The following is a 72,089-nucleotide window of genomic DNA, read 5'->3' on the forward strand; positions in this document are numbered from 1 at the left end:
CTCATTTTAGTAACATAATGTATTTGCGAACCTATTGCAGGCATGGCGAAGAGGTAAAATAGAAAATTTGATGAATAGTTCTTTTCAATTAATAAAATTTAATAAGATTACAATTCACAAAAAAGGGCCGGGGAATACAGGATCACCCCGCAAATGAGTCGTCTAAGAAAATGCTTGCAGTAGAGTTGCATTGATTTAGAAGAATAGAAAGGAAGCAAAATTATAAAAAATTAGATTTGATGTAATATTGTTCTATTTATTTATTTTTCAAGAAAATATTATGGAGATTGGATCTTGATGTTTTTTTATTCGATGTGTCTAAAGAATCATTTCTGTACATGAGATATTTAGGAAAGAGGTGATGATTAGTAGAACCACATTTGTCTAAAAAATGTACAAGAGGACGTGACACATTTGTTATTATTATTATTATTAGTAGGGTACTAATGTTTTCATTAGACCTCCCAGCATTAGTTTAATTTCAAAAACAAAATGTTAAAACTAAAAGTTTTGAGACATATTTTTTAATTCAATTATCACAATCAAATTTCTGATTTTTGATTGCTCAAGAACCAATTTCCTGGATATATATCTCTTTTTGAATATAATTGAAGAGTTGAAACCATAGATCTGAAAGCACCAATGGAAAGTCGCCACAGAGAGAGTAGAATGCCAGACCCTATGCCACGACAGATCCAATGCCGGCGAAGACGAAAAGCAGGGTGGAAATTAACTCGGCGGGGTAAGCTTTGATGGACTTGACGCTAAATGCATCGTTGAAGGCGCCGAATGCTATTTCGAGCGGCATTGTTGGACAGGAAAAAAAAATTATTTCCATAGAGGAAATAATTTTCGTGGTCTCCATAGAGATACGAATAAAGTTATCATTTTTATTTGTTTTATCGAAGGGAATTTGATGGGATTTTTGACAAGGCTAGCAGTGGTAATCCTCTATAGATCATGTCAACCACGACTACATGCACCATTTAAGAGTGTGCTTTCCTTTTAACAGACGAGATTTTGTTGGATTTTTTAATGTGGGATTGCTTGAAGTTTTAAATGGATAGACTATTTCATTGACTTAATGACATAGTTATGGGAATTGATTCCTCCTAGGAATGTTTTCTCTTTAGAATTAATGTATTGATGTTCACATTCACATTTGAATATTAACAATGGGAAATCTTGTGATTGCATACGTTCCTTTATTCATGTTCAAATTCACATTTGAATATCAACTATGAGAAATCTTATGAATGTGAACTTTGATTTATAGGACAACCTTTGGATTCTATAGTTCAAAGCAACACTTTTGTCAATCCTAATTTCTCGAAGATAAGAGGAAGATGAAAAATGGAAAATAACCATCTCAGAATGTGATGATATTTTCAAATTTCAAATAACTTAGTATAATCATTGCGGATCAAGAAATTAAAAATAGTTAAATGCATAATTTTTTAAGACGTAATATAGTTTATGTTGAGGATTTCATGATTTCATCATGTAACATAGCTTATGCTAAGAATTTCACAAGCGTAAGGTATCAAATATAATAGTTTGAGACACTAGAAATGAAAACGTGGACAGCCAATAATTTTTAGTTGTTGAAGAGAAAATAACATAAGTAAAGCCACAAATGCATAGAAATACAATATTTAATCCTTCCCTCAGAGACATTCACTAAGGTTAAGTAGAATAAAATATTTTTAACTCTTCTACTAACTACTACATACATATTATAATGATAAACACATTTCTTTCTTACTAACTTAGTTTTGATTTTGTCCTTTTATATTAAAGAGTTATGTCAAACCATTCCATATGTTTAGGTCACAACTATTCATACTTTGCCAAAGTAAGACATGATTATTAACATACCTTTGGTTTTACTCTTCACCCTAAACACATGCAATTTTCCCTTTATTATATAATATTATTTAAAAATAATAATTTACTATTTGATTAATTCTTTAGTCCTTGAGTGAAAATACTTTATAAATAAGTGATAATTCATCCTTTGCCTCTTCTATAAGCTTGTAAAATTCTTCATTGTTATCTGTAGACCAACTCCTATCATAATAATAACTTTACCTTAATGAAAATAACCCTCTTCCTTTCAATTTAATAAAACCATTTCACTTTATTAGTAATGTTCATTACAAAAACTTATACTCTTGTATTTATATATCTTATATTCTACCTTTAGTTTTACCCATTTCCCTCTTGTGAAAATGCTATATTTTGTACTTAAATATATTACCTGTAAGAAAATTCATCCTATACATAGAATTTATTTTGACAAAAAAAATTCACCTTCTATTTTGACAAAAAAAAAACCTCCATTTTGACCAAAAAAAAAAATTTCACCTCTATTTCTACCTATTTCATCCTTGCCTTGGTGGAATTATTCCTTCTTGAAAATGTATTACCTCTTATTTCAACATCAACATCAAAGTTTCTAAAAATCTTTCAACAAATCCATTTTATATATTGAATATATTTTGCAATCATCATGTTTGATGAAGGCTTCACCAAATTCATTTTTGGGTAATTTTCTTTTGTTCAATTTTTTCACTTTTCTCCACCATTCCACATTCTATAGTGCACGTCTAACATTAATCAATATTTCTTTATGTTTACGAGTCTGTTTGGCAGCGGGAATATGAGTGGAATAGGCATATGTAAATTTTTAAAATTTCAAATACTTTGTTGGGTGCACCAAATTAGAATTGTGAATAGGAATATGTATTCCAAATTTAGCCCAAAAATGAGCATTTGCAATTCCACCTAAATAGGTGGAATTGGAATACATATTCCTATTCCATTTTTATTTATTTTAGAGAGCATAAATTTTTGGATCCGTGAATTCTCCATCAAGTCCCGACTGAACCAAACAAAAATAGGAATATGTATTCTTATTTTCTATTCTAAAATAACAATTCCAGAATATGTATTCCTATTCCCATATTCTTATTCCTGCAGCCAAACGACATAATGCATTGGTGAATCTTGGTATACTATTTACTGTTTACACCACTGACTTGAAGGTAGTTGGCAAAGAATGTGAAATTTTTTATACCCCATTATTTCATTGCATTCAAATCTTTAAATTATAATTTCACTCTCATCAAGATCATTTTATAGTTGCACTCAAACAATTTTGTGTCACTCCAAACCATTAAACTTCTATTTAAAAGAATATAAATGAAATTTAATTGTATAGCCAATTTCACAACCTTCACCAACATTGTCTTTGGCTATTTATTGGAGTATTTTGAAAGAATAATGGCAAAAATGAAGGACTGCAGACTCGCAAGAATTTTGGCAAGCTCATCTTTGAATTAGTTAAAAAAAATTGGATGAGCAAGAAATCTATGGCAGTTTATTTTTATTATTTTGGAGAAGGGGGGCACCTCTGTTTTATGACTGGAATCGAGAATTTTTGAATTCCATGGAGAAATGATAGAAGCTATAGTTGTTTTATGATTGCTTGGTAATTATGTTGTTGAATTAATAAATTGTGTGTGTGATCAATAGTATTTTTTTAGCTAATAAGCTATTTATGGGAACTTTGTTCCCATAAATTGAGTTTTTGACCGAAAAAATGTCAGTTGGCCGAAAAAGTTGTTAGTTTGGCCCAAAAAAAGTTGTCAGTTTGGCCCAAAAATTGTAAATTCTTCTTGTTAATTATTTACAGACCAATTTTTATCTCACTCCACTTTTAACACTTGTTTTGATATTTATTAGTTGTTATCTCCACTTTTAACTATTGTTTTTCTTTTTCTATTTATTTAAAAAAAAATTTAGTTGTGATCTATATTTATTTAGTCAATAGGCTATTTGTGGGAACTTTGTTCCAATAAATTAATTTTTTGACGAAAAAGTTGTAGTTGACTAGAAAAGTTGTTAGTTTGGCCAGAAAATTGTAAATCATGTACATTATTTATTTACTAGTAAGTTTTTATTTAAATCCACTTTGAACTCTTGTTTTGATGTTTATTAGTTGTTATCTCCACTTTTAACTATTATTTTAATTTTATTTTTAAATTGCTTGTGATCTCCACATTAGCTCATGTTGTGATCTTTATTTATTTAGCTTTTGATTTAGATTTTAGTTTTAAAATTATTTTAATTTATTTTCTATATTAGCTTAGATTTGTCTCTAAATATAATTTTTTAGTTTCTATAATTTATTAACCAATAAAATATATATATGTTAAAGATGTTGCTAATTTTTTGTATTTCCCTTATTAATTTTTCATTATAGATTTTTTTTTTATGGGGTTTTGTTAAATGATTATTATTTTCATATTTGATAAATTGAATTAAAATAAATAATATTTATTAACCTATTTTAAAAAAATTAGTAAAAATTATGTTATTTAAATTGAAAATTATTAATAATCTAATTTGTTCACATAAGATTATATTTTAAATCTCCACTTTTAACTATTATTTTTCTTTTCTTATTTATTTAAAATATAATTACTTGATCTCCACATTATCTTAGCTCATGTTGTGATCTCTATTTATGTAACTTTTGATTTTTTAAATCGATTTAGATTTTAGTTTTTAAATTATATTAAATTATTTTTCTTTATATATTATTTTTTGGTTTCTATAGTTTATTTAATCAATAGAAATCGTTAGAGACAACATTATTTTTTCATATTATTTTTTTGTATTTTTCTTATTAATTTTTCATAATAGATTTTTTGGAGTTTTTTTCTAATGATTTTTTCCTCATATTTGATAAATTGAATTTAAATAAATAATATTTATTAATCTATATAAAAGATTTTAATAAATATTATGTTAATTAAATTGAAAATTATTAATAATCTAATTTGTTCACATTAGATTACATTTTTAAAAATAATTTTACTATTGAGCATCTATCAGCTTATTGTTGCAAGCAACTGCTAGTTTATTTTTTAGTAATAAGTTGTGTTTTTATTAATCCATTGAGTATCAAGTCTTGTGAAGGAAATATTCCTTTGTGAGGATTAGTTGTACTATGTAAAAGAGCCTTGATACACACACATACACACAAAGAGTTATGGAGAAGGGAGGCACCTCTATTTTCTAATTGGAAGGGAGAATTGTTCAAATTCCATTGAGAAATGATGAAGTTATAGTTTTTTTAATGATTGCTTGGTAATTATGTTGTTGAATTAAGAAATTGTGTTATTGATAAAGAGCATTATTTATTAGTAATAAGTTGTGTGTTTATTAATGAATTGAGTCTCAAGTCTTGTCAATGAAATATTCCTCTATGAGGATTATTCACTATATAAAAGAACTTTGACATCAGATTTATTATGTGAACACACACACATGCACACACACACACACACACACACACACACACACACACACACACACACACACACACACACACACACACACACACACACACACACACACACACACACACACACACACACACACACACACACACACACACACACACACACACAAATGTTCGATGTTATGGAGAAGGGAGGAATCTCTATTTTCTGACTAGAATGGAGAATTATTTTAATTCCATGGAGAAATGATGAAGTTATAGTTGTTTTATTATTGCTTGGTAATTATATTATTGAATCAATATATTGTGTTTGTGATCAAGAGTATTATTTTTTAATAATAAGTTGTGTGTTTATTAATCCACTAAGTCTCAGGTCTTGTCAAGAAAATATTCCTTTGTTAGGATTATTCACTATTTAAAAGATCCTTGATATCGGATTAATTATGTGAATTTAGAGGAGGGGCATCATATTCTTGTTGGACTGTATTATGATTGCATAATAACTCGTAGGTAACTTGCACTTAATTTCATCTTGTTGTTGATATCGAGTCTATAGTAAACCAAGGTGACTTTCACTTAATTCTCATCATGTTGTTGATATTGAGTCAATAGTAAACTATCTCTAATCATCTTGTCCAAGATCTTTTAATTCTTTACTAAATGTGTGTACTCTCTATATCACAATCTTGACTATCATAAGAATATTCCATTGGAGCATATATACTTAAAAGAAAATATTTAGAATGTTGTTATCATTCAATGCATCTTCATATGAGGGCTTAATTAACATATGAGGCTCTAATGAATATAGTGCCATCAACTGTCTTGAGTGTGATTCATGTAAAGAGTATCCTCAAGTTTACAAGTACTGGTTTAATCCTTTGAGGTATTAAATTATTTTTATATGGCCTTTTTGTTGTATGTTGTGATCTATTTATGCATGATTCCATAATATAGCATTTTTATCATGCCTAATGTCACTAAATTATATTATTATAATAAATCATATGTTTCCATAGTTGATTCATCATGGAGATGTTTGGAAATGATATCCTGTAATGGTTTAATATAATCTACTTTATATTTTGTATGATGTTATGCATAATTTTTGTTTAGGTATCTTATATAAACTATTGTTAAATTGTTTCATTTAGGATGGTTGATATTTTGATACTCAACTAAGTATATAGTTGATATTTGGGACACTAGTATGTATAGTTTAGAAGACTTGTTCTCAGTCATGTCCCATCTTACAATTGTCATTTGATTGATCTTTTTTCATTAGACCATCCTTCATTTCTTTGAAGAAATTATTTTTCATGGATTGGAGGCCTTGAGACACATACCTTGATCTATGTTATAGAACAGTTCTAAAAAAAATAACACTAGTTTATAAAAAAGAAATATGGAGTTAGCTCTTACAGAAGACCAAACATATGTTTGAGAATCTATATCACTTTTAGCATATGTTGTCATGGATTTTGTTTTACCTCATATAGTGTTTTGTACAAGTTTGCATTGTTGGCATCAACAACAAGGATATTAAAAAAATAAAATTTGAGATTAACTAGGGAATATCCATATCAAGTGTTTCTAGCTTGCAAAATAGTAAGGTTTACATGAAAATCAATTAGTCATTAGTTTAGAGTATTCCTAATTGATAGCTTGAAGCTTTGATTATTTTTGTGTAAGATCTTCTTCTAAGAAAGTTCAATTTTCTTGAATAGGTGAAATATTGAAACTTCCTTAAACATTCTTTTCAATTATTGGATCTAACTTTTCTATTCCTACCCAATCTAATCTAGTTGAATCTAGAATCCATTCCCACAATCTCTAAGAAATCATCCATCAAATATACCTTGGGCATAGTCCAACTATTTCAATGATGGACAATTTGGTAGTTGTTTGAACATACATGACTCTAGAAGTCTTAAGCTCATTGTTTCTCATTGTGAATGTATCTTATAGCATCTAATTTACTAAGTGATTTCTTCAATTTTATTTCTCCAAATTCTCTTCCAACAATATCTACTTCCAATTTCACTTGAGCTGGTGTAGAAAACCTGCAAATGAAAAATGATCAAGAAGATGACTAAGGGTGCAGAATTATCACATGTTGAAATGGGATATCACAAAATTTTGGAACCTATATATTTTAATTTCTATACTCTCTATTTTTATTGGTGAACTAACACCCTTACTAAGCAATTTCCTCAATTTGATTTCTCCAAATTCCCTTCCAGCCCGGTGGTATCTACTTCCAATTTCAATTGAGCCAAGAAGTCCCATGAATGAAAATGAAGATGAAGATTAATAAGGGAGAAGAACTATTGAATGCATATTGAAATAGGACATAACAAAATTTTAGAACCTAGATACTCTAAGTTTAATGCTTTATATTTTTATTAATGAAAACTACAATGTGCCTTGTTAGTGCTTCAAAATATTGTTGGTGTTTCTATTTTTTGAGGTTAGATATTATCAAAATGTTTCTAAGAATATAATGTGAACATTTTGTTTTTCCTTACTTTTGCTTTGTTTGCTGAAAAGTCAAATGTTTCTAGTTTTTTAAAAGATGGAAATACATAATTAAACTAGAATGCAACCAATAATCAATATCAATCTATATTTATAGTACAAGATTTTAAAATAGATTCCATGTTCTTATTATTATGAAAATAGCCAAAATTTTTACAAGCAATTAATCATGAACATCTGAATAAATCATTCTCATAATTCCACTTGTAAAATCTTGGTGGATAGTTATTTTTGAAGATAGCTTCTAGGTTTAATGACCTTTCTTGTGCAAATCAACAAAACTAGAACTTCCTAGGAGATTGATCATAGGTAAACCATTTGCATGACCAATCTTCAATGGAATAATCCAACTACTTTGTCAACCAAATTCAATATGGATAGTGTTTTCAGCAACTTATAAATTTAATTATTGGCCTGATTTTTAATTTACAAAGTTACAATGTGGAATTATTTATTACCATCTTTTTTGTCACTACACAAAACATTATATTTATTTCTAGATTCTTTTGTCACTACACTAAACATTGTATTTATTTTTGTTAAAATGAACATTATAACTTCCCTACACAAGGCAGGGACTATAGCTCTATTAGAGCTCTTGTATATAAATGGTACTTTATTTGTAGCCTTGTCCATACTAGCCTAGCACTAAATCTATCTCTTGAACTTATACATAAATTGATAAATGGTACATTTATGTGAAAATTGGTTAATTCCTCAATTGTTTTTGAATATATATAGGTTTTTGTGAAGATTTGAACAAGTCTTGAAAGGATATGAAATTTTATATACAAAAGTTTTCTATAAAAATACTTCATAGAATCTACAATATACTAACATTTAAAATATGGTATAATTGAAAATAAAAGAGAAAAAAGAGAAACATATCTAAACTTCATCAACCTCAACCTCAAGCTGAGAAGTGTAAGTGCCATCTTCTTGAGCTTCTGCGAATCTTGAGCAAAGTGGACTAAAGCCCTTTTTTTTAGATTTCCATGCATTCTAGTACATGGCCCCTTACTATCATCAACAAATTTCTAAGTTTTTCTATCCCCTACATCCACATCAACAATTGTTTTTATCTAGTGAAGTCTTTTAAACTTCTGAACTAGGGAACTATTATCTACAATAAAATATTTGATGACCTCTAGAGTAGAAAGACACCTAAGTGTATTGATTGACATAAATTATTTTCACTTTAGTTTCAAGAACAATAATTTAGCCTACATAATTAGTCTTCATTGTTTCAACATCTGTCTCGACCTTTTGAAGAGATTTAATTAGAAGTTGACCCTTAATTTTATCCCATGACATGTCCTTATTATGTTTCTTTTCAAGTTGACACTAAATACCCTCATCTTGATACTCACCTTTTGAATTCATGCAACTAATATGTATATGTTTTTATGTATTCATATCTTTACGTTTATTATGTTTGTATTTATATACCTAGTTATATTTATTCATTAACCATCTAAATATTACTATTTGTCACAATAAGGTCATTTCTAAAATCATGGATCAACTCCGTAGTTGTAGACTCCATTTTTAAATTTTAAAAAACTAAATTTAAATCTAGATAAGACTTTCTTTATTCTTCTGACATAAGTGGGATTCACGTAAAGTATAATTTGATGTTGTGTTGATATAATTTTAAGAGATTCAATGTATTCAAAGATTACACATTCAATTATTGGGTAAGTATAAATAAGTTGGGTCTCACATTTGGGCAAAAAGTGGAAGTGTTTTTCCTATTTTTGAAATTTTCTGTCAATTGATGTCAAAATTTAAGATACTTTGAGATTGAATCTTAAAAAATTCACTATTAGAAACTATAATGCTCATATTCTACTTTTCCAATATGTATATACTTCAATACCCACATAGAAAAAATTATTTCTTTTCATAGAAATATTTAAAAACTACTTTTTCAAATTGTCTACTCAAGGACCATACCACTCCCATGTACAACCACCCTATTTTGATGTAAATAAATTTTTTTTGTGAATCTTTTATTAGGAAGATACCTAACCCATCAAAGATTGATGAGAATATTTTTTATTAATTCTTAATTGACTATAAAAGCTAATTTTTGAAACCATTTTTATGACTACCATATTTTAATCAAAATTTCACATTTAAAAAAAATAAAAAATCAAAAGAATTATATATCTAGATTGATGACATATAAATTATTTTTAGAAAACCTTAAAAGTAAAAAAAAAAAAAATATTAAAGTTTTAATGAACCTTGCTATTTTATATTTATGTTTAAGTACCACTTTTAATTAATAAATAATACACAAATAGTAAAAAATCATAACAATATATTTTTCATTTTTGAAATCAAGATAGTGAGAGTAACAAATTTTTATTTCGTTAGAAAACTCGATCGACAAGGTCCTCCAAAAATTTTAGCAAAATTAAATTGACATTCCAATATCTTGGCCAAATATTTGGAGGTCAAGGCACATGCATGGTCCAACAAAACCTATATCAAGCCTTCCTTGAACCAAAATCTAAGGTTGTGCCACAATTTTTGCTTGTGTGTTAAGAAATGGGTTTTTGTTATTGAAATTCAAGTATAAACCTAGTAGATCATTTGAATATTACTTTCTTACCATTGTAGTAGATAAGATCTCTTAATCAAGTGGACCTATCAAGTCTTTGAAACCCTATATGATAACATCGATTAGAGACGTTTTTAAGTCCTTTAGATTAGACCACTCTTTAGTAATGAAAAGGGGTGATAGGGTCTAGATGATCTTTGGTTAAAATCCTCTAACCAAGTAACACTAAAAATATGCATGTAAACCTTTAACAAGGCCAACTCTCAACAGAGCTCACTTGAGAAAACTAATTTTTTTGGGTTGTCGGTCCCAGATGGTTTTTATCTTTACAAGGTTTTCACAATAAATATTTGTGTCAAAATATGTGAATGCTTATGTGTTGAAAAATATTTGTTTGTGTTATTTGTTCATTGTTGCAACTCATTATAAGATACAAAATATTTTTGATGCTTGGTAAAGTAAAAAATAGTGAGATAACCATTTTGAAGTAAAGTTGATATAAATTTGATTTGAGAAGTTGAATGTGGTTACTGAGTTATTATTGAGAAAACTTATGAAGTTTTAATTGGTACTAGATTATTTCAAAATCCTATAGGATGGACATAAATTATTCACCCCCCTATCAATTATCTACTAGAGTTATAAACTATACTTTTATTTTATTATATATAGTTTGCATTTATAAAATAAATATTTTAATGCTTGGGTTTATGTTTAGTACATTCAAATAGAAAAAAAATAAAAAAACTAAATCAAGTTATAGTTAACAAACTTGAATCAAGCAGAAAAATAAGAGACACAATGTGTCAAAGTTCCTGCCATAGCTTTGGAGGAAGTGAAGTGGGGATGATGGAAATGAAAAGAAAGATATATGGAGAGGCATCAAAAGGCATAGAGAGAAATGTAGTGGATAAATATACATAAAAAGAGAAGGCATTATTAGAATAGGAGAAACAAATATGAACAAAGGAATAGGTAGTATTTATAGAGATGGGGCATAGGGAGTTATAGAGAAAAAGAGTCTAATAAGCTATCTATTTTAATTTTTAAATTATTGGAAAAAATGCTTGTTAGTGGGCATTATTTAATGGCCAAGTTTTTAGGTTTTTATGTGGTTTTTGTCATAAGATTATAGGTACTCATTCCCTTTAGCAAACATGATCTCTTATTTATCATTGTACCCTTGCATAGTACCAACTTCCCCATTTACAAAGCATTGGTTTATCTTTGAAGATTTTTCATAATGTAATTCATGTTATATGTTTCTATTCTCTAGGCTTCATTACATTGTGGATTTCCTACACACTCATTGATGTCTAGCTTGCAAGTCTGAGATTTAAATAATACTAGTATTGTAGATGCAAACCTAGTAGAGTACTGTGTTCAATTGGTAATTCCCAAAAGATGTACATATGTGTACACATACACTAGCCAAAGTTGTTAAAGCTCATTAGGAACATGGACTATATGCTACTTTTTAACATAAATATAATTGTATCAATCACAACATTTCATTCTAGATTTTTCAGAAGTATTAGCACACAAATTGAATTATTCCAAATTTTATATTCTAGTTTATATGTTAGGATAAAGTTCCAATGCATTTCATAGATATCATATTACTAGTATCAAAATAAATGAAGAAATATGGTAAGTATATGACTATGTTGCAACATAGATAATTTGACCATACTCCAATTCTTGAAAATAAACATGCAATACATAAGCCTATTGATCTTATAGATGTTGGGTATACCTCCACAAATAGGAATGCAAATATACTATATCACTAATCGTACAACTATTTCCCCAAAGACAAATCTTATACAATATTATTTAGAGTACATAAAGAAAGAAAGAACTCCTATCTATTAATTTTTAAAACAAAAGATGCTTTCCTAAAGATAAAGAATAAAATAATTAAAAACTTAATTCCTCAAAATTAAAGACACACTTTTGAACAAAGAAAAAATGAATTAAATAAATAATTATAATAAAGTGATCCATATAACATTGGTATCAAAGTTTACATTTGCATATATATATATATATATATATATATATATATATATATATATATATATATATATATATATATATAGTTTTCTAATTTGCTTGCAATTTTTTTCATAAAATATGCACTTAAATTTTTTATTAAGATTGTTAAAATCATAACCTTGTGTCTTATATTGTTCGCTTGGGTGGGAATATTCAAGTTGGTTTCAATACCTATTCACATTACAATTAAGAGTGCAAAACCAAATTCTTTTTGATAAATTAATGCACAAAATGAGAGATATAATGAACTTGTATTAATATGAGTTACCATTAGAGATAAGACTAACATAGGGATTTAATGCTCACACCCTTTTTCATTTAATTATTCCTCTAAAAAAACATTGGAGGAGATTGCACTATGACAACAATATTGTTTTAGTAAATTTTTATTTCCAGAAAATAATTTTCCTCCCTACTTTTTTCTTCACATCTAATAAGAAGAGAAAGACATAAAGACATTCACTATTTTAAAATTTTAAAAATATGAAATAATTTCAAACTTTATAGATACTTTTATGCAATAAAATATTCTAACATCTTATTGGTCAAATTTGTTGGTAGGCGTAACTTCTGCCACCAACCCACCATGTGCGGCAGGGACCTAGTCCACCATATGGGCTGACTATTCACCACCGCCCAGTCCACTAAACCTAACCTCGAGTTACAGCTAAAACTTAGTCATTCGTCGCTTCTTTGAGCTCTGCGTGTGTGATTTTCTTAGGCTCGCAGGACAGAAGAAGATCGATGGAAAATATTTACGTCCCTCTTTTTTTTAATCTGTACTCGAGCCACATGATGTACTACAGGTGGAGTCATAGATGTGATGAAATGCAAACATGACATGTGGATGCACTGTATAGAGTAGCTACAAGACACCATCATGAGAGTCTGCCTGATACTTGTGCAGTTGGAGCATTTGGAAGGCGCAAATCCATAACCTTCCGATTGGCTAAAACATCATCCTACCTTGGTCAAATGTGAGGTTATGTGTAGTCCTATTGTAACATATTCATGGTGAAGAATTATATTTGTGAAGATAATTAATTCACTTTCACATTAAGGTTGAGAATAAGATGTGAGACAATTAAAATAATTTTAAAAAAATTGTTGCGAAAACAACAAACATGGTGAATTACTCACGAAAAGTAGGAAAAACAACCACGTCGAAAACAAACCTCTCCCAAGTCAATACCAGTTGAAGGGGGGCAACACTCTCCAAGTTAGAAATCAGTTTAAAATACTCGCCAAGATCCAAGAAAATCAATAAATCTACAAAACTCCAAAAAAATTGAAAGGCTTCAAAACCCTAATCCAGCGTCACATAGAACACAACGCTGAAATTCAAAAGAATCAAAAAAACATAAATGAATATGAATGGAAGATAGTTGTAAACAGAAAGAAATCTAGATAAAAAGGTAGAAGACAGAATACAAAACCACACAAAAGGATCGAAGGTATAAACCAGCGACTAGAGAATCAAGAGGTCTTTTTTTTAAAAATCAAGTATTGTAGTAGTGAAAAAAAAATCACCGCTAAGGCAATACCAACACAATAAGCAATCAGGTCAACCCATCTTGTTGTTTGAGCCAAATAATAACTAATACATTAGACCTCAATTTGCGATGTTAATTTGCGACGGCAAGAAAAGGTAATGTGTTTTTGGCTTTTTTTTTTTTTCAATTTTAGCCCGATTCCGTCGCAATTGTGACGCCAGCGAGATATAAGAGAAAAAAAAAAAGTGAAAAACCCTCATTTGCATGAAATCGCGCGACACAGGGTTCTTGTGAAAGGAAAGGTGCGCACGCAAGAGATCACTTCGGCAGCATTGAGAGGGCCGGGCATTGAAAATTCATGCATATACATGGAAAATGTAAGTAGCAAAGGTAAAGCTCCTCAATAAATTGAAAATTCATGCATATACACATTCTTTCTATTTGTTCCTATTTCCTGCAACCAATATAGACCTTTATGAAAACTATCACTTATTTTTAGTGACTCGTCTTTTTCTATGACAAATGCATTTATCCTCCTTCGTATGCATAGAGCTTACCTTCATACAGTTGGATTCAATATGATGTTATAATAATGGTACAGTCAAAGATCTTAGATGCGTAATAATCATCAAGGATATTTGACCTATTAATATATTTTATGGAACTGTTGAAATCTTTCAAAAATCAATATAATTTAGTAACATACACAATGAAAGTTAGAATATGAAGATAATGGTAGAAAATTGCAAGAATGAGCTAGAGATGAATAGATACGGGAAGACCGAAAAATCTGGATAGGTAGACAACTTGTATAAGCTCACTCTTTCAATTTTCTTTCATAATCTTCTTGTCTTGGAAAAAGGTCATGATGTACAAACCCAAACATCAACTTATTTAAGTATATGAACATAAATTAAAAAAACAATGTCATCTTAGAGACTGTAAATGGTTACACAAATGTACTATTTATTAGAATCTTAGTACCATTGAGATTCGAAGAATGCTTAAAAGTGATATGGTTACACAAATGTACTATTTAATAGAATCTTAGTACCATTGAGATTTGAAGAATGCTTAAAAGTGTTCTTGCTGTGGTGTAAGAATGTGGCGCATCACTCTGTGCTTCCTCTTGCCTCATGGCAACATATGCACTGGCAATGTACTCTGTTAAATCTTTGGGTACATAAGGCACCGTTCTTCTTGCAGCTGCTATATATGCCCTGGTGAAAATAATTCATGAGAATGTAATTAATGCAGTCAAAATTATAGTATGTAAGTTGAAGAATTAGAATCTAAGGATCAGTCAATTACTCACCTCAGTATGGATGAATCAAGAGGAGGAAAACCCAAAGGAGGTGGCTTGCACTTTTGGTGCACATATAAGACGTGTCTAGCCATTTCCAAATCACTATCCATGTCAGCTTTGTCAAGTATCAGCCACATTAAGTCAAAACAGGAAAGCAGTGCCGAAGGAAGATTGATATTTTCTGCAGGAGTTCTCTGGAGATCATACCGACCCCTGTCGCAGTTAGAAGTGTCAGATCACAAGAAACAAAATTGAAGCAATCAAAAGGGGAAAAATTGTACCAAATTTGTCACTCAATATGCTGCTAATTTGGAAATGGTATGAAATGTATTCAGCAGTTCAAATTAATAATCGCTCGTTCTTATAGAATTCGAGCATAAATACCCTTCACACTGGCCTGAAGGTTTCAAGAATCTAAGATTTAACAATTCATTTTGACATTAAACCAGATTAGAGATCAATGATTCAATTCATACCAGGCAGGATTAGCAGCAGCTAGAACTGCAGTTCTTGCATTTAAAGAGGTTGTTATGCCTGCCTTTGCAATACTCAAAGTCTGCTACTCCATCACTTCATGAATAGCAGTACGGTCTGTCTCATCCATTTTGTCAAATTCATCAATAGCACATATACCCATATCTGCAAGAACCTGATTCATCCCACAAAAAATTGAAATGTTATTTCAGTAGCTCTATATGTACCAAATACAGATATTAGCTACGCCTTCCACGATCAGCCTTACAGAACATTTGACTAACATCCCAACCCACAATTACAATGCCATTAACAGGTCAATGCATTGAATTACTCATACCAGGGCACCACCCTCAAGAACCATCTCATTTGTAACTGGGTCCCTTTGAACAACAGCTGTGAGACCTACATCGCTGCTTCCTCGCCCAGTGGTGTAAACTCCAGGAGGTGCCACACTGACCATGTGTTTCAACAGCTGACCTTTTGCTACTCCAGGATCTCCCATCAAGTAGACATGCAAATCGCCCCTAATCTGTGAATTCAATGAAAATTAGCTATACAGTTCCTTGAGTAGAAACAATTGGAATTGATGTGAGTCGGTAGATATTTGGCTCTAGCTACAACCAGTTGTACTATTAAGGTCACACCTACTGCATCAAAAACAAGGGTAACTTATCCAGCCAAGAATACATGAAATATAATAGAAATCCATCAGTTGTAATAATGAACAGTTCATAATCTTAACTTACATGGATGCTACCATTTGAAATTCATCAATCATACCTTCATACCATCCTTTAGTTTCTTAGTGGGAGCACCCACAAGTAGAAGCAATAGAGCTTTCTTAACATCCTCATGACCAAATATTTCTGGAGCAAAAGAACGTGCAAGCTTATTGTAAATGTCCCCATCCTCAGCTAGCCTTTTGATTTGTTCTTGTTCATCACCTTGCAGAACATACCTAGAGTGCAAAGGAATAAACAATATTTAAAAAAAAAGGTAAATCGGTAAGATATAACACAAGATTACAGTTACATAAATCACAGAAGCTTATTACCAATTAATATCTACCAAAATGTTCCAATGAAAGGCCATGTGACTATTGACTTGTGTGCTCGGCAGAAATTCACAGGCTCCATCTTATGAAAAAAAGTACAATTATAGTTCTTGGAATCATAGACCTAGTCCAAATACAGATTGATTGCTTATGCAAGTACTAAATCTCAATGGTTTGGCAAATGTGTTTGGTTAAATTGCAAAAAGATTTTTATAGAGATGGAATTGATAGTGAGATTCAAAGGTTTTTGGCCAGGGCTTGGTGAACTGAACAAATAGATATTGGAGTTGGAGCTCCTTTTTGGAAGGAGATATGAAACTTTACCCTTGGACATGAGAGATTTTTGAGGTGGATATGTGAGACGGGAAGAAATTTGTGTGTGAGCATCAATGGAGCTAAGAGGATAAGCATCTATTATTGTTGAATCCGTGGTACCCACCTTTTAACCTTCTCACTGAATCCTTCGACAAGATATCTAGTTAGACTTCTAACTCACTCCTTGCAATACTAGTTTATCTTCCTCTTTTGAGGCTTTTTGGCATCTAACACCCTGGCTAGATTTTTAGACATGGACAAAGACTCTTTAGGAATCCTTCATACCATTTATGCTTGCATTCTAGTTGAGATGGATATGGCAAAAGCTCATCTAGCAAATCCATATTTGAAAATTGCAAAAGGCATTTAGGTGCAACTGCTCGATTATGACGAAACAACAGAAAATGTTTTCAAACAAAGCACATGGCTACAGATTGTGCCAGGAAGAGAAAACAAAAACAAGCAACTTCATAGAGGAAGGCTTTCCCTCATCTTTATTTGGTGGGGAAAAAAAATAGTTACTGAAATGCCCAAGAAGCTTGAGTGCAAGGAAGTAGTTGAAGAGCAGCAAGACATGGATCACAAACCCACAATGGTCTCAGTAGGGGCAGAGACATTTTTAAAAGTGTCAAACCTGATTTTTCTTCAACAGTAGAGTGTAAAGATAAACAGAGCTTATAACAGAGCATGGATGAGGAGAGGTTTTACATGGGCAAACCTAAGAAGCGGTTGCAGGGTGTAGAAGGGCAGGAGGAAGAAAAGTGGGGACAAGAAAGGATGGGAGAATTGAGGAAGAAGGAACTTTTAATATGCTTCCATTTACAAGATAGGGAAGGAGTTAATCAAACTGATTTGTTGACCTATTACAATATGATGATGTTGGTTCTTGTTAATTTACTCCAATTATTTAAGGCTATTTAGATAACTTGTGTGGCAAATTTAACTGGAGACATGTCCCTCCATAACATACTGATTGTACCCAATTTGTGATTTTTGATATTTTCTTCACTGATAATACAGAGTTACTCTAGAATCATGCTGGCTACTCATACTGGATAATGAGGTTTGGTCATTTTTTCAAATTGCAGCAATGGGCAAAACTAGTCCCTGATTGAGATTTATCAAAATAACGAGCTCATTATGAAAAGTTGAGATCTGTCAGAACCAGTCTCATATCAAGTTTGAGACTTTTCAATGTCAGGAGCTTATTATCAAAATTTGGATCAAGTTTGAGACTTTTCAATGTCACGAGCTTATTATCAAAATTTGCAACATGCGAAAACAATAAGATCAATATCTAAGTTTGAACCCTATCAAGACAACTGAATTAGTCCATGCAAGTTTAAGTTGCCATACTAATAGACCTATTAGCCTTCAAATCAGCAAGCAAATGTTTCCACCAAAATACCAGGCCACCAAAATACCAAGCCAAGAGAAGTTTAAGTAATTCAAAAATACTGCTTAATGTCATTATAGCTGATGTTAATGTGTCAATAACCAAGGTTAGCTCATATACAAGCCTTGTAAACAATTTTTCAGTTATTAATGAATATAGTAGTTAAACCATCCTGATGCCTAAAAATGTAATCACTTTTTCTATTAGGAATGATTTTGACATTTGATCAAATCTATTTTTACTATTCCCCTATTGGTCCTAGCATAAAGTGTGATATAGCTTCATTGATGGTATTTCTTATATGAAATGAGGATCATGTCTGGAAAAATAGAAGTCCTTACAAAACAAGAAAGAGAAAATTTAATGACATACGAAAAGCTAAAACTCACTCCTCGTATCTTTTCTTGAAATGAGTAATTGACATCGTTTCCAGGTATGTATCAGCCACCAAACCTGCTCGCATGGCTCGAAAGCCTATGTAAGAAGGCATAGGAAGAAATATTCCAGAGATCTCCACGAGATCACCTGGCCCAACTTGGTCAAAATAAAATCTAGTTATGGCAAAATTATATATATCTTATCAACTTGACTTTCCTATTAAAGGCTCTCATGCTGAATTGAAAGCCTGGTAAAGAAAAAGATATTATACACTATTTTGTTGGTACCCTGTGCAGCACAACAAACTTGTTCTTACTATAAGAAAATTTTCTTTTCTTTTGTTTCATTGCAGATCTTCTGCTTGCACGGAGGTCTCTCCCCATCATTGGACACACTTGATAACATTCGAGCTTTGGATCGCATACAGGAAGTGCGTCTGTACACATAAGTATAAACTTCTTCTTTTCCCGCAACACATATAACAACAATTTTAAGTGCTTGCAAGGTATATACTTATGAATAAATATTACATCCTAATTTAAATGTATGAAATCAATGATCATTCCTTTTAAGCTTCATTCATCTCAAGGTGCAATTCACAAACTCAAGAATAGTGGTTTTTGTTCTTCAGGATACCTTTAGGGGAAGAGTATGTGAATGCCCCCTCGTGTTTGGAGTCCACTTTATAGGAGATGGCTATTTACACTGCTAAGGTTTGTTGAATCTAATTCTGAATAACATTGCTTGCTATTGTTGAATATGTTCTAATGTATATTTTAACTAGACTTGTAGCTTATATGTTTTGACATTTTTGTTAGGCCTTGTAGTTTGTATAATTTGATTGTTGGAGAGCTTCTACATCTAAGCAAGAAGGCCGTTGCACGAGTTATAGCCGCGTGCTCGGGTATGAAAATTGTTTTTTTTATATTCTAATGTATATTTTAACTAGACTTTTAGCTTATATGTTTTGAAATTGCTTTTAGTGGTTTAATGTTGTAAGGTCTCTTGAAATAAGACCTTCAGGCAGTTGGTCAAAGTTTTAATCTTAGGAATAAAGTCAAAGAAAGTATTTTTAAAATATTAAAGTATTTAGCTAGGTCTAAGAAGATTTGTGTACTTTCGATAGTTTTGCTTAGTTTTTGAAAGTTGCAGTAGACCGAAGTTTTCATAGCCCGATTTTTGCTTCCTGCAAAGAACGATCATGTCAGATAATATAAGTGAAGAACAAAACAGGGAGACAATTGCTAGATTGTGGTCTAACTTGAAAAGAAAAGGTGATGGAAAATGTTATTGTCCTTGCAATATTTGTAAGGGCTTAAACCGTAGAAGACTGCTAATCAAAACAGTTAAGAGACATTGTAGGGAGAATGGTCACATTGAAGGGGGGCATGACTATCATCCACTAGTAAGTCGTTCATTATATCATTTTAACAATTTATATACATATAAAATCACTTGATGATGAGTTGATGATCATGGTTTATTTATGTTAATCAATTTTATATAGTTTGATCTTCCCAAGGAAGTACATGATATGAACCACAGCAATCCGAAGAATATGGTTTTCGAAGTGGAGGAACATGGAGGTGCAAATATCCAAGGTGAAGATAATGATCCCATGGAAGATGATGATCATGCGCCAGAAAACACAATTGAAGAGGATGGTATAAATACATTGATCCATGACACATCTAGTCCAAGCGTATCTGATCATGATGATGATGATGATAGCCTTGATGTACCTCTACTTCAGAAGGCATACGAGCCCCTATACAAAGACTCCCAAAAAACTCTTCTCTTTGCTGTATTGTTGTTGTTGAACTTGAAGGTTATGAATGGTTTATCCAACATAACAATGTCATGTATGTTAAGGTATGTCATATATGTCTTTATAGTTAACAAAGGGTGAATAAAGTACAACTAATATTGTTTATATTAACAACTTATATTTTTTTTTGTAGATTGATAGGCGAGTTTCTGTTACCATCATCAAATATTCTACCTCGCTCATATTGAGAATTAACTGCTGTTATGAAAGATATTGGAATGGAGTATGAAGCAATACATGCTTGTCCCAATGATCATAATATATATAATAAAGAACATGAATTTGCAACACAATGCCCTGTATGCCATATGAGTAGATATCGAACAGATCGACTAACAAAAAAGGTGCCTCAAAAGGTTCTTTGTTACATCCCCATTGTTCCATGGATGCGACAATTATTCAGGTGTAGTAGCTTGGCTCAACTTATGGATTATCATGCACACAATAGAAGTCGAGATGACATTATTCGAATCCCTGTGGATGGTTTAGAATTTATGCACATAGAGGAAAAGTGGCAACACTTCAAAGAAGAACCTCATAATCTCAGGCTTTCATTGGCAGTGGACGGTGTCAATCCATTTGGAGAGATGAGATCTGTTTACTCGGTGTGGCCTGTTTTTGTTATCAACAATAACATTCCTCCGTGGATGTCAATAAAGAGGGAGCACATTATGTTGGCAATGATTGTTCCAGGTATCTTATCATTTGATAGTTATTAATTTACACGTACTTACAAATCTTGCAGTAAAACAGTCACAATAACTATGTAATGTTACTGTTCATTCAAGTATGTAAATATCAAGTAAAAGATATGAATGTATATATTGAGCCTCTTATCGACGAGTTGGTGGAGTTATGGAACAATGTCACTATGTATGACGTGTCTAGACCAATACGACAAAGACAATTTCAATTCCATGCAATACTTGCATGGACAATACATGATACCCCAGGGCTAACACATTTTTGTGGTATGTTATAGTGAATTCAAGTTGCGCACAATAATTCTAATTATAAAATCAACATATTTAATAATCCAATTACATCATTATCTTGTAGGTCTTCAAACAAAGGGAAAATTTGCATGTCTAGTTTGTGGTCCAAAGATGAAATCTCATCATTCAAAAAGTTTAGGAAAGCAGGTGTTTGATGAGTGTAGACACTTCCTCCACAGGAATCATAAGTATCAAAGTACGGAAAAACATCTTTTCAATGGGAAAGAAGAGACTACATCAAAGCCACGAAGAATGACACCTCGCCTATGGAAGTTGGAATATAATAGAATTAATCGTTGAGGTAATGCCGTTCCACCTAATGGTTTATGTTTGTAATTTATATATTTCTATTATGATTTTTGTTGACTAATTGTGTAATTGATGATCGTGAAGGTCGTCAAGGCAATACTGACAACCTTCCAAAGGGACTAAAAAGCTATCCTAGACAATTTAGTAGGTTGCCCTACTACGAGCACTTACAAATTGTGCATTTGTTTGATACTATGCATATTGGAAAGAATATAACAGAGACATTGTGGAAAATATTGGATGGAAGGCATGACAAAGAAAAAATTATCAAAATTTGTAATGACATACATGAATCCAATCATGCATTGAAAAATTTCATTCACTCAAATAGCAACAGAGATCAGATTAATATAAGTGCCCTTCCATGGTTATTAACGGAGTAGCAAAGTGATGCCATAAAAGAAGTCATATGAAAAATTTGATTTCCAACAAGATTTGCTGTGAACATAAACAATCTCATATCAAAAAAAAGTGAATTTGGGCCAGGGCTCAAAACGCATGATTGGCATACTTTCGTCAAGGTAAGTTATGTTCTTCTGTATTTACAATATATTCATAAACTACGTGAATTGTTCGTTATGTTATGTTAGAAAACAATGAAATGATTGGTTTATAATTACTACAGTACATGCTTCCTCTATCTCTCCCAGAGCACTTCAATAATAACATCAAATAAGTGATATACGATCTTGGAAAATATATGAGGTAAGCAGTAATATCTGTTCAATTTGTTGTATATATTTATTATATTCGTGATTTGTTTTTCTTGCTATGTAATCTATTGTATATTATTTTGTAAAGTCTCATATCTATATATTTTTTGTGACTTGAATCTCTTAATGTAGGTGGTTGTCATCTAAAGATATCCATAAAGAAGATATAAACTATTGGAAGAGAAGAATTCCTCATTTACTGTGTGAAATGCAAAAGTGTCTACCTCCAACTTTTTTCAATGCACAGGAACACTACCTCATACACCTAGTTGAGGAGATTGAATTGTGTGGACCTGTACACACTAGGTCAATGTGGATGGTTGAGAGGCATTTGAAATCTTTGAAGGCTTTGGTTCGACAAAGAGCACATCCTAAGGGTTCCATGGTAGAGGGATATATGGTATACTAGACTATGGTGTACATTACTGAATATCTTCCTAAGTTTGCATCAAATATCCATGTAGATCGCATTTGGGATCTCGAGCCTTTTAAAAAATTAGAAGGGGAGTACTTGAAGGGGAAAGGTACATTGAGGAAAGTGAGAGGTAATAAATTATAAGATTTTATTGTAATAAATTATTTCTTAATCTTCAAAATAAATCGGTTGTAAGTTGTTTATTTTTTTTTTGTACAGGTGCTCAAGAGTGGGATGCATTACATTTGTATATTGCAAACAATCTTGATTGGATGACAGTATGGATTGAACGATGTCAACATTCTGGTCGCACATTAACATGGGAAGGTGTATCTTCATTGGTTAAAGAAGCTCATCGTAATGGAGATTCCAATGTTACGCAAAGGAAAATAGATTTAGCACGTGGTTCAAGAGATTTCCAGGTACGTACAAATTTATTAATCACCCGTATGTTTATCAACTCACGATACAATAATTTTGATATGTTTCACATATTATTGCAGGTTAAACACCACAAGGCTATGTTCTGTAATGGTCAGAAATTTCATGTTAAAGTGTTGGATGACACGAAGAAAACTTGTGATTCAGGAATAACTGCAGTCTTTCAAGTGACTAATATTTCATCTAGAAACGACTTACATCCTCAAGAGTCTGAAAATTGATACTATGGCATTTTGGATGAGATAATTGAGTGTGACTTTAGTTCCTTCAAATTAGTACTCTTCGTTGTCAAATGGTACAGGCTACGACTTAATCCAAATGATCCTAATAGAACTATTATTGAACATGATAATGGATTTACAATGGTTAATACAAGGTCATTTAAGCTAGTTGGGGATGAGCCTTATGTTCTTCCAAGCCAATGTGAGCAGGTATTTTACTCAGAGGTTCCACATAAACCAGGTTGGTCATTTGTTCTTAGACATGAACCGAGAGGAAGGCCAATAAGGTATAATGCGATGGAAGAAGAAGATACCAAAGAAGTAGAAGATGATGTAGATGGTGATCACGATCGACAGTTATTGGATGATGTTCCTGACACAAATTTTCATGAAGAAGAAGAAGATGATGATGACGATGATGCTGCTACTGATGATGATGATGAAGATGATGTTGATGTTGATGATGATGTTGATGATGATGACGACGACGACAATGACGACGATGATGGCAAGGAGGATGATGATGACGACGACGATGATGATGACAAGGACGACGACGACGATGATGATGATGATGATGATGATGATGATGATGATGATGATGATGATGAGGATGATGAGGATGATGATGATGGAATTTATAGGTATGCCATCAATCCTTAATCTATTTAATATTCATTTCTTGATAGAAATATATTTGTCTTATATATATGGTTACATAGTTTATTCATTATCTATTTAAAAGCTACAAGTTTCAACTACAAATAGAATACTGCTAATCTAAATTAACTATTAATCTAAATTAATTAAATAAAACTATTTAAAACACATATTGATGCGTGAATGTATTGAGCCTTATTTTCTTTCAGGTCAAAAACATTTGTAAGTGTTTAGTTTAGAAAAGGGAATTCATTAAATATCTATAAAAGGGAGTTGTACCTAGAATAAAATTCATAGGGAAAACATAATATAAGTGCTTACCCAATTTGTTGGTTAATAATTCAAGTATCTCTAACATTTTATTTTAGAATAGGAATAACATTGTATCAGTATGTTGATTTACAGACTAAAACTAGAAAACTTATTTCAGTACATGTATTTGGATCTATGGGATTTAGACGGTAAGTAAAAAGAAACCAGTAATCCATTTTAAAATTATTATAATGGGTTTTGGAAGAAATTATAGTTATCTTAATTAATATAAAATATCCAACTGAATTTCAAAATGTTATGCAAGTGGCTTTAGTCTAGGTGTTTCCTCCACCTCCACACACATCAAACAACTTCAAATAGCATGTCCTCAAGGTGACTAAGCCCTCAACTCATCAGCTGATACAAAAACCCAGTTTTAGCCCTTCACTAGGCCTACTTCCCTAGTAGGCTTATAATGTGAGCCTGATTTAGGTGTTTTATTGTGTACCTTTTAATGTTTTTAATTTTTATGTGATGCTAATGATGGATGTGATTATTATTATGATGTGATTATGCTCACGATAATTGAATTACATTTGCAGGAAATTGAACCCCTTTCAGGAGCATCCCGCACAGTCTCATGGATCGACAGGTATAAGTCAATACTCCTTATAGACAGTCTATTTAATACACTTATCAATAGTAAGATTGATGTCTTCTAAGATCTCTCCCATTTGCAGGTACCAGTGAATAGGTATTTGTCAGAAGGGTCTTCCTCGAGTGAGGGAAATATAGGAATAGAAGAGGAAAGTGAGACATGCAGTTTATCTAGAATAGGGAGATTAACTAGAGGTCAAAGGACTAGAAGGAAATTTAATAAATGCATGAAATTTTTCATTGCTCAAGGGGGGTCATGTTCTTATGATGATGAGACGGGAGGTGACATCGAGGTGCCCTTGAGGTACCAACATCTACAGAAACATTGGGTACCCAAGGAACTTCCTCCAATAAACACTAATTTTTGTGTTAACAAGAGGATATATCGCATAGCACCATCATCACTACATGGTTTGGGCCTATTTTCTATGGACGGCATAAAGGTGTCTTACAACAAAGTTTCTGAATTGATGGAGTATGTTGGACCATGTTACGATTACAAAAGTTGGATGCATATTGTTAAATATAAAAAAAGTATGCATAGGTATGCCCTCTCGGCAAATTATATACAACAAAAAGACAATAATCAAAGTAAAAGTGTGGCTATATACATTGATGGAAGGCCAAAAGCAACAGGGAATATTGTGGGTTTTATAAATAGTACACGACCTGGGTCAACTATAAAGCAACCCAATTGCATATTTGAGGTGCACGAGGGAAATCGTGTATTCATCCGTGCGATAAAATCAATACGTGCAAGGGAAGAGCTTCTTATTGATTACAATTTGAACCGCATAGATACAAATGAGGCTACTATCATGGGGTGGTACATACTATTAGACCAACTTCTAATCAATGACTCCAACATACCATTTAGTCAATAAATTTTTGGCTAACATTTTTATACTTCATCTTTGACACAGGGGCACAATATGGAGCAACCGCCCGGAGGGGATGCTGACGATGCTCCCGGCTCATCTACACATGAGCAGGTAAAACTCATTTGTAATTGTGCAAACTAGATAGAAGAAAAATGTTATTTTTTTAATGTTGTTTTCTTTATTGTTTTGGAGTAATTTTTATAATACTAATACTATTGTTGTCACAGAGGGCTAGTGGTCGGAGGGAGGGAAAGGAACCTGCAGTCCCTCAGCAGCCCCCCCCTGAGGAGGACCCTTTCTATATCGATTTAGCAGAGACCAATGACCTGATTGGTTCGATTAAAATTAATTTAAAGAAAATTAGCAAAGAAATTCTACGTTTGGCAACCATAAAGCCTATGACTCAACAAATAAAAGATAGGGCATCTGAATTGTTGCACACCTCTGAGTCCTTAAAAGTAAGTATTAATGAAATTTTTAATATAACAAGAGTTCAATTATGGTTTTTATGTTATGCTCTTTTATGGCATTAATTAAAATATGGATGCGTTGTCTTTATAGAGTTTTTTGCTTGATTTCGAGCCCCGTTCCCATGATGAGGGTGCTGCAGGTGGTTCAGGTAGATCGCATGTTCCATTCCCCACTTTTTTTTTCAACTGAATATATATAGGAATGATCATAATCATTGACAATACATGCTCAAAAAATACTTTTTTTTAATGCTCTAACAATCTTGTCCATGCTAGTCCACGCGTTCTATATTTATGCATGCTCTAACAATTTTATTCTTCAGCTTCACATCAATTGAATCCTACGATGACGCCGCCTCCATCCAGGACAACCACAAATCTCTTTCCGACTACTGAGTCAGCAACACGCAGCTTACATGCATCGACTGTTGCACCATCTGCTGGTACACAAATCCCTCTTTTTCTCTCTTATGACAACAACAAACAGTTTCTTTTTTACAACTTTATAACATCAATTATCATTTGTTCTTTTATACTTCGATCATGACAAAGACTTATGAAACTTATGAAACTTTTTGCAATAGGACCTGCAACATCATTTCTTGGATGTTCCTATGTTCCTAGTACGGGAACGGTGAAGGATGTCACATTGATCGTTAGCGATGATGAAGGCATTCCATTAAAAGTAGCCAAAGTTCCAAGTACTTTAAAGTTATTATTATTCTATAGTGATATAATAGTAATTTAGTTTTTGATCACTCTTCATCGACTAATGATCCCATGATTGTTTTGTAGGGAATGATCTTTTTTGGAGAAAACTTGGTGATGAGTGTTTGCGAATATTTGGGCCCACCATGCGTAACTGGTGGAACATCATATCCTAACTAAAACCCCAAACCACTATTTTGATTTCATATCATTGCTATAATAGTTTTCCTTTTCGTCCATTTCTTGAAGTATATTAAAGGTAGCTTCACTTGATTTATGAGTCTAACATGTTTTTTTTTACTTAAAAGGTGGAATCACCAACGCAAACCGTTCAAGGATGATCTTATAGAGAGCATGACCCAACTCTTTCGACCTCGTGCATTCGAGAGAAACAAGCTCCTTGAAAAATTCGGCTTATGTTTGAAGTATATTAGGGACCAGTATAGAAAAAATTTACGGGATAACCCCAGGTACGAGCGTTCGCCCTATGTTCCTGAGGCTGAATGGTAGGCTCTGATTTTGGATGGAAAGTATAAAGCTGAAAAGAAAAATAATATTACACCAGTGGAGAGTATAGAAAGGTATGCGATACTGTTGAGAATCTAATTAAGTACTAATTAACCTCCATATTTATAGTATCTAATATATTTCAAACTTTTCATAGATTGCTTGACACATCAAAGGCAACAAAGGCAAGACTAGAAAAGCACGGGACATACAAGCTCGGCTTTGGTGGTTTTTCGAAACTTCAAGGAAGATTTGTAAGTATTAGTAAATGAAAAATTGTATCAAATTTTTTATATAATGTGAAGGGAAATGCTAGGACTCCCTTATTTAGCTCATCAATTATAAATAGGTCAATAGAATATAATAACAGTAGTGGATTTTCATATTCAATATAAACAATTCAAAAATTGAAGTCAAGACTCTGCGATCTAGATTAGTGAAGAAAACTTGTGATTCACTAATATGACATTATTTAAAATCTCACCCTTGACTGAATTTTCCTCCAATAGTTGAGAATAAAGGTAGTGATTGAAAGAATGAGGGAATGCAGTAGCACTTGCAACCATTTTTATTTCCAAAGAGCTGAACTAACTCTTACCCAACTTAAGAATTTGGAGAAAATATGTTGGTACAAGCAAAGAATACAAACACGCAACATTTATATAGTAGATTGCTCCATCAAAACTGCTCGATTTTTCTCCTAGTATATTGTGATGGATATAGATGATTTGCTGTTGATATTTTAACTACCCTCCATTGGTTGATGAAACAATGCAAGTAAAATTCACCATACCACGCAAAAATGCAGGGCTTAGAGTTCAAGAGATGCCTCACAGAAGACGATAAGAGAATTGGCTTCCAACAAGGCTATAGAGCCGTGGCTGAATGGCTACGAGCTGAAATTAGTGTGGAAGGTTCTAATACTGATGCATCTCAGCCACAAGTAAATAAGCTAAATGAAATTTATTTCAAATTGAATACTTTACCAATTAGTCTATTTGATGTTAAGTTCCAATATAAAGTGATTATATTTGTTTTAAGCAAGCAATGATAACAATGTGTAGGATGTTGGAATGCAGCCTGACAATCCTTCTACACAATATGTGGATGTCGAAGATTTGCATGATGTGCATTCCAGTCGTGGAGGTATACATTTGCTATTAAATTTTTTATATGTAATTTCAATTGGTGTTTGGATTAACATAACATTTTGTATAGCAGCTGTAGAGGATTGAGGGGTCGATGTTCATGACCGTGTTGACATTGAGTCTAGACAAAATGATGTGGTCAGATCAGGTAAAGAGACACAGTTATGTTATTTAAAATAATTAAATACTTTTAACAATTATAATAAATTATTTTTAATTTAACTCTTTTATTTGTTATTGCAGAGGACCCCCCTTTGCAACAACATAGGAATTTGAGATCATCAAGAATAGAGAATAGGAAAACTGATGAGGGGGGAATTGATGATGACACTGATGCTCCTCTTAGAGCTTACATAGAAAAAAGAAATAGAAAGAAAAAAAAGAAATGATTGTCACTAAATACCTTAATTGATAATGACTGTATTTTATGTCTCAATGAATTTAATTATGTGCTAATGAATGGTCATGAATTATGTGTTAATGCAGTATATTGATGAATGTTGCATGTTAACGAATCTAATGTGTTAATGAATGTTATCATGTGATATTGATTGAATGTTACATTTTATTAATGGTTGAAAGAATGAATGAATGTTAGATGTTAACGGGGAATGTAGAGTGATGTTAGGGGGAGGGGGGTGGGGCCAAATGAGCTTCCACCTTCATGTGGTTGGCCCTATTTAGTAGAGAATATTAAACTATTCTCGAAACAAAGTGAAGCTCAATAAGATACTCAAATAACCACCCTACCCCAAAACACACGAATGTGTGTTAATTCTCCATATAGGTTGTGATACACTCATAAACTCCAACGCTTCATAAGAGATCACCACTCTTATATCAATTCATAGTACAACGTTTGAACTCCAATGGCTATGCAAGGACTTCATAAGTACAAGGGTTACACATATCAAGAAGGGTTAATGTCATAGTATGTAGAATGAGAGACTAGCCATATTGATAGTTTGATAAGATGGTTTGGCTCTTCCTAATGGGTTTTACAAATACCACATAATCAAATCATCTTGGATTAGCCATATTATCCGTTATTGTTGTAGTATTCTATTTTATATCACATACACTCTCTTTCACGAAAATATTTATGCATGCGCTTAATCTCCAATCGATGCATCCCATCTCTTGGTAACATTCCCTTAAGCCAATTTGTCCAACAATTTGGATATACTTTCTGTACTCCCATATTATGTTGTGATTCTAGTGTGTTTTGTGCTCCATTGGTCTTCTTTTTTATTTCACACACACTACGCACTCTTACTCATTCACACATATCCAAACCTTATATTTTTCCAAGATAGAGCCTTTAAAATTTATATTTGAAATCTAAAATTATTTCCATCCCATTGATATTGATATGGGAACCCTAGAGTACTTGTATGAATGGATGTGTATTTTCATTCCCAACTCCTTGTAAATGCAAAGATGTCAGCAGTTCAGTCAACAATATAATATTGCTTTATCAATCTTATGCAATCCCTTGCAAGCAAATTAGAAGCTCCCCAAAGGACAGTAATTGCTCCCCCTACATATTCACTACTGGTATGTCAAGGTAACTTTAAGGATTTTATAAATGAGAATTTGTGTCAATGATTAGCAATTTTATCCATTGTGTTGGCACATCATAGCCACGGTCCTCTTAATTGAATGAGGTCTTATTTGTGGCATTTGTCCCACCACACAGCTCCTTTATTTGGTTCACCTAGCAGATGGGTCACCCAAAATAATTAACTTTTCAGTCTCAGTGCCTTATTAGTATCACACTTCATTATACTTCTACCTTTGTGAGATATATAATTGTTGTTTTATTCATATAAGTCATTGGATATATAAAAGTCAATATGTGCTCCAGAAATCACGACTTGAGATGAGGAGCTAAGAACAAAATAAATCCAGAATATTTCATTATGTTCCATCCCAATATACAGTTTTGTGGCTGTTATTGTTTTAAGTATGAGGTCGATCATTTGGTACCAGCAATGCTTGAATATTGTCTTTGTCTTCACCAAAATAAAATTCTCCATCAACATAGAAAAATTGCAATTATGATCTGTAATCGTAGAGTGCTCTAAGAGGCCCTATCCAGATCATTTCCACTGCATGATCTGTAATTGTAGAGTGCTCTAAGAGGCCCTATGCTAGTAAGGAGGAAAATCAAACTTGTTGACTTCTTGCCTCCAAATCTGACAAGAACTCCACAAGCTCTTCGTCTAAAAACACAGTGATTCTTTTCAAACGCAAATACATCACTAGCAATTCATTTTTTTTGGCCCATCACAATAAGCACAACATTTCTCCTTTCCATGTCACTGTTTGTGATTGCTATTACATCACCATTGCCTATATAAGCTAAGTAGAAATGGATCAATCGAGAGCACTTTATTATGAATTTAGCTTTCAAATTGCACAACACTAGTTCTTCTGAATCGTAAAAGATGGTAAACAAAACTTGTGAAGCCTAATGAGCATTTTGTGCCTCCTTGAGGTACTCAAATATATGAGCAAAATTACCACAACCTGTCAAAAAGCTATATAGATCTTTCACACACAATTTTCATTTCAAAAATAGAAGTAACATCATTTTTGTAGCTTCTTGTGTCATTTGTAGGCAAATCATCTTAGTGAATACTGTAAAAAACAAACAAAAACAAGTTTTTATACCCCTATGCAGAAATCGCAACTACTTAGGGTATAGTCCCATGAAGAGAGGGGAGCCACTTAAACTGCTAAGAAGTTCAGGAGACTCATAAATCAGCTGGTCCCATGGCTTTTATAGGGCAAATTGTACTAAAAACAAATTGGTTGAAACTTTTAGGGACATTAGCAGTCTCATAATTCTATGGCACCAATTAATGCTAAAATAATTAATTGAGAGTCTTTGTAATGGCTGATGTATTGATGTGGAACAACTGAACCAAATTAGGAGTTAAAACAAAGCTAGACTTTTTCATTAAGAACTAAAACCCCCTCATGGATTGTACATCATAGCAGCCAGCCTTACAAGCTCATCTGACAAGTGTTTCTTTATTGCTTGGCATTTACCTTTTGTAGTTTTTGATTGATTTTGAGGGTTTGACTTAGAAGTTAAATACATTCTAGTTCTGAGCTAATGCAATTTATTTCTTTGCCCTTATGCATAATTTTGAAATACTGCATATCATAAATACATGTTTGATATTTTTTTGTGAAAACACACCCATCCTCCAAAAAAAATATCATCGTAACACCATCATAACTTTCACACATGGAAATTTTTTTCCCATTATTTACAAACATTTCAATGTAGTAAACATATAATTATTGCACTATATCTTGCACACTTTTCTTGTAGAATATATAACTATTGCAGGTTACATAAAAAGACTTTAACGAGATAAATCTGGTTGACACGAGGAGAACTATTGTTTGCACAATCCATCAGCCTAGTATTGATATCTTCGAGGTATTTGACGAGGTAAAGATTTGGTTTTCTTAAAATAGCTTTGTGAAGCATTTGAAATTGGCATCTTCTTAAAGCTAAATGAAATATGCTGCAGCTATTCTTAATGAAGCGAGGAGGTCAGCTTATCTATGCAGGTCCACTTGGTCACAATTCTAACAAACTTATAGAATATTTTTCGGTAAGATACCATCCACTATGGTTTTATTCTGTTGAGAGATTTAGATCTGAATCTGGTACCTTTTGATGAGCAGTTTGAATTTTGGAGTTGTAAGTAGTCATAGTTTATTGTACTAGAACCAATAGGAAGTTGATTTTATATACAAGGAATTGGTCATGCCGGATAGTGTTGACCACTAAGCTTTTAGCAAACATTCTCAATACGTTGAGCTGAAGAGTCAAGCACTAGCTGCAATCATCATATATGTTTCAGCTAATTGAAAATGATTCATGTAGGCCATTGAGGGGGTTCCACAAATCAAGGAAGGTTATAATCCAGCTACGTGGATGCTGGAAGTAACTTCTATGTCAGAAGAGCATCGTCTAGGTGTCAACTTTAGTGAAATCTATAAATCTTCAAAATTGTATAGGTGAGTGAGTTTTCCTTATTGATCTCTTTAGCCTGTTCCAATGGATTTTACATTTTATTTTCTATCTTGTACATTTTCCTATCACAGGCAAAACATAGCACTGGTAGATAGTTTGAGCAACCCAGTTCCAGGCTAAAGAGAGCTTCATTTTGTGACAAAGTACTCTCAGCCCTTTCTAGCATAATGCATGGCTTGCCTATGGAAGTGCCACTGGTCCTACTGGATAAACCCTCAATAAAGGCATCCAAATATCAATTGAAGGACAGCTTAAAGCACAATTTTTTATTTTTTTGTTTTAATCCTTCGATTGTCGCAATTGCAACTCGACGCAATTGGAGGGGTTGGCGTCACAATTGCGACGAAAAACACAAGAATTGTGATGCGGTTGCCATCACACCTACCCTCCAATTACGACGGGGTTGCTGTAGGTGCGACGGCAACCTCGTCGCAATTTCGACAAAAAACACAAGAATTGTGACGAGGATGATGAGACAATAAGGTGGCTGCATAGCGATGGATAGGCGTCGCAAATGCGACGACAAGGGTAGACGTCGTAAATTGCGACTAAATAACTATGATGTCTATGTCTGTCGCAGTGGCGACACATTGCTGTCGTAATTGTGAAACATAGCTGTCATAAATCGATGCCAAATCTATTAGTGAATATACCCTTAGGCCCTTCCTTGTCATGAATTAGGGCTACAGTAGAAAAAAAAGAATCATATGTCTCCATACTAAAAAGCCATCCAAGAAAATCAATTCAGAAGGAAGCCAAAACATCATCCTTGTCAGCATACATTCCACCCCATCAAAAGAAGAAAAATTTATTAAGCAATCCTAGTGAAGGAAGAGACCCTAAATAAAGCAATTTAGCTGAAAGAGACAATGCTGACACCATAATCATCAGTGACATATACAGTGAAGCAAAATGGTAGGAATGAGCTGAAAAAAGTATTTATGCATATTGGAATGGGCCAGCCAAATTTAGAATCAATCTAGAATGAAACCTAGCTAAGATCTATGAAGCAAAGGTAAGTACCATAATATCCCATACAAAGCATTATTGATTTTTGCAATGTTAGGATATAGAATCTAGAAATGAACTATTAGAATTATCAAACTATTTTTATAAAGGGCATCACTATAGCATGACAGCCAAATTTCAATGAAAACTATAACAACCATAACTAGAAAATCAAATGGATGGAATGTGAAAGCATACCATTTGAATTAAATGAAAACCACATTATAAAAAGAATAGCTCAATCTCTGGGAACTCTAATTGGATTTGAAGCTAGTAAATATAAAACAAGCAAAATAAGATTCTTAATAAAAACTAAACAAAGCAAATCCATACACAAGAAAATTATAAAAAATAGATCAATATACAAACTAACCTTTACTTAATATACAGGAGAAATTAATAACATTATAGGAACAAGAATTAACGACATTAATATTAAAAATAACATTAAGAAAATACAAAGGGTGGGAAGGAAAAAGGATTTTAAAAAATTGAGGAAAATAGGGCAAAAAGAATTATAGAGAAAGAAAAAAATAAAGTCATGGAGAAAATAGAGAGAGACCAAGGGACTCAAATGGAGAAATCAATAAGAAAAGAGGAGGCATAATATGGATGGATGCCAAACATGGATTATCAACATTCACTAGAAAAATTCAGAAAATGTAAAGACTATAGAATAGAGAAGGACTCAATAGATGAGATGGAAATCAATGTTAAAAAATTAAAGATGCTCACTCATGAGATATTGCTACTATAGAATGATCTGGAAGACCAATGTATCATAGCAGAAGCCAATCATACAATACACAAAGGTAAGGAAATTTTGAAGACAGACACAGATGAGGAAGCACCAAATAGAGGTGTTACACAATTAAAATCAATAGAAGAAAAGATAATAGCGGAACAAAAAAGGAATATTTGTAATAACCAGTTAGAAATAGGGATCTTGAGAGAAATTGAATTAGAGCAAGAAGTAAACCAAGAACAAGATCAAACAACAGAGAAGAAAGAATAGTATCTACATATCTTGCTAGTAGAATCAACCCAATGGATTAATGTAACTATCAGGAAAAAAACAAAAAAAAAAGAGTTATAAATTCTGGCAAACACCAAGCAATGGGAAGGATATATTTATCTAGGAAATAGAGGAATCAAGGAGGGAGACAGATACAGAAAAAACTGCATCAGAAACAAAATAGATTGATAAGCAAATAAGTATGCAAGAAGAAAAGCAAGAAAATCAAGAAGAGGTAATATGTGAGGACTATGGATATATGGTAGAAAGTACCAATAGGTAAGATGTAACAAAAGAAAAAAGACTGGAGGAAGAAGGGTAAGACCTAGAAATAGAAGAGGACCAAATAAACAACCAACTTATCAAAGAAATCTTAGTAGAGGACAAACCAATAATAGAAGAATCCAAAATTGTAGTAAGAGTAAACAACCAAATGAATTTGGAAAATTTGGGCATAGCTATGAATTAGGAAGGTCTAAAGACACCCATCTATGGAAAATTAAATTAGAAACGAGGACAAAAATCATTAAAAGAGTTAAGGGAAGCAATAAGATAGGTAAAGGAACAAACCAAGATTATAAGAATTCTACAAGGTGGGAAGGGGAAGAAGATTCCCAAATGAATAATTAAAATCACTACATGGAATGCTAGGGGCCTAAATGCCCCTAGCAAAAAATGCTTATTGAAGCATAATATAATATTATTTAATACAGAGATTCTATAAATCCAAGAAACAAAATTAATCAAAGAAGAAGGTCTAAGATTAGGACAGAAATTAGGAACATAGAAATTGAAATTTAACCTTCAAAGGGAGCCTCAGGAGGAAAGGGTATTATTTGGAATAATCGAAAATTCAATATAGAAGACATTATCTCCCACTCCAATTGGATGGGAAGTAAAGTTTCCACCACTAAAACCAATCTACAGATGATAGTAATAAATGTCTATGGACCTATACAAACTACAGACAAATTAACAATTTGGAGCAAGATCAATACCTTTCTTAGCACATTTCAGAATGAGAACATCATTATTGGGGGCTATTTTAATGCAAACTTAAATAAAGGTGAAAAATATGGTGGGACAATAACAATGTCTAGAGCTATAGAAGATTTTAGAGAATGGACAGAAAGGAACTTTCTCATTACATCCCAACAAAAATGGAGTGTATACTTGGAATAATAGAACAAAAGGCTTTAGCTACATAGCAGAAAGATTGGATAGATTTTTCTTTAAAGGAGAATTAAGCAACCTGAATAGAGAAATCAGGTGAAAAATTCTAGCTATGGTAGGATTAGATCATTTTCTGGTCAAAATTGAAATCAAGGAACAAACTAAGCCCAGTAGAAACCTATTCAAATGTGAAAAAATGTGGTTTATGGACAAAAACTTTATGAACAATATAAAAATATGGTGGCAAGAAGAACAATTTCAAGGATCTAAAATGTTTTGTGTTGTTTCTAAACTAAAAAGTATAAAAGAAAAGATACTAAAATGGAACAAAACACAATTCAAAAGCATATTAAAAAAAAAAATTGGATATAGAGAAGAAACTAGAAAAACTAAACAAAGAAGTTATTAAAAAAGGAATGAATAATAAAACTTACCAACTAGAAAAAAGAATATTTACTAAAACAAGAAGAAATATTAGCTAAAGAAGTGTACTAGAAGCAAAAATCCAGAGAAAAATGGCTGGCAGAAGTAGATCATAACACAAAATTCTTTCATAACAACACCATATACCATAGAGACTGGAATAATATATGAAAAGTAAAAAATAAGCAAGGCGAACTTATAGAAAATCTAGATAAAATAGCAAAAAAAAATTTGGAATACTTTAAAGATATTCTCAATAACTATGACACTTCTAATAGAATAGAACAAGAAGAGATGTTGAAAACTATACCCAAGGTAATCTAACCTGACAAGAATAAAATATTCAATAAACCATTTATGTTACAAGAAATTAAAATGGCTCTCGTTAATATCAATCCAAATAAATCACCCAGAGGGTATGTGCAGGATCATGGTGTACCAAACTATGGCCTTAAGTGGCAGTGAAAAATTAGCAAATCAGGGTTATGTCAACTTGACACATAATTTTAAAGTGGCTCTATACTTTATATCAAAAATTTGTAAGAAAATAATCTATAGGAAATTGAATCTAGTTTCTAAACTACAAGGCGTTATCTAGAGAAAAAATTATTTGATTGGTCAACAGTTTGGATTTTAATGCAGTACTACAAAAATTTCGGGGCAAAAATAAAAAGTAGGTGTATGTCTGACCACCTTAATCATAATCAAATGATAATATTTTTAAATATAATTTTAGATATAAAAAGTAGACTCATGCTTGGATGTGACGCATATTTTTGGCAATTTTTATTCCAAATAAATAATTAATTATGAATATTCTAATATACTGTTTTCAGAATTAAAAAACTCCTATGTCTGACCACCTTAACTAGTTCAAAAAAAATCAAAATTAATTTTTTTTTTTTTTTTCCTTATACTAGTCAAAGCATAGAATGTGACGCATCTTTTGGATTTCACAAATCTTATACGGTTTGAAAGTTATAGCTATTTTTCAACCAGTATGTCAATCAGCACTTTGTAGCTAACTCCATTAGAAAATAAGTAATAATTACTTATTGAACTCATAATTTGACAAAACTTACATTTATGAAAAGCTAAGAACATTCTTAAGAAACCCTTTTCATTACATCAAATTTTGGTTTAAAAGAAGTCGTCAGCTACATGCTTGAAGTAAAAACCACATAAGAACATGCAAAAAACATATTTTTGGGATGTTTTAAAGATGACCATATAAGTTTGGTATTGAAAGATATAGTAGGAATTATAAAGGTATTAATTGTTTTCATTTAGTATCAGGATGGGTGGGAAAAAAGTGGAAATAGATTTTGAAATTCTTTGAGGCATTTCAGAACTACATATTTTTCAGATCGCCACTTTTTGGCACACCATGATCCTGCACATACCCCAAACCTGATGGATTTCAATCTTTCTTCTTCCAACAATGTAGGGAGATAATAGGTGAAGATCTATGGAAATAATTGGAAGCATATAGGAATGAAGGAACCTTATTAGTAGAAATAAACCACATCTTCTTAACTCTGATACCCAAGAAAAACAAGTGTGAAGAACTAAGAGACTTTAGACCTATCGCTCTTTGCAACACTAGATCTACAAAGTATTCTCTAAAAATTTAGCTAACCGACTTAAAAAATTCCTCCCTAAGTTAATATCAAAAGATCAAACAAGTTTCATACCTGGGAGATCTGTCCTAGATGGTATCTTAATCATTCAAGAAACAATTCATTCAGCAAAAAAAAAATAACGAAGCATGTATATTATTAAAATTAGATATACAGAAAGCTTATGATAAAGTCAACTAGAGATTCCTATGAAAACTTTCGAAGCTTTTGGTTTTTCAAAACAATGGATTAACATTATCTTTCAATGCATCTCCACCCCAAAAATTTCACTACTCATCAATGGAATCCCAAAAGGATTTTTTAGTATAACTAGGGGGCTCAAACAAGGTGATCATATTTCCCCTTTCCTTTTCATCATCATGGCAGAAAGCTTTTGGAAGAGTGATCAAAACTACTCAACTTCAAAACAAAATTAAAGGCATAAAGGTCACAAAAAATGTGGAAAATACCACTCATCAACAATTTTCTGATGACACAATTCTTGCCGAAGTTAGCACTAAGGAAGAAACATACCATTTCAAATATATTCTAAACAATTACACTAAAGCCTCTAGTCAAAAAATCCATGCAGAAAAATAAAAAATCTTCTTCTTAAATACTGCAACAGATAGAAAAGATTATATCTGCAACAAACTAGGATTCAAAAAGGGAACATCCCCTTTAAGTATCTAGCAATATATCTAGAAAAAGGAAACAAAAGAATCAAGGTTGAGAACAATCTATGGAAAGAATAGACAACCAAACAAAATCTTAGAATGGGAAATGGCTAAGGCTAGGAAAACAACAAAAATCAAAGCCGTGTTATCAACTATACCTATCTATCAACTCTCGTGCTTATAGCTATCCAAGAACACAAATCAAAAAATTGAAAAGAAATTAAGAGATTTCTTTTGAAACGGCCTAGAAGACAAAAAGAAAGCAGCATTAATCAGTTGGGAAAAAATATGTAGGCCTAAAGAAGTAGGAGGTCTAGGAATCAAAAACCTAGAATGGTAGAATGAAGCACTAGGAGAAAAACAATTATGGAGAATGTACCATGAAAGAGACAGTAAATGGGCTAGGATTCTATAAAATAAATATCTTATTGCATCTGATAACACCTCACTATTTAGAACTAGAAATCCTCCTAGAGGCTCGATAGCTTGGAAATTCTTAATGAAGTGTCATCCCCTCATAACCAAATATACGACATGGGATATTGGAATAGGGAATAAAGTGTTACTTTGGGAACATTTCTGGAATGGCTCCCCACCCCCTACCTTGAACTCTCAAATTTGACCCAAAATGCCAAAATTCACTTAAAAACTATTTAGGGCTCTAATGTTAAAGATTACATCAAAGTAACTCAAAATAATGAAGAAACCCTTTGGGAATGGAAATCCCTAGCCAGTTGTGGCCTTAAACTAGGTAGATTATGAAATCCTAGAAAATATTTTGAAAGATCAACCAATCAAAGTCTAAAATAGGGAGGAAAGACTTATTTGGATAGCATCTAAAGACAAAAAGTATAAAGTAAAAGAAGGATACAAACAAATTACTAATTCACTGATATGGGAAACACTAAACATCCCAATGAATCTATTTTGGGATCTAGCAAGGCTTCCTAAAACTGGCACCTTTCTTTGGGCAACCATCCAAAAAAGAATCCTCACTGCAGACAGGATTAGAAAAATGGGATTTGAAGGTCCATCAAGATGTATTCTCTGCAAAGAAGAATAAAAAACAATAGAGCATCTTTTATATCAATGTAAATTTTTGAAGGAGTGTTGGATGTGGCTCAAATCAAAACTTAATTGGACTCCCCCCTACTAGAAAAATGGCAAGATCAGATAAGTGGATGGCTAATTAACACAGACAAGAAAATATATGAAAAATTTTGGAACATTACTCTAGCAATTCTAGCTTGGGAAATATGGAAAGAGAGAAACATACAAATCTTTCAAGGCAAAGAATTAAACACACTATCGCTCTGCAATAAAATCAAGGCTAATATAATGGAGGTAATAAATAGTGATATAAGCAAAAAGATGATAGAAGAAGGATAATTTATACAGTGGGATGTTGAAATCAAAAAACACTAGAAACATCTAATTAATCCACCCCTAACATACAAGAGGAACAATAGTGTAGTTAGAAAAGATTGCAAATAGGAACCACCATCGAAAGGCTAGAAGAAACTAAATTTCAATGGGGCCTCCCGAGGCAATCCTAGCAAGGCAGGAATAGGGTGTGTAGTTAGGGAAGAAATGGGGAACTAGCTAGCAAAGAGAGAGAAATCTTTGGGAGTCATGTCAAATAACATGCTAGAACTAGAAGTAGTAGAAGGACTAAAAATATGTATCAATCTAAGAATTAAGAAAATTATAATTGAAGGAGACTCACAGATAGTCCTAAATGCACTCAAAAAAGGAACAACCCTAACCTAGATATTAAACTCTCAATTGGAAGTAACATTAAAATTATTGGAAGGATTTGAAGAAGTTAGATTCTCTCATATATTTAGAGAAGGCAATACTGAAGTAGATTATCTAGCAAATAAAAGCACAGATGGAGAACACATCTTAACATTTAATCATAGCTAGATGATGAATATTAAACTTATTCTTGTCCACAAATTTCATTCCCTTGACACTTGGTTTCATGATTTCCCAAATCGGTGCAAATATTGGCTCATGTATCTACGAATGCATAAAATTGGCCTCACAAGGATATCATGAAAGATAGTAACACTTTAGTTATGACTATGTGAGGAAAATCATCATCCAAAAGCATATGGATGGAATCACCTTGTTTTGTTCTAGATCCTTCCCCTTTGATCTTATATTAACTCAAACTGGATTTCAGTCTCTACATTTTTACCCTCCTCTATTCTCCCAATTGGCTCAGTATTGCTTCCCCGGTATGGATACTAACATTTTCCTTTATCATGCCTTCAAATATAGGACTATGGCTTTCTATGGTCTCATTAACCCAGAAAGATGGAACCAACTGTTTTGACCCATTGATGATATGAGTAGAGTTGTGGTGAGTAGGGTGTTGGGGGAAGGAGTTTTTAACTATGAATGATCATGGCGAACCAATAGTGATATCTTGGGGTATTGGATTGGATGCATAGCTAGAGTAGGAGTAGAAAAGTGGGATATTATTAGACTGAGCCTTAACATGTTCAACCTGAGCCGGCTGATAGGTTTGGAGGAAGCAGTACTCAAGATCCCTATCCCTAAGGCTTACATGGAGTATCAATTAGGCAACCCTGAATTAGTAAGAAGCCCTAAACGCCCCTACATGGTTATAGGAGACAACATCCTCTTCTTCAGAGAATGGAGGCTAGTGTGCAATTATTACTACATTGGAGAGCTATCAAAGAGGATCCAATAAGAGAATGACTTACGAATTACCTGTAAGTTTTCAATACCTACATTCATCCAGATGTGGGTTCCAAGGCAAAAAAACTCCACGAAGCCACTAATATCATAATGGTTTATAAGAAGCAGAACTAGAACTGGAAAATCACAAAAGTCTTTTATCCTCACAAAAGTGAAAATCCTACTTTTACATTTAAAAGAATTGGAAAAATGCTCATTTATCCTCAAAATCAAGTCTATTGGATTGTTCTGCCTGGCCTCTTATGAGATATTTTCAATTTCACCTTCATCCATGAGTCAAAGGTAAAAATCCTGATTCTTACCCCAACCCCTTATGAAATCCTATAAATAGGAGGGAAATTCAAGAGCCCAGGGACCCAAGTTTTATGCATTTTCACTATAGGCACATTCTAAGTTATCATCTTAGCATTTTCATTATAGCAAGGTTATGTCATTTTGAATAGCATTTTAGCTTTCTTTTCACTTTATTTAGTATCATTTTAGCACATTTTTAGCTCATCGCATACTCATTTAATAGCATTCTAGAGTTGTTCCACCATATAATCAATATTTAACCATATATCTTGCATGCATACTTGTAGATCTACATCTTAAGCATATTCCTATTCTAGAACTATAACTGAGATGTTGGTCTGATAGCATTCTTAGCAATTGTAGTTAAGGAAACATGAGACATTTGTAGGGCTTACATTTTGATAATGATTTCTTGGGTTTAGTTTAGTTCATTGTCATTTCATACACACTCTACACTAAGATTTCGTGAGTACGCAAATAGATCGCATACAATGTGAAGCATGATAGTCCTATAGCATTCTAATATTATTCTTGGCTAAGCACCAATTTAATGAGGACTTCACCACAATCCTTACAAATATCCAAGAATTTGAAGTTTCAACATTGACCAGAGTTTATAAAAACATTCATTAATATTACAACTCACGAAAAAAGAACATCATTTCATAGTCCTGGTGAAAGGGGAATTTTGTTGATATCAAAGAAGATTTTTTGAATAAAGAATGATATTGATACTGAGATATATTCTCAGTTGGATATGGTTGTAGGATAATATTTACTTGAACATTAGCCTACCAAGATTCATTTCATTCCTTTGTCATAGGAAAGAAATTTAGAGACATCACTCACTTGGAAATCATTGTGAAGACTCAACACAACACATTAGACATATTGTGCTATGTGAAGCTTATGTTGGGATTTGTAAAACTAAGAAATCTAGTGTAAGAGTGGATGGGAATTTGAGTTTTTTGTTCAATATTGTCAACAACCATTTAGAAAGGTCTAGCTTGTTCGAAAAATCTAATGGTTTGGGCTATGAACATTCAAGGATTGAACGTGGACTTAGCTAAGTAGAATTTAGGATGTCTTCCTATGACAAAAGGAAGTAACTAGCAGATTTCATTCAATTGATCTTTGAGGATAGATGGATAATTAAATGCTTATAGTCAAGGGACTAAGTTGATGACTGAAACATTTTTTGAAGAAGAGGAAAATAACATTTAGAGGGACTCTGACATTACATTAGAAGAAACCTTGGATTATGATGTGAGGAGGTTGAAACTCCTTTACTATCTAACATCTATGTTTTTCTAGGAAAAAATCCACTTCCCTTGTCTATATGCATTTCTTTTTATCTCAGACAATTTCCTGGCACCTCTTTAGGATTGTATCTAAGCAAGTTGAACTTTGCATTATATTGACCAACTCTACACGTTAGTAGATATTTAACACTAATTTCATATGTGTCATCTAACAACATGTGCATTCAAGAAAAGAAAAGAATTATTAAAATTTTCACCTTTTTTGCAAATTGCACTAGACACTCTTCAATTATAGCCTGAAAAGACTTGTTCCAGTTGTTTATATCATCATAGAGATTATAAGCCAAATCAAACATGACACTAACCATTGCTATAGAAGCTTGTGATTTTGACTGTTGTACAAATTTCTATGGTATTAATCTACATTTGAGGTTGTTGCACCACATTCTTATGATCAAGATATTTAATGTGCATGGACAATAGAAAATGACTAGAATGGCTTGCAAATTGACCAACAGAAAAGCATGAAATATCATAATATATTAAAATGAAAAGGTGAACTTGGCATTTGGAAATAGTAAGTAAAATATTCACGTATAAATTATAATTTAACCAAAGTATTTTGAAAGTAAATTTTAAAATTCAAATCAGTAGATATCATATATAAACCTAGCTAGAGATGTAACCAATGAAGTTTGACTTTTGCATATTGTAATTTGCAACAAGGATTATAAATTGTGAAATTATAAATGTTACCTACTTTATCCATTAAGTGTTGCATGTCATATAGAACACATAGTGCGAGTCCATTCTGAAGGGACTAGTGTTTTCCACTATCAAAAAAATGAAACATAGGTTCAAGTACACGACATATTGTGGTGGCCTCCTTTGCCAATTTGGCCATATTTTGAAGACAAATCTTTGACTAGACTTTAGGATCCTCTTTTTCCTCCCTATAATATTATTCATCATATCACCACACTCAAGAGAAATAATGAGAATATTTCATGAATCAATGCATAGTTTAGAATGATCTAATATCATTTGTTTCCACTATTCAAATTCTTCTTCATGTCTCCCAATTTACAAGAAAAGTTATCAAATGTAATTAAACATGATTGTAGATAAATAGAAACAATAGAATACCTTAGAGAGGAATAATTTGAGGCAATCCCATAGAAAGCCATTCTTTTGAAACTTTGTACACTACAACTAAATTTCATAAATAAATGAGTTTGACTATGGTATCCTTCTACACTACTTGAAACCAAGAGATTCACATAGTTAGTTGTGATGCAATCATAGATTAATGTTGAGTTTCACTTAGGTTTGAGAATAGTTTCATATTCTCTACTAATCATGGCCAACCATGTGAAGGTGGAAGCTCATTTGTGCCCACCCAACATCTAAATTCTCCGTTAACATCTAAAATGCTTTCATTATATTAATAAAATGTAGCATTTATGAATTATCACATGATAACATTTATTAACACATTAGTTTCATTAGAACATTCACATCAACATTGAAACATAAGGTTCATTAGAACATTAACATGAACATTCAATTGAACATAAATAAAATATCTATACATAAACATCAATCATTATCAAATGAGTTACAAAAGTTACATGAATTATTTCTTTTTCTTTTTTAAAATTTTTTTGTCCTTCCCTATATCGTTGTAGAGGCATATCCATGTCGTCATTGATATTTCTTCTCACTCATGAATGTGCACTCGCTGTCCTTTGCAAAGGAAAGTCCTCTGCAATAACAAATAAAAGGGTTAAATTTTTAAAAAATTGAGACTTTAAATATTTTAAAGAATATTGTAGCATTCTTTCCTTGTCCAACAACATCATCTTGCCCACTAGCTTGGACCTCAACATGCTCATCAGGAACAACCTTTACATCCCTTGCAACTATAGGACAAGATGTTTTCTAAATGCCAACACATATTATAGTTAAATTTGTATTACTACACCAAATTCAATTTAAAATGTTTAATTGTACTAATAATTTAGAAATAAAAAATTGAATAGAAAATATATACCTTGAGTACTAGGATCCATATTTGAATCACCACTTCCATGGTGCTCAGCTGATGTATCAAGATTTGTAGGCTGCAATCCAATGTAAATAATTAATGCATTTGTCAGCAATATATACATATAAATACAAGAAAAATACTGAGAAATCTTAATCATTCATTTTAATAGGTATAAATATATTCACTTTAAAGTTTTAAACAATTATATAATCATTGTTTCTTTACTTTAAACAAATATAACGACTTATATTTTCTAGAAATTAATATCAAATACAGTAATTATTAAAGTATTCAATTTGAAATAAAAATCAATTGACTTGTTTACCTCATCGATAGATCTAACAGAAGAACCTTGCACACTCATTGTTTGGAGTCATTCAGCCACGACTGTATAGCCTTTTGTGTAGGCTAATTTCTTGTCCTCTTCAGAGATTGTTTTTTTAAACTCCATGGCCTACTTTTTTTCTTGTTATCATGAATTTCTTTTGTAATGAATTTCATCAAGACCAAATTATTTACAATTTATAAGTATTTTCATATAATTTTTCATTTACTTATACTTACAACTTGTGCAACAAGTTTTGAATATCCACCTAAGCTGAGCTTGTGCTGCCTATACTTCTATTTTCTTGCTTTAGTTGCCTTTAATGTGTCGAGCAACCTATGTGAAGTTTGAAATATGTTAGATCACATAAGTAATAAGATTAATTATTACATAATTTCATTCTTAATATTATAAAATACCTTCTTTCCTTGGATGGTACAGTTTCTCCATCATCTAATGCTTTTCTCTCAGTGACATCCTTTATAAGATTCTCCCTCTCAATAATAGGAATATAGGGGGGTCACTAATAACAAGGGTTTTTTCATTTGGGTCCTATAGTTGAACCTAATATACTTCAAATATTGGCCCACTTTCTCAAGGAGCCTAAGTCTTTGAAAGACATTGGGTCCAAAAAGTGTTCTCATGGCATCAATGAGTTGGTCCTTTAACTCTTTTGCTTGCAATTCCACCTTTTAAGAAAAGAAAAAATTGTTAGATTCATAAATGAACTAAAGCTATCGTTTAATTTACTTGAAGAAATTGATCAAATTAAGGAAACATGATCTAGCAATGAAATAAAAATATGATATCTTATGCATATGGTTGACCCAAATATACACAAACATTCATCATTAAAAATTTCATAAAATATATTATTCCCTACAAAATAATAATGTGATTAGTAATTATTACAAGGGACTGCATGGGAAGTTAGTGCATTTGATTACGAGTATAAGATTGTATAGTAAAAGAAATGATCAATCTTTAAAGTAGCTGGAAGTTGGGGTACTTTCAGGGGAAGACCATCTTCAATGGTAATGAGCAATTGATCACAATTTCTTTATTGTTCATGTACATCTAGGAAGGTCCTCATCGCCTCCTGCACCAAATGAATCCAATATTACAAAATGCCCCCTAAGAAATAATAGTTCAAGTGAAATAAACACATGAAAAATGAGAGAGAAAAAGAGGAATCTACTTACCATTAGTTGGTGCCACTACATCTATCACCAAGCTACATGATGCCAAATTTGTAGTAGGAAGTGCCTCTTCAGTTCTATTCCTTGTAGAAGGCAGTGTAGTGAACATAAGATCAATGGTAGGAGCTAAAAATTGAGATTTTTACAGAACAATAAAACAAGATTGTTGGAGCTATTAAAAAAAATTTTGTTTGAGCAAAACACAAGTGTAGGATAAAACATGCGATGTACTTGAACCACCTCAAGTATCATCCTCTAGGGGATCACCCCTTAATGTCCTTAGCATCCTCTGAAAAAATAACACATGCATTTTATTTAATGACTTAAATAAAAGAGTATACTATAAAAATTGTTATTGAACTTTTTTTATAATAAAAAACTACATTAATACTTACTGTATGTGTGCAAACTAGGTTCACCAACCTATTCTCCATATCTTGTAATGCAAGAGTCTGAGGTTGAGTTAATGCCAATTGTGATAACTTTCTTCCTATATCATTTATCAACTTTTTCAATACAACTGTAGGATTAGGGGCTAAATCAAAATCAATAATAAATTCAACTAGCTCATCGTGCGGCTCCTCGTCCTCTTGGACTACTTTTTCCTTTCCCTTGTCCTTATCAAAATTCACTTGTAAGAGCAATATTATTAGCTCTATATTTAAAATCAATTCAAAATAGAAGTGAAGAATAAAACATAATAAAACATACGCATTAACATATTTCTTGTATCTAATTTGTACAACAACAATGAGTTTTACCTGTCACGAAGATGAACCACTGCTGTCATGCATATCCTATGGCTGTTGATCCATACGGTAGCCTTGGATTTAAAAAAAAAATCATTCAGACATGTTAAAACACATGTTATTATTCTAAGTTAGTAAAAAAAATATAAAAATTTAATGGTAGGTTTATCTTCATTTCTTGGAGTTGATTTTAAATGTACATAGTATGTACCACCTTGCCCATTATAGTGGCTTTGTTTGTATCTATGTGATTCAAGTTGTAATCAATAAGAAGCTCTTTCCCTCCATGTGTTGATTTTATTGCACATACAAATATGAAATTTCCCTTGTGGGGTAAGTGCACAAAGTTGTGGTGCCAAAAGGGGGGTATAAATGGATGCCTTTTTCCTAAAATCTGCAAATTTTGAACTTCAACAAGAATTTGAAGATAGTTATGCTCAAAATTTTCAGATATGACAAAAAAAAAAGTCGCAGTCCTTTGAAAATAGTTTCTAAACTACTAATTTTTTTTCAAAATGGTTTAGTTTTAGGTCCTCAAAAAAGGGGGCCACAAAAAGTGGTACTATTTATTCCAAAAAAATATAACGCAGTAAAAAGTGTGGCTCCCCTAAAATTTTAACTTTTTTATTGAAATTTTTTAATCACTCTGGTCAAAAGTTACTTAACACTATGTAGTTTATCCCAGATTTTTTGGGTAATTTTATAATGTGTATTTTTTTTTTAATGAATTTTTTAACTAGACACATCCCAAAAACGTGAAATATCTGTGTGTTCCCATTAGAGTTAATTGAAAACTAATCTAAAATCAAAACTTTTTTTTTTCAAAGTATGTAGAATGGAGTCTAGTTTCTAAAAGATTAAGTTGTTACAAAATTCGATGAACGAGCTAAAATCTATAGCCCAATTAGTACGTGGTGGTTTTTGACAAAAAATGAACATACATTCAAAAGAAATTATAGATGAAAGGATTGAAATATTTCAAATTAAAAATAAATTATATGGTTAGATAGCTAACACAGAGACCTGTAATGCTATGTAACCTGATCTTATTGGTACCCAATCACGAGAAATCTTGAAGGGGAGCACAAAAGAAGAAAAAATCATTTTTTGAATGTTTGCTGGAAAACACGTCTCAGGCCTGTTCATCAAATCCAAACATTTGGGTTGGATCTCCAAGGAAAAACCAAGCCTTAGGCTTGGGTTTGATTAAGGTTTAAATAGTGCATGTACCCTATAGCGTGCATGCGCTATTTAAACCTCAATTCTAAATAGCGTGTACGCGCTATAGGGTGCACACACTATAGTGTGCACACACTATAGTGTGCACACACTATTAAGATGTAAGTTGCAAAAGAGAACTAGGTGGGGGGGGGATAGGGGAATGGCTATGTGTGTGTGTGAAAGAGATAGAGAGAAAGTAGGGGATAGGAGAGGGGAGAGAGTAAAGGATGGGAGAGAGAAAGTGAGAAAGAGTAGGGGTGGCAAAGAGAGTATAAGATGAGAGAGAGAGAGAGAGAGAGAGAGAGAGAGAGAGAGAGAGAGAGAGAGAGAGAGAGTAGGGGTGGCAAAGAAAGGAAGTGTGAGAGAGAGTAGGGGTGGAAAAGAGAGAATGCAAGATGGGGGAAAGAGATTTAAAGTAGGTGATGGGAGAGAGAGGAAGTGTGAGAGAGAGTACAGGTTGGGAGAGAGAGATTAAGAGTAGGGGATGGGGGGGAGAGAGAGTAGGCAATGGGAGACAGAGTGGGAGAGTAAGAACTTGAGAGAGAGGAGGATGGGAGTGCATGTCTGTGAAAGAGAGAGAGTATGGAATGGGAGAGGGGGAAGACAAAGTAGCTCAAGAGAGAGTAGGGGATGGAAGAGAGAGTAGGTGATGGGAGAGGCAGTGGGAGAGGGGGAGACAGGGGGGAATAAAAATGTGTGTAAGAGAGAGAGAGAGAGAGAGAGAGAGAGAGAGAGAGAGTAGGGGATAGGAGAGAGTGTGAAAATTTAAGAGAGACTAGAGGGTAGCAAAGAGAGAGAGAGAGAGAGAGAGAGAGAGAGAGAGAGAGAGGAGAGGGAGAGAGTGAGAGTGAGAGTGAGAGTGAGAGTGAGAGTGAGAGTAGGCAGTGGGAGAGGGAGAGCAAGTGAGAGAAAAAGTATGGGATGGAAGAGGAGAGAGGGGGGATGGGTGTGTGTGTGTGTGAAAGAGAGAGAGTCAAGAATGAGAGAGGGGAGAGAGAGATAGAGAGAGTAGGCAATGGTAGAGGGATGGGGGAGAGAGAGAGAGAGAGAGTAGGCGGCGGGAGAGGGAGTGGGAGGGAGAGAGAGGTAGAATGGAAGCATTTAAGAGAGATAGAGTAGGGGATGAGAGAGAGTAGGCAGTGGGACAAGGACTGAGAGAGAGAGAGGGGGGGGGAATGGGAATGTGTATTTATTTATAAGAGAGATAGAGTAAAGGATGGGAGAGAGTGTGAGAGTTTGAGAGAAAGTAGTAGGGGATGAGAGAGAGAGGAGGGAGTGGGAGAGGGAGAGGGAGAGGGAGAGAAATAGGGGGGATGGGAGTGTGTGTGACAGATGTAGAGAGTAGGGGATGGGAGAGAAGAAGAAGAGTGGGGGGATAAGAGTGTGTGTATGTATGAAATTGAGAGTGTAGGGGATGAGAGAGAGTGTGAAAGTGTGAAAGTAGGGGGTGGCAAAGAGAGAGTACGATGATGGGGGAGAGAAAGTAGGTGGTGGGAGAGGAAAAAAGAGAGGGGGGATGGGAGTGTGTGTTTAACAGAGATAGAGCAGGGGATGGGAGAGAGTGTGAGAGTAGGGGGTGGCAGAGAGAGAGAGAGTACAACGATGGGGGAGAGAAAGTAGGCAGTGGGAGAGGGAAAGAGAGAGGGGGGATGGGGGTGTACGTGTAAGAGAGATAGAGTAGGGGATGGGAGAGGAGAGAGAGAGTAGGGGATGGGGGAGAGTGTGAGAGTGTGAGAGAGTAGGGGATGGGAGACGAGAGAGAGAGAGCAGGGGATGGGGGAGAGAAAGTAGGTGATGTGAGAGAGAGTGGGAGAGGTAGAGAGAGCTTGTACAAGATGGGGGAGAGAGAGATTAGAGAGGGAGAGAGAGAACTTGAGAGAGAGAGATAGTAGGTAGTAGTAGTGTGAGTGTGAGAGAGAGTAGGGGGTGGTAGAGAGAGTACGACGATGGGGGAGAGAAAGTAGGCGGTGGGAGAGGGAGAGAGAGGGGGAATGGGAATGTGTGTAAGAGAGACAAAGTAGGGGATGGGAGAGAAGAGAGAGAGTAGGGGATGGGGGAGAGAAATTAGGTGGTAAGAGAGGGAGAGGGAGAGAGATAGGGGGGATAAGAGTGTGTGTGAGAGATCTAAAGAGCCGGGGATGGGAGAGGGGAGGGGGTGAGAGAGGTAGAGAGAGTAGGTGGTGGGACAGGGAGAGTGAGAGAGAGTAAAGGATGGGAGAGAGTATGAAGAGAGAGAGCGAGGGGATGGGAGAGAGAGTAGGGAGGATAGAGAGTAGGGAGGATGGGGAGTGATGTGTTTTGTGATAGTGCATATGCACTATAGTGCGTACGCGCTTTATAGGGCGTACGCACTATAGTGCGTATGCACTATCTCAAATCACCAAAAAATGGTCAAAAACCAACCTTGGGGCCCATTTCATCCATTTTTAACTTTTGGTCTATTATGCTCTCTGTTATTTCGATAGAAAACAAGGGTTTCAACATCTAGCAAACACTATATCAACACTTTTGGAAGCTAGCAAACACCAAATTCAATCATTGGATACTTGATTTGAAGAATTTTTGAATATTCCTTTAATAGAAAAGGTTAGTGAAATCCATTTTAAATATTGTTTGTCGATATATAGATACAAATTTGATTATAATTTGATATGTTATGTAATATATAGTGAATTCATTGAAAATTGTATGTTTGAATGAAATGTTATTTCGAAATGGTTACAAATTTGACAAGTCGTTTGATATATATTGTGTATTCGTTCAAATAATTATAATTTTTATATGTAATTGAATAATTTGTAATTTACACATTTTAAGTAATTCGGATGTTTGAATAATTTGACATGTAGAAATCATCATCATGCCAATGAAGAAACCAAATATTCAAACAAATGCAGATAGGGAGAGAGATTTGACAATTAAAAGAGATAAAATGAAATTACTACATGAACAAAGAAAATTGCAAAGCAATGATGAAGAATTAACTTTTGAAGAGGATCAAGAACCACCAGTACAAAGAAACAAGGAGGAAGAATTAGAAAGACAAAGAGAACGAATGAGATTGTTATGCTCAAGAAGACAATTGAATTGTGAAGCTACACCATCCTCCAATGTTGGAGTCATATCGTCTGCTACACCATCTTCGAATGTTGGAGTCATATCATCCACTACACCATCTTCCAATGTTGAAGTCATATCATCCTCTCATGTTGAAGAGACACTGATTTATAGATCTGACGATATACACACTCCATCATGTCATGTTGAAAGCACAACATCAACACATCAAGCAGGTGATATTCCATCTTTAACATCTTATTACCAAGGCACATCATCTTCGGTTTAAGGTACGCAATACACTCAACCTTATATTGATGTTCAAAATGTTGAGAGAATTGAAAAGATTAGAACACCTTCTAGAATTCATTTTAGAAAACTAAAATATTTGATTGATATTGATACTAACATTTTGAAATCAATGCCTGACAAGATTAGCAAGCGTACTTGTCAAAGAAAAGTTAATCATATGTGGAGATTATTTTTTGAAGAATTAAATATTATAGGTCAATGCCACTTATTTGTTGAAATGATAAAGAATTTGAAATTTAGGCCTATTATGAAGATTCTTGGGCTAAGAACAATGGATGATTCAAATGAAAGAAATATTGTAAAGAATCTAATGAATGTTTATGACAAAGTGGGTTCTAAATCATGCACCAAAGATAGTAATATCACAAGACGAGTACTCACGTCGACAATAGTAAGTAGCCAAATGAAGAAAGCTCGACTCATGAGAAAGACAAGGAAAAATATAAAAAATTGGTAGAGGTACCTTAAGGAGAGCCATGCTAAGGCGTGAGAGATGAGAAGATCCAACAAAAAATGAGTTATGGACATTTAGTGGTAGACTACCGCGAAAGGATAAAGAAATTAGTGAAGCCTTGAAATCATTGATCAAAGATTTTTGGAAAAATAACACACATGTTTCTCCTAATCAAAGAGATGTTGTAAGAAGGAGGATTGGTAGCCGAAATCGTGAGCGACATGCGAAACATTTTTTGGACTCAACTTAGACACAATTTTTTGCAAAATTTATTGGTATGTATCCTCAAATTCGAATAAGTCAAAGATTTTTTGAGATGGGTAAACCTTTTTATGTGAAAATAAATCACACATGCACAACTTTTTTTTGTAGGATACATATTGAATTTTCTAACCATTTTGATGTTTTTAGGCACATATGCGTAATTTTGCATTCTCAGTTTATTTTGTAGGATTGTGACATAAAAGAGCCACCAAGATCTTCAAGGGAATTCATATCCAACATTTTATGTGAAATAGGGGATGACCAACAATTTTACAAGACATCATGCTTGGATGGTACGTGCTTATTTTGTGGTTCTTTGCAACTTTTATCAACTTGTCAACATATGGATAGTACACATGCAATTGGAAATGAAATAGTAGATTACAAAAAATTCAAGACAGTGACATATGATCTAAAAGATGGGAAACATGGTAAAAGATGTGATCTAGTTATTGAAAAGATCCCAGTGTATGAGTTCATGAAGATTTTTCATGAAAAGATTATGTACAAGTATGCAAGGCATACCCATAGAGCTCAATGTTTGGATTTGCAATTCAAGTTGTGCAAGGATACGTTTCCATTGGATACCATTGTTTTGGTTGTAGATTTTGCAGAGAGCTACACACTACAACCACAAAATGAGGTGCAAGTAAAGTATTATACATCTCAACAGGTTTCCATATTTGTTCACATAACATTCATGCATTCACCTACAAGTACAGAGGATGACAGGAAGATTTTGAGGGATTACCATTTTTACATCAGTGATAATCGATCACATTCTATGGAGTTTGTACATGGTTGTTTTCAACTATTTTATGGAGATTTGGCTAACAGGGGCATATCATATCGTCAACACATTATTTGGTCAGACAATTGTGCATCTCAATTCAAGAATACACAGATGTTCTATTGGTTGAGCAGGATGCATAGGTTATGTAGAATTCAATATATGTGGAATTTCACAGAGGCTGGTCATGGTAAGGGAGAGCACGATGGTGCAGGCGCATGCATTAAAAGAGCCTTGGCTCGTGAAGAACTAAAGCACAAAGATGGAGCAATATTGATAGATGCAAAATCTATCGTCCAATGGTGTAACACTACAATGGGTCCAGGTAAGGAAGGTGAGTCTACAGTTCGTAGATTTTTTTGGTTGATAGATAATACTAACATTGCACCATATTAGGATTGTTGCACACTAACAGGATCTAGTGATTACACTCTTTTAGAAGCTCTGATACAGGTTCATGGAGTATCCACACATGAAAAATGGCATGCTATTGTCCATCATGTGCAGAGGAAAATTGGGATGACTGTGAGTCAACTGAATGGGTGGACAAATGGGATATATGGGTTTTGGACCCAATTGACACCTATCATCCCCCACAAGCACTGGAAATGGTAAAGATGGATTCATCTATTGACTTTGACCGCTTGTCAGATCTAGTGCAACTTGGTAATATATATATATATATATATATATATATCTTTTTAATTTCAATATGTAACTTTATAACTTTTACCCAAGTATTTTCTGAATTAATGACTACATTTTGTACATTAGTCACTACAGGCCATGTTTTTGCTATTATTAGACCTGAAGACAATGAAGAAGGGACAAATTATTATTTGTGTCATTGTGTTGAAGCCAAACAAAAATTGGATCACTCAGTTATAGATGGTGAAGGTTTAGAGTACCATGTCAGTGTGGTGGTTGTAACAGGCACATGGCTTAGACGATATCCTATGAAAAATCCTAACTTGTGGTTATTCGAGGATTAGCAAACAGAGAGGAAGATTCTTCATTATTCAAACCTTGTTGTCGCATCAAATGTCCACTTGATAAAATATGGTGGAAAACCGCATAATAAGATTCTTTGGAAAGTTCGTGAGTCAGACCATTAGGCAATACTTGAGACATTAAAATGTCGAGCAAATCCAGTTGGCTCATTAGATTGAATTGGGAGAGAGAGAAAAAGTGATCAATTGGATCCAAATACAATGTTACAACCTCTTCCCCAAGACTATCACATGACTAAGGTGGACCGTATTGTTATTATGTGTAAGTGATGAGATTTAGTTTTGATTTGTTTAGAATCTAGATACATTATTTGAATTTATATTAGATTTTTTAATAGGACCCATTTTTTTAATCTTATCTTAGATTTTTTTACTGTGCTAATTCTTCATTTGTAGGTCACCAAAGAAGAGGGCTAATAAATTTGACGCACAAGTGATAAAGGGTGAGATGCCAAAATCATCTGTGAAATGGTATTATCAATTCACATCCTCAATATTTATTAGTGTTCTTTGTTCAAGTACCATTGTATGCTAATCATCTTATGCCTGGAATTGCAGAGGTTAAATTATGTCAATACTAAGGTTTGTAGCATCAATACTAAGGTTTTTAGCATCAATTGGTCACGCTAAGTATAGTAGTTGTATCATGAATCCTTCTGAACCAATATGACTAAGATTCTCGGAAGAAGACTAAACCATATCATCTGTCTACTCCCTCTTTATATAAGAGTTTGTCAAACAATGAGAATGAAACATTGATTATTACTCCCCACTCAATGTAAAATTATCATTGATTGCATTTTGTAAAGTTTTAAGTCACTATCAACCTCTATATCATTGTATTCTTCTTATCATCAAATTACACAACAATGAGAATTTGAACGATGAATTCTTCACATGAACTTGACAATTATAAATGCTACACCTTAATAAATGTTTGGGCTTGGTCTTTACCATTCGAGGTTATAATACAATACATTGGCTTCATTTGTATTTGGAAGTATTTATTATGTTTGTTTCAAAAGTCATTCTTCATTTTCCAATATGAAAATGTGACTATCATGAAAGGCATAGTCTTATAATTTGTAATTTGTATAATGGTATAAAATCTTGGTTGTGGGTTTGAATCCATACAACCTATGATGAGTGAATAGTGTCATGCAAAACACCCTTCATTTCTTTTTCTATTTCAAACACATTCAACCATAATTACCACCATTACCACTACCAAGGGATGAAGTCTTGTAAGCTTATAGGTAAAATTCTGATTGGTAGTGATCTCCTTAACAAGGTCATCACCAACATTGGTGATCTTGCTACGAGGCAGACTAGTATCAGTGTCCAATGCAATACTCTCCTTCTAGTTGAGAAGCATATTTGACCCATTCTCCTAATTTCTTCCCTCCCCAAATTTTCCATTGCCCCCATGACCCTCCTTCTCATGCATTTATTCTATTTATTCTTCTACCTCCTCCTCTGCTTGGCCATTTTACAACATCATCTGGATGGAATTCTAGCCTTCCTCAAAACCATTATACATGACCTCTCCTTCTTCAAGGTATTCTATAAAAAGTTCCTCAACCCTTGAACCTTTCAAAACACCAATCTCAATGGAAGGCTTGTAGTCCAAAGGAACTAGTAGATCCGGTTCTTTAAGAGAAAGAGACAACAAATCCAATTTTCTAGTGACTAGATGGAAAATTGGGGAAATCATTTCAATTAGTTGTAAATCGAAAGGAATTATATGTAAACTATATCAATATAATAAGTAACTTAGTAATTATATCAATATAATTTAATTGCTAAGAAAATAAATTTATTACTCTAACATATAGTACATTATTTTGCACACAAAGGTGTTGAATTTGATGCTTAATAGATTTACATACATGTGTAATAAATAATAAGTGTTGTAGCTTTGGGATCAACACTATAAAATGAAGGATGTCATACTACATTCACAAAGGTACCAAAATATTTTATTTGATATGGAGACAAAAGAAAATGTGTATTCTTCATAACTGCATTTGAGTCTCATGTATTATCATTTTCAGCTATTGACATCAGAGATTCCTTTACATCTTCACCATTGTATTGATCAATGAGTCCTTATTGCACTCACTAGTTCTAAGCCAATGACTAAGGTATGAAAAAGTTTACATTAAAATTTCATTAGTACTGAAATTCAATATAAAATTCATATATAATTTTGATTGTAACATGTCGAGTTACAGAAGATTCTAGACTAATGGACTAGTGATCATGTTAGGAAGACCTCGTTATATACACCATCTCCCACTTGTTGGAAATTAAAGACAATTAGGGATTTATTTTTTTCCCCTAGTTGGAAAGAGTATATATCTAATGATGTACATTTTACACCTATATGGCATTATTGGGCATATGTTTTGTATAATTTTTTCTATGTATGTCATTTTTTGCATATATTTCATGTATGGCATCATTAGACATATGCTTATGATGTTTCAAATTATTGATAAATGAATTATATGATATTGTTAGACCTTATGGAATCAACTTTGATTTTTTGTTATCACATTGGTTTGATGCTTTTATTACTGGATTAGTTGATTGGATGCTAAGATTTGATGATTATGAATTTTAAGATATAATATTTTGGAAAATCAAGAAATTTCATAATGCATATTACCTTAGACCTATACAAATGTTTTTATATTTAAAGATCAATAGTTATCCATAGCTTACAAATTTTAGCACCTTTATGTTGGTTGAATTCTTTGTTGAAATTTGTGACTATGGCTACATGAATGGTTTGAACGTATGATTTTATCACATGTTCTAGATGTTTTTGCATGTGAATGGTTTTATGCCACTTTAATTTTATGCCTATAGAACACTATATACAATGATGCTTCTTGTTAGCTTCAATAAGACCCTATCTTGCGCAACATGCTAAAACCTCAATAATGATGTTTTTTTTGTTCATAGTTTAAATACCCATGTTTGTAGAGTTTGATTCTATTAGTTTGATTTTATTAATAGCCCCATGATATATTTTTAAATATTCCACATGTTTGGTTTTATATTCAATCAATCAACATACTTTCCTTTTGATTCTTCCACATTTGGCATATCCATCTAACAATGAACTTATGGTACTCCCATCAAGAAGTGCATGATTGCATGGTTTTATGGTGGATGTCCCTCCCTTTTTTAAATTCCAATTTTATTCATCTACATGAGTAAGGGAGATCAATTCCATTTCTTTCAATTGTATTTAAAGGTCATTAAAGTTTTTTCAAACAATGTGATTAAATAAATATTATTTAGCATTTACCTCTATCATCAAGGTTGATTCATTCCTCCTCTTATTTTACCAAATAATTTGGATGAATCACCCATGGCTCCTTACATTTCTTTAGGAAAATTTTCAAAGACTTTGCAACATGTCTTCACTTCTTCCATATAGTTCATGTTCATTGAAGACATTTGGTCAAACAATATATATGCTTTGTATATTCTCACAACACCAATAGTCATGGTACAATGCTTACAAGATCCATAGTTGAAGAGAAGCTATGTGAAGCTTCTAGAACCATGGACCTATACTTAATTTAGTATTATTACATCCATGTTACTTATGAAAGTGGAAATTTCACATAGATAAGTAGGGAAACCAAAATTGAAAGCCAAACTTAACATAGAAAAGTAAAGCAAGCCTCAACTATATTCTCATTAAACACTGTGAATTCAAATATCTTTGACAGGGCATATCTCAGAGCTTGTACAAGATATGGATGAGGTTCTAGTTCCTACAATACCATGTTGTAGAGACCTATAATAACCTTGCTCTCTTTTTTGAGATCGCATTCTATTTTCATTCTACAACGCCATCTCAGGTGATGTTGAAACTTGCAGTGTTGGCCAGTACAAAGTTGCCAACTGCCAAATCTCTTTCATCTTTCATCGTGGGATCAAACTGTCTGCTCCATTAGCTCCAAGTGGCTGGGTAAACCCTATCCCCAACCTCGTCCTGTCCCCTTCAATGCTTGAATGTTATCCGACACACCGAACCGGAATGTCCCTAAAGGTCACTAAATGCCACAGGGCTGCAATCTTTGATGGGGCATATTTCGGAGCTTGTGCGAGATATGGATGAGATTCCAATTCCTATAGGACCATGTTGTAGAGACCTATAATAACCTCTCTCACTTTTTGGAGATCACATTCTATTTTCATTCTACAATGCCATCTTGGGTGATGTTGAAACTTGCAGTGTTGGCGAGTACAGAGTTGCCAACTGCCAAATCTCTCTCATCTTTCATCGTGGGATCAAACTGTCTCCTCCATTAGCTTTAGGTGGCTAGGTAAACCCTATCCCCAACCTCGTCTTGTCCTCTTCAGTGCTCTAACGTTCTCAGGCACACTGAACCGGAATGTCCCTAAGGGTCACTAAATGCCACAAGGCTGCAATCTTTGATGGGGCGTATCTCAAAGCTCGTGCAAGATATGGATGAAATTTAGTTCCTACAGGACCATGTTGTAGAGACCTGCAATAGCCTCTCTCACTTTTTGGAGATCACATTCCATTTTCATTCTACAACGCCATCTCGGGTGATGCTAAAACTTGTAGTGTTGGCGAGTACAAAGTTGCCAATTGCTAAATCTCTCTCATCTTTCATTGTGGGATCAAACTATCTGCTCCATTAGCTCCAGGTGGTCGGGTAAACCCTCTCCCCAACCTCTTCTTGTCCCCTTCAGTGCTCGAACATTCTCAGGCATGCTGAACCGGAATGTTCCTAAGGGTCACTAAATGTCACAAGGCTACAATCTTTGATGGGGCATATCTCAAAGATCGTGCGAGATATGGATGAGATTCTAGTTCTTATAGGACTGTGTTGTAGAGACCTACAATAACCTCTCTCATTTTTTGGAGATCACATTTCATTTTCATTCTACAACGCCATCTCGGGTGATGCTGAAACTTGCAGTGTTGGCCAGTACAAAGTTGCCACCTGCCAAATCTCTCTCATCTTTCATCGTGGGATCAAACTATTTTCTCCATTAGCTTCGAGTGGCTGGGTAAACCCTATCCCCAACCTCATCTTGTCCGCTTCAGTGCTCAAACATTCTTAGGCACGCTGAATCGGAATGTCCCTAAGGGTCACTAAATGCCATAGGGCTGCAATCTTTGATGGGGCATATCTCGGAGCTCGTGTGAGATATGGATGAGATTCTAGTTCCTACGAGACCATGTTATAGATACATACAATAACCTCTCTCACTTTTTGGAGATCACATTCTGTTTTCATTCTACAATGCCATCTCGGGTGATGCTGAAACTTGTAGTGTTGGCTAGTACAAAGTTGCCACCTGCCAAATCTCTCTCATCTTTTGTCGTGAGATCAAGTTGTCTACTCCATTAGCTCCAAGTGGCTAGGTAAACCCTATCCCCAACCTCATCTTGTCCCCTTCAGTGCTCAAACGTTCCCAAGCGCGCTGAATTGGAATGCCCCTAAGGGTCACTAAATGCCACAGGGCTGCAATCTTTGATGGGGCATATCTCAGAGCTCCTGCAAGATATGGATGACATTCCAGTTCCTATAGGACCGTGTTTCAGAGACCTACAATAAAATCTCTCACTTTTTGGAGATCACATTTTGTTTTCATTCTACAACACCATCTCGGGTGATGCTGAAACTTGCAGTGTGTGATGGAAGGATCTTAATTATATTGTTGGAAAGCGTATCTAGCATGTCATTTTTGGAAAGACAAATCATGGAACTTGGTAAATGTTTCATAAGTTAATGAAATCTGTTACTACTAGATTATGTAAACTTAGGATTATATGATCTCCAAGAGTTTGGTTATGTTCTTTAGCGCACCTTGGACGCAAGGTAGTCTGTAGCTTCTACTCCCTCTTTGTGAGGAATGTTAGTCACTTTTTATATGTAAATTGGTTTTCAATTGGGTATGTTATTTTCAACCTTAATGGTGATGAAGGATTAGCTTGAATCAGCTTGTAACTATCTAGCCACCAGATTTTCTGTGATTCCATCAAATCTGGGTTTTGTTCGTATTTATTTATTTATTTTTATTTTTTGTGCTCTTGACCTTCGAGGCTTTGAATTTAAACTTGTGCACTTTGGTTTTTGAAATTTTATGTTCTTGAGGTGGCTAGGAGGTATGTTCTATGTTGCTAGTTATGTGTTGTGATGTTCTCTATCAGGTTCAATGTGGAACATTGATAGAATGTATAAGAGAGTAGATTGTGAAGAACATACCATTCTCCTTTTTTTAATACACTATTTATTATGTTTTAATTAAACTCACTTCTAAATCCTATCTTCCACTTGGACCCATTCCTCTTTTGGCAATCCCTGAGATTGTCAATTCTTATTAATTCGAGTAGAGACAAGATGAACCAGATTAATACAGTGACCTATAGATCGAAGGAGGATGGGTAAGAAATGGTCTACTAGAGATCAGCCATGGATAAGGATAGCATAGTAAGAAAATGATTATTTATCTGGTGGATATAAGTTTTTTATATAACAAACCATTTATATGCATAGTAAAAGAATTTAATATAGATTTGAGACATATTGATCACCTTTAGTCTGATCATCTTCACAAGTATGCAACTTTTGTTTCACTGTTTCATGTGGGTTTATTGAACTTTCTTTATGAGGTCATTTACAGATGGGATGTTCAAAGGTTGAGTTCCTATGGGCTATCAATACTTTGACTATACTTTAAGTCAACGATTATCAATATGGGAAAAAATGGAACTCGTTGTATTTTGAAGTATTGAGAAGATGACCTTGCCCTTCCCCAGGAGTTTCAAAAAATGGGAGACATTAGGTAAGACAGTGAAAATGTTACTATCGCTTCAATGCACATGACACAATTGGAAATGCAAATTTTGATGGTAATCATTTTGTGATAAGGGAGAGACTAGGGATGATCATTGTTACTATCTCTTTAGTAGTGGATTTTTGTTTTCTCTTGAATTTGGTGGTGGGGGATCAGTGGTAAGTCTCCTTGGATATTCCTTCTTATGATGTTAGTGACAAGTGTTGCTCTTTGAAAACACTTGTACAATCTTTTTTAAATTATTAGATAAAAATAGAGAATTGTAAGTATTAAACATGATTATCCTTTAGTTCCTAGAAGATCTTTATTTCCCCATCAATGCATTTAGAAAGTTAAGTTTTAAGAAGATCATAAATAGAAAAAATTAGAGAAGCGATTTAAACATTTATATTGATCGGAAACATGTGAGTCTTGAGTTTCCTCTACCTTTTAAAGAATGTTCCTTAGCTAGCATACCTAATTCCACATTCCATAAGAGTGTCATTGTGCTAAAGATTTAGAAAACCAACTACTCTAAGATAAAGCTTCCCAGTCAATAATAATCTAGCCTATTGAGGTACATAATACTTCTCAATTAAACTTGTGTTAATTCAGTATTAATTTTGTAATTAACTACAATTTTAGTATCTGTGTATAGGGGGTGACTGAGAGAACTTTTTGAGTTCGAATTTGAAAATGTATTTGTAAGGATCTTGACCAAGGTTCACAACTTCGATGATTAATACATTCATTCAGACTAGAACCTCACTACAAAAAAATAATATATAAAAAAGGTAGTGAATAACGTCATGTCTAGACCCAAATTAACCAATGAAAGTCAAATCAACATAATGTGGAACAACAATATATGCATTGAGTGGGTTGTCATAAAAAAGATTCAGAATAAAATTCATGTCTAGAATTAAAAGACCTTAAAGAACATTTATGCTTGTAACACAAATGGCCATTCAAAACTGAATATGATTACAATATGTGAAATAGCATTACAAGAACTTGTAATGTTCTTGTGAGCATCATGTTAATTCTTGTAAGAATCCCTAAGATGCTTGTTATACTCAAAAAAATTTTGAAATTGAATTAATTTTTATCCTGTCGGTTAATTGGCTTAGGGTGATATATGCTTCTTGGATGGAATAATGAGTTCGTGATTAACTCTGTATTAAGATTCATAGCATCTTCTAGTTATTTACAAAGGAAATTTATAAATTAAGCTAATGCCATATGGCTTGCTTGAGAAAGATGTCTGTGTTCTTATTGATGGGTACTAATGACTGTCCACATTTAGTTCTTCAATATCCTATTTGACAAGCTTTCCATAGACATTTCTTTTCCATACTAAGTATTTTTGAAAACATATTTGAGTAGAAGCACTATAGTAGATACTACATGATGTTTTAACAAATAAAGTAATGGGTTAAAGACTATTATTTCCAAGGTATTATGTCATAGTATTTTAATTGTAATGATCTTAGACTAATGATATTCTTGAAGGTAACTTTGACATGTAGCAAGAAAGACAACCTACAACCAAGGCTATATTGTGCCTACAACCAAAGCCATAAATGCTCACAGCCAAAGCCACTAGTGCACATAGCCAAAGCCATGGATGTTTATAGCCAAAGTTACGAGTGTTCGCAGCCAAAGCCATGAGTACATGAAGTCGATGATCACAATTGTTTACAACTATTCACCAGAAACACCTTCTTTGCAGTTTTTGAGAAATACTAATAAAGCAAAAAAGAACATCTACTAGTTGGTAGACATAATGGCAACTCTCTAGCAATTGAATTTAATTTCATACATGCACATATCTAATTTAATGTCATACACAAACATATCTAATAAATAACATCATACATGAACAAACATATAATATAAAATGATAACCAATAATGTCATATACATTAACAAACACATAATATATTATGATAACCAATAATGTCGTATATGAACAAACATATCATATATTAACCAATAATTTCGTACATCAAATAAATGTCATACATCAAATATAGAATGTCATATGTACATTAAATGTATGTCGAATATGTCTCTCTGATGACTATATATATACATGGGGAAATATATATATATATATATATGTATGTATCGAATATCTCAACTACATCTTTTCCTTCCCAGAAACAAGTCTCTCGACGTCCTCTGCCATCATGTGGAGGGAGACAGTGGAGATGACGGGGCCCTCCTGACATGCTCACTTGACCTCTTGTTGAGGCTCTTCTCTAGGTCCAACTGATACAAAGAAAGTAGATATGAATCAATATTTATTATATGTTAAAATCAAATATATGTACACACACAATCAATTATTTTCTGACTGCAAACAAATAGTCACTCTGTAATTCCACCTCAAATGCTCGTGGACAATCAAGCATGACAAGACCCTACAACAATTCAATAAATATAATCACTTATAAATAACATTAGAAATTTTGAGATTAACTATTATAAACAACAACTAAAATGAAGAAAATTCTTTCATACCTCCATCAGTGGTTGTGAGCTAGCCACAACTGCGGCCACTCCACTATCAACAGAATGTCGCAGATGAAGAGGTGTATCCAACATCATGAGCTGCATGTCATACAATACACGTTATATCTAACATGAAACATGGAATAAATATAATGAAATGAATTAAATTAACATGAAACAACTATACCTATGTGAAGCTCATATGATGTCTTTGCTCTATGTTTGTGGTAAAGGTTGAGGGTCCTGTGGAGAATTGATGCACATGCATAATTTTTTTTGTCAATCCTTAATATGATTATGTAATAAATATATGTATTAATTAAAATGATTAAATTGATACATACCTCAGGACTCGTCGAAGGGAAAAAAAATGGGCCTGGAGGATCGCTACTAGGCCCAGCAACACTTTGACCCTAAATTTTGAACAATGTCAATAAATGCTAATTAATTAATAATTCACTATACATGTGAAATGTGATCAAATTAGTAATTTACCTGTGTGTCAATGCCAAATGTCTTGTTCAGGAACTGATTGGTGACAAGCCCATCATCCACACCATCTCTGGCATGAGTGCCAAATGTGCATAGGGATTCGCATGAAGTGCACATGTGACCACGACGCATAGAAGGCTCCCCCTCAACTAATGGGCTTGTGGAATGGATGAGGGTCTATGTCAAAGCATTAATGGTCCCTAGAGTGCTGGCCTCTACATGTTCCTTCACAACTGAAGGAATAATCACATGCTCGTGCTATGGATGGACCACAGGTGCCCTAACCACACTAGGGTCATGACGTGCTCCTGGCCTCTCAAATGATGACCCCCCACCTCTACCCTGGAAGTCTAACATATCAAAATAATTGGGGATCTCCCCAAGGACAAACTCACAATATATTTTTTTCAAAAAATACATGGGGACCTCGTGATTGTTGCAAGGAGGGGCATCAAAAACCATCCACCATCTATCCCAAAAATTATTTCTAATAGCATCGTGTATGCAGCAATGGATGGGGAATTGTTTAGTACCCTCTCTAACATTATTTTGCTCACCGAGTTTTCTAAATAATGCACATATACTACCTTTTGGTATTTCTTTTTTTTTAACATCTTCATATGACAATTTATTTACATAAAATCTTTTTTGTTCATCCCTCTTAGCCCGCCAAATATCTAACTGACCACTAACTAAGGCTATCTGAGTATTAATGGATTCGAGGGATGATGCCAATTGAGCCCTCATTGAATTGGTTTGTCCAGATTCTTTCAACCGAGCAATGAGTCTTTCTAATTCAGTTTTGCCTCTCTCTATTTCATTTATTATATTTTCTTGTGTGCCTGGCGGAGGTCTTACAATTGGTTCAGGTTGTGGAATTTTTTGTTCTTCTTGAGGAGGGTTTTGATTTTGAGGTTCTTGAGGGTTTTGTGAATTTTCCAGTTGATTATGGATATTTCCTAATAAAAAATCAATTGAAATCCAACTAAATAAACAAATCTAAATGAAATTTGTAAAAACCCTACAAAAGAATATCAAAAACCAATAAAACAATATGGAAAACATATTAAACAATGCAAAGTTAAGTTTATATCACTTACCTCGTCATTGTGGGTGTGCTCGTTGTCTTGGATTTCGTCGGTGAGGAGGCATTTTGGAAAATGGTGGTGAAATTTTGCTATCAAACCCGTGTACGCGCTGTTGGAGAGCCAAAAAACAAAATGAAAATGATGGGCCACGGGTCTACAACCCATCATATAACTTTTTGTTCATCAGAATAGTGTGTACACGCTACTGAAAATTAGAAAAAAAAAAAAAAAAAAAACTTGTCATCTTTTTGGCACCACAACTCGGTGCATATACATGCACCTCAAATATGCAATTGGGTCACTTCTTAGTTGACGCAGGTCGTGTGCTGTTCATAAAACCTACAATATTCCCTGATGCTTTTGGCCTTCCATCAACGTATATAGTTACTATTTTACTTTGTTCACTAACTTTTTTTTGTATATAATTTTTCATGAGTGCATACCTACACATACTTTTTTTTTTATTTAATAATCTACATCCAACTACTATAATCATAGCAAGGTCCGACATACTCCATCAATTCAACAACCTTGTTGTATGAGACCTTTATGCCATCCATGAAAAATAGGCCCAAAACATGTAATGAGGATGGTGCTATGTGATATGTCCTCTCTCAAACACAAAAATCAGTGTTTATTGGAGGAAGTTCATTGGGGACCCATTGTTTCTATAGATGTTTGCACCTAAAGGGTACATCGGAGTCCCATTTACTCTCATCATAGTAAGAACATGACCCCCTTGAGCAAGGAAACATTTCATGCACTTATTGAATTTCTTTTTGATATTTTGACCTAAAGTCGATCTCCTTGATTTAGACATACTAAATGTCTCACTTTCTTCTTCCATTCCTACATTTTCCTTCCTCAAGGAAGAAAATTTGACAAATACCTATTTGCTAGTACTTTCACTCCATGAAATAAGAGAGATAGGTGGCAATGAGAGAGATATCTTACAAATGGTAAAATACATTAATCTCTATGGGGTGTACTAACTTATACCTGATGATACATGAGATTGTGTGGGATGCTTGTGAAAGGGCTTCATATTTCTACACTAGTAAATCAATTGTCTTATGTTAGCTAAAAATCTCATGATACATATACTCAAAATTACATCAAATAGTAGCATCACATATGAGTTATAAACAGTAAAAGGTACATGACAAGTTAATCAAATTAATCATTGATCTATCAAGAACTTAATATTGCATAACATAGGCATTGATCACATAATTGTACATTTCATTCTTTACATTAATAATCAAACCCCCCCCTCCAATGTTAGCTAATCAAACCCCTCAATCATTGATATTATTCTTCTTCCATCTCATCATCAAGATCGTCATCAACATCGACATTGTCACCACCACTATCCTAATCGTCATCGTCATCATCATCATCATCATCATCATCCTCTTCCTCCTCCTCCTCTTCTCATCATTGTGATTAGTAGCAACATCATTTGCATCAGGAACATCATTTGTTTAATGCTTCTATCTAGACATATGATTTTGAAAGAAAAAAATGGTGCAATTAATGTGTCTATCTACAAAAATATTGGACATTTTGTACTTAATGTATATGTTTGCACATGTGATTTTGAAAGAAAAATTTAGTGTAATTAATGTGTATATCTACAAAAATATTGGACATGTTGTTCTTAATATTTATATCTACGCATATGATTTTGAAAGAAAAATTTGGTGTATTTATGCCTCATCATTTTGATTTTGTTTAAGGGAATCCGGTTAAAGGTAATAGAAAAAAAGAGTGCATTTTCTAAGAGTTTACAATTGTTGAATAGAATTAATGTTTTACAAGAAAATGCACCTGAAGAACTGTTAGCTCAAAAGAAAGAACATGGTGTTGATACTAGATCTACCTTGCTAACTCCTAATGGGTTGGGCTATTATTATTTGTCCCCATCACATTCACTTTGATATCCATGTTAGGGAGGTGATCTCGCCTAGTTCATCCTCATGACTTTGAAATCCTTAATCAAGATCTTGGGTGCTCAAATTAATGTCCAAGAAATTTGTGCTTTAGGGCCCTATTTGATCATCACTTGAAAGGGCCTCAATGTTGACCAAAAAATGTCTCTCAATATGTTTAGAGGTTTAGAGGTAATCTCATTGTGGTAGAGGCTTCTACAAGGGAATTAAACTCATGATTATGGCATTTACACAGAAGTAGAACTTGCTTCTTCAACTCCTTTCACTCAACTCTTCACTAAAGTTAGTCTTCAATATCCTTGGTTTTCGTTGATAGGCCAACGTATGGAGCCTTTATATCCAACCATTTTTTATAAGTTGGGGAATGCACTTCATGCCTAGCATGCAAGTGGTGCATCTACACATGCAATTTTATCACCTAGAAAAATTGTATTTGATTCTGCTACCTGGGAACAACTAATTGTTCAAATTATTTTCAATTGAAAAATTATTTCTCCATCTTCAACTAACCTAAATCCTGGCTTCTCCCACCTATATTGTTTCTCTACTGTTATATATTATAGAATAGATTTTCAATTTATTTCTGCATATTTTTATGATGCATAGAAAAACCCATACCATCTTAGGATAACACTAAGGAAAGTGGTTACAAATATATGAATAAAAAACTCAAAAATGATTTCAATTAAATTAATAATTCGTGTCTAATGTTATTTAATGAAATACTAAACCAACTAATCATCGTATACTTATAACGATCAAAGTATGCACAAAGTAAGATCTTGATAAATAAAATTTCAGCAAAAAATAGAGGGAAAAAAATTCAAATAGGGAGCCATAGAGTATCTAAGTATAATTATGAATTAAACATAATATCAAAGACAACTCTGTTTACAATGTAATATCATTATGTGTATTTTGTTAGTCCACACCAAAATCAATAATAGGACATTGAGAAGGAGAATATCATACTATTAATTTTAAAGATTACATTAGTTTTATATGTATCTCATTCACTCAGAAGACTTATTTGGAAAACCTATGTCCTGCATATAGTTTTGAAAAAGGAAGGGTCTCAATACACCATATCCAAATACATAATGATATCCAACAACTCTCAAGATATAACCATGTATAAGAACTAAAAAAAGAGGGTTGAACAAAGAGAGTGCCCATTCTTACAAACTATTGCCTTCAAACCACATTTGAATATGAAACCATCCATAATTTAAATTGGAACTAGATACCTGGGATTCTTATAGGGAGACTCCAATACATGTATTGTTACATCCTTGGCTTCTATTGTTGGACCAACGTATGGAGCCTTAATATCCAACCATTCATTATAAGTTGGGGAATGCACTTATGTCTGGCATGCAAGTGATTCATCTACATATGCAATTTTATCACCTTCAAAAACTGTATTTGACCCTACTAGCTGGGAACAACTGATTGTTCATTTTATTGTACGTAATCTGATGATAATTCTACAAGAATTTTTAATCAACCCAACTAATCAGCAACTAGACCAATTTAACTAGGTAATGCCTTGTTTCTTTCTAAAAATATATATTTGCTATGATATGTTCTTGTAAAATTTCTTGCGAACTCTACCCATTTTTTGTGGTCTACATTATTTTTGTGTAGAATCTTGAGGTAAGTCACTTAGCATAGGTTGAGTGAGTTTTATTGTTTTATTATTTGGATTCTAGATTATGTATGCAGCTAGATCATTTTTGGTAAAGTTGATTATTTATTCTATTGTACCTAATCTGATGACAGTTCTATAGGAATTTGTAATCAATCCAGCTAATCAGAAACTAAACCAATTTAACTAAAATTTGACTTGTTCTTTCTAAAAATATCTGCTATGATATGTTTTTTGTAAAATTTCTTGCAAACTCTTCCTGTTTTTCATGGTCTACATTATTTTTGTGCAGGATCTTGAGGTAATTCATTTAGCATGGGTTGAGTGAGTTTTCTTGTTTTATTATTTGGATTCTAGAATATGTATGTAATTGGATTATTTTTGGTAAAGCTGATTGTTCATTTTATTATACCTAATTTGATGATAGTTCTACAGGAATTTGTAATCAACCTAGCTAATCAACAAATAGGCCAATTGAACTGGGTTATGCCTTGTTTCTTTCTAAAAATATCTACTATGATATGTTTTTGTAAAATTTCTTGCGAACTCTGCCCATTTTTCGTGATCTACATTATTTTTGTGCAAGATCTTGAGGTAAGTCACTTAGCACGGGTTGAGTGATTTTTATTGTTTTATTATTTAGATTTTGGAATATGTATGCGGCTAGATCATTTTTGGTAAAGCTGATTGTTCATTTTATTGTACCTAATTTGATGACAGTTCTATAGGAATTTGTAATCAACCCAGCTAATCAACAACTAGACCAATTTAACTGGGTTATGGCTTTTTTCTTTCTAAAAATATTTGCTATCATATGTTTTTGTAAAAAAAATTGTGAACTCTCCCCATTTTTTGTGTTCTACATTATTTTTGTGCAGGATCTTGAGGTAAGTCACTTAGCACGGGTTGAGTGAGTTTTATTGATTTATTATTTAGATTTTGGAATATGTATGCAGCTGGATCATTTTTTTTGTTGTAAGATAAATATGTAATAAGCACCTTAAAAGAGATCTCTCTGGCTATGTAAATAGATACATGTTTAGAAGGAAATACAAAGACATACATGTTTACAAGGAAAAGATTTATTTTTTACATATGTACCTCTTCTCACCCTTGAAGAAAATCGTAGAGCCAGGGCACGTAGATCACAAAGGCACTATGTGGTAATAAAATTGCAGAGCAAGGGTATACCACAAAAATGAAATTGCAGAGCAAGGGGACAAAAATGAAATGAAAAGATCACGAGGATACAACAACCAAATGCACCAATCACAAGGGCACGACAATGTTCACAATGCTCCATCCTTGTTCAGTGCTCTCCACCTTTTTCGTGCTCAGATCTTGACAATCAAAACAAATGGAAAATTATTTATGTTGTGTTTTCTTTTCTTTGTGTTTATGCTTGCAAGTGTGTCGCAGTTGCGACTCAAACATCGGTATTGCGACAACATTGGGGAGAATTGCAAAGAGAACAACATGAAAATCACCACAAATTACACAGACGTCGCAATTTGATCCCAAATGTTGTAGTGCAAATTAGATAGAAAGGTGCATGAAGGTTTGTCAAGATTAATGAATGGCTTTATTGATCTTGAGATATAATGGGAGAAGTAGGTGATGATCTAAGAGTGGAAGTAGGAGATGGAGAAACTTCAATTCCCTTGTGTATCCTAGTGATCCTTATACTATTGCATCTATTTCTTCAAGCACAAGCCCAAGCAAGTTTCCTCTTCAACAAATTCAATGCCACCACCCTTTTTCAAATTGGAGAAAATTCAATCCTCTTCAATGTAATTTGCCTCACAAATAAATCCCAACACATATTTGATTGCACTTTGTATCCTCACCCTTTCAGAATGAAAGATCACAACTCAAAAAATGGATGCTCATAATTCAACACAACCTTCATATTTTCAATACTTCCATATACATCTGATCCATCACACTATGGGTAGGGGATAACCTTCATTGTAACTCCCAGCAAAACAATGGTGAAAGCTTCACTGCCTTCAATATTTGGTTTGTTCAATCACTGGCGACCAATTAAATCATCTATTTCCCATGGAGTTCGATACCCAAAAAAGTCCATTGTTCGAAGACATTGACAACAATCATGTGGGCATGGATCTCAATGATATTAGGTCTATAAAGTCTAAGCCTGTAGGATACTAGATTGATGACTATTTCCATCAACTAAATCTCAAGAGCGGGCAAAATTATCAAGCTTGGATTGACTATGAAGATGCCCAACAACAATTGAATGTTACAATGGTAGAAGCTCATTCATTTCGACCCAAGAAGCCTCTTTTATCTGTCAAAAACTAACCTTTCAAACATTTTGAGGAAGAAATGTCTGTGGGTTTCTCTGCAACCACTTCAACTAATGTTGAAGACCACTGTGTACTTGCTTGGAGCTTCAACACAAATGGGTCCTCGCTTGATCTTTGATTTATCTCACCTTTATTGTCTTCCTTGTTAGTTGTGTATTGTCCTTGATGCAAATAGTGAATAGGTGGCTCAAATTCAAGAAAATAAGAGAGTTGCTTGGATGGAGGGTGAGATGCGTTGGACTACTTGGGTCGATGCCCTTGATGGTTGCCTCTAGTAACCTGTTGTCTTTTGCATTCTATATTTTTGCTTATGTGCTATGAGTACTTCTTGTTAAATACTTGAAACCTATGTCTTCTGTACTCCTTTTGGAAGGCATTGTCTTCAATCTTTTGTAAATTTTCATAGATTCTATCTACCTTTCAAAAGTCTTAC

The 72,089-nt window shown here is 33.4% G+C and overlaps 2 pseudogenes across 1 annotated transcript in view; one reads left to right on the forward strand and one right to left on the reverse strand.

Annotated features, from left to right (window-relative positions):
• LOC149549732 (L-type lectin-domain containing receptor kinase SIT2 pseudogene) overlaps positions 1 to 124 on the forward strand; it is a 2,582-nt pseudogene extending 2,458 nt beyond the window's left edge. The window contains exon 1 of the transcript XR_016354488.1: positions 1 to 124. This exon is cut by the window's left edge and continues 2,458 nt beyond it. The product of XR_016354488.1 is annotated as an L-type lectin-domain containing receptor kinase SIT2 pseudogene (transcript).
• A 14,857-nt stretch (positions 125 to 14,981) lies between these two features.
• LOC149549733 (DNA replication licensing factor MCM7-like) lies at positions 14,982 to 31,362 on the reverse strand (annotated as a pseudogene).
• Between the last annotated feature and the right edge of the window lie 40,727 nt (positions 31,363 to 72,089).

Source organism: Cupressus sempervirens, chromosome 7 (genome assembly GCF_028749045.1).
Source record: "Cupressus sempervirens isolate cs-2001-9-10 chromosome 7, ASM2874904v1, whole genome shotgun sequence".
Lineage (NCBI taxonomy): Eukaryota > Viridiplantae > Streptophyta > Pinopsida > Cupressales > Cupressaceae > Cupressus > Cupressus sempervirens.